Source organism: Hippocampus comes, unplaced genomic scaffold, assembly GCF_001891065.2.
Source record: "Hippocampus comes isolate QL1 unplaced genomic scaffold, H_comes_QL1_v1.1 scaffold335, whole genome shotgun sequence".
Classification (NCBI taxonomy): Eukaryota; Metazoa; Chordata; class Actinopteri; order Syngnathiformes; family Syngnathidae; genus Hippocampus; species Hippocampus comes.
Genome location: NW_017805823.1, coordinates 893,366 through 965,454, shown reverse-complemented (window position 1 = coordinate 965,454; position 72,089 = coordinate 893,366). Strand labels below are relative to the sequence as shown.

The following is a 72,089-nucleotide window of genomic DNA, read 5'->3' as shown; positions in this document are numbered from 1 at the left end:
TGTCCAGTCTATGAACAAACAGAGCTCTGCTCAGCTTCTGGCAGACGTCATGGAAGCCGTAGCTCTTGACATGCATTTTTGCCTGAATGTCAAACTTGCCAACGCTGATGAAACGGTATGACATGAATGTAAAGAGCAGTGAAGCTTTGAAGCAGCCTCTCTTCCCCATGCTATGCAATTCAATATATTTCTCTTTTCACAAAAAGATAAGCAGTGGGATTTTTTTTCTTTTGTTTTTCCTTTGCCGAAGTGAAAGTGAAGGCAACCGTGACCTTAAGGTACAGCCAAGAATTTGGACATGCTGAATGGTTACACCCCATAGCAATTATACATTTATGTGATTACATTTTTATAAAGTGCTGATAATTGTATCAGCACACATAGTTCGTTCCTGTTTCCTGTTTACTTTATGTCATTTTTACTCGGACATAGTTTATTTCTGTCAGCCTGTTAGATTTGTTAGCATTAATATGTGGGATTTCCTTCCGTTGCTTAGCAACGCTACTGATCTCCTCGTACATTTTTGTAATTCCGTAGGCACAGCACGGTCCCGAGCACGTGGTCTGAAAACATGTACAGTAAACTTCGCTGTCAGCGCATGCTGAAATTGTCTCTCGATTTTGAAAGCGAGTCTCCAAGACGAAGCTCAACCGAGACTACGAATTGACAACATCGATGATTTCGACAATCATCCGTAATGGCAACAAAATCATGGCAGGGTTCGAGACCAACAGATAGAAAGATGATTGTAAACGACTTCGGGATGCGGCACATCCAAAATTTGCGAAGTCACTTTTCATTTGCTGACCAAATGTTTTCAGAGATGAAGCAGGAACGCGACAGTTGTTTGTTTCATGTCTTATAAAATCATTTTTCTTCATTCTCTATACGCATATTTGTAATTGACATGTTTATACATCTATAAATGTTCACACTGTATAATACATCATAGTTGGCGGCCATTTTATCGGAAATGGTTACAACAAACTGCCATTATAACGTACAGATTCGTTATGCCCCTCGAGTTATGTTGTTACGAGGTTCGACTATAGTTCAAAAGTGGCCTTGCCCCTTACCTGCTTAGACCCGTGTCACTCCCTCAGCTACTTTCATTCCATAGTTTGTATAAGCTGTGTGTGTCGAAGCAGTGGCAACATAGAGAAAGAAACAAACAAACAAAAAAAAAAGAGGGGGTACAGAGAAGTTGCGTGCCAAGACATTATGAAATCTCACCTAAGATGCTGGAAAAATTGCCCCCCCACAGGAAGGAGTTCCTGCTGCTACTCCTCCCTGTGACAGTCATGCTCCAGCAACATCAGGTTGATGCAGGTGAAGACAGCAACAGCGGACAGGAAGAGGAGCTACCGCAGATGCGTGCTTTTCAAACGGGGTAGAAACGGTGAGCGGGTGTAGCAAGTGCAGTACAACTGTCGTGAAGCGGTTTGTAACAATTGGATACTACAGGGACATTGAAGTGATGGTGGTAACGTATGTTAGCTATCTTCCATTACGTCTTGAGCGACTGATTCGTATTACTAATTAATCTTGATACCAATCAGTCACCATTGTTCAAGCCATGTTACATACTTTCCAAAAATGTGGCAGTCTTCGGGCAGTAGGCGGCGGACACCCTGAACCGGTTGCCAGCCAAATCTTCGAGTATTATTAGCAAAAGGTTTGGCCACATTGAATATGGGTAAGACAGTATCAGGTTCCAAAAGCAGTCCTGTTATTAGGCTCATACTTCTTTTCCTTTCGGTTTGTCCCGTTAAGGGTTGCCACAGAGTGTCATCGGTGTTCATCTAAGCGTGTCTTCTGCATCCTCCTTTCTCACACCATCTGCCCTCATGTCTTCTCTCACTACATCTACCGTATCAACCCTCTCTTACGTCTTCTTCTAGCGCTCTTGGCTGGCAGCCTCTCCCTTTTCCTGCCAGTAGACACACCAATTACTCTCTTGCTTGTATCTCTGATCACCTTGGCTGAAGTGGTCTTGTTGAAGCTCCTCCTGCCTCCCGAGAGCCCGTCTCACCACTTCTCAAAAAGCTGTACAACACTCTTCCTTTCGTAGCTTCCGCCACATGGTTCTCTGATCTGCCCTTGTCTTCTTCATCTTCCTTACCACCACCAGAGTCATTTTACGCACCACCATGCTGTCTGTCTACACTCTCCCCTACCACTACCTTACAGTCACTAATCTCCTTCAGATTACATCGTCTGCACAAGATGTAATCTACCTGTGTACTTCTACCTAAGCTCTTCTAGGTCATCCTACGGTGCCGCCCCTTCTGGAAGAAAATGTTCGCTACACCCATTTCCACCCTTTTGGCAAAGTCCACCATCATCCGTCCTTTAAAGTTCCTTCCCCAACATGATCATTAAAATCTGCACTAGTCACGACTCTTTGGCTGCCTGGCATTCTTTGAACTACTTCATCGAGCTCCTTGCAAAATTTCACTTCCGCTTTTAGTTGACACCCTACCCGTGGGGCACAACCACTAATTAGACCTAACACCCTTGATTTCAAGTTTCAGCCTGCTGACTCATCCTGACATTGTTAAAGATGCTGTAAAGTGGAAAAAAAGTCTTATAAATTTGACACATCACACTTGAGTGCCCTTAAAAAGCCTGCCAAATGTAAATGAAAAAAGAAAAATTATAAAAAGTCACACACAGTATATATGCAGTGTGAGCTATGATCTCGATAACTTGTGCTGCTATGTTTCATAAATAGTTAACTTTCCCTGAAGTGTCTGTTATGTAGACACACACACACACACACACACACACACACACACACACACACACACACCGGCACAGCGGTGATAACATCTTGGACGACCCCGCTGCCAGTCCACAGCATTTTGGAGCCTATTAGCCAACGAGCTAGCCACTAGCTTGTGTAATAAATAGTTATCCCTGAAGTGTCTCTGTGTTGTGGGCAAAGGTACGACAACACAACACGGAGTGAGGCAGTGGAAAATTGGATGGCCCCGCTGCCGATCCACCAGTCTGCGAGCCAGCAAGCATGCTAACAGATAGCTAGCGAGCCTGCTAGCTAGCCGCTAGCTCTCATCCATCCATCCATTTTCCAATCCGCTTATCCTCACAAAGGGTGCTAGAGCCTATCCCAGCTGTCTTCAGGCAGTAGGCGGGGGGCACCCTGAACCGGTTGTCAGCCAATCGCAGGACAGCTAGCTCTCATATTAAAACATAAAAAAATCGATGGCTCAATAGACACACTGCAGCCCAAATACCACATAACGCATAACACGTCAAGGAAGATGTTTTTTTTTTTTTTTTTAGCTTAGCTTCCAAGCAAACTGCATACTGTAGTGGTAGAAATTGGTTAGTTATTGTAAAAGTTATTGTTACTAAGTAAATTTATCCGAGGCTTGGGACTGGCCTACAGTATGCACTGAATTAACTTTAAGAATAGCGCGGAATCGATTGAACCAAATGAGATAAAACCACTCCATGCATGACTGTAATAGCATAGTCCAATATTATAGTGTTTTCATTATTTCAATTGGCAGTTCCAAATATTGTTATGCTAAATGTAAGTTTTCAATTTAACACATAATACATTGTAATGATCTTTCCTTCTATTCCCATCTAGTCATGGCAGGCTGTTGAGCAGTTGAGGAGAGAAAAGAGATACTACATAAACATATACAGTGCACATGGTATGTACATCTCACTACAGTAAATAGAATTATGTTTTGGTCTTTTTTTTGTCTGCACATTTCTGGTGATTTGATGTGCCAAATGAACTTTTTTTTGAGTCAAAGAATTTTAAATATCCAATGTGAAAGACGATCTATGTATCGATGGCAGATATGAAACAGTTACAGAACAGTTCAGTCCTTCTAAAAATAACACTAAAAGAATGTAGTGTTAGCCTTTAACGACAGCTGTTTCATATGTGTCATCTATATGTAGGATATTCTTTCATATTGCACATGTGAAATTCTTTGACTCCAGCAAAGTTCATTTGGCATGTCATATCTCCAAAACTGTAACAGACACAGACCAAAACACCCACAATAAAAAAAGTTTATCTCCGGTTTCAATGTATTTCTAAAGCTGAAAATCTGTATTTTCCAAATCTTGTCGGATAAACACATTTTTCTGTCATCACACGGAGACCAGATGTCCGTACTATTATACTCTAGCTACAGACATGTAGCTTCTAGCTAACATTAGTTTTAAACATTAACTTTACCACAGCACAAAACCAAGCAGGCTTACAACAGTATCCTATCATAATAATTGTTATTTATAGACTGGGTTACTGAAATATGGGTTCCTCTCTATTGCTTTTTCTCTATAGTTCAAACAGAAAATAAATATTTCTGCAGCACATAGAGGAATAACAATGAGGCAGGCAATGACATTTTGCCAGATGTTGGTGTTACGAGAGCTGAAGAGCAGCAAGTTATGAGCACCACAGAACATATTTGCAAATACGTTCAAACATATTTGCAAGTACTTTAAAATGTATTTTCAAAAACATTCAAATCTATTTGCAAATGCAGTATGTTTGAATGTACTTTTTGGCTAAATGTTAAAAACTAAAAGAAACTAAAGCTAAGCTTGATTTATTAAATTTGCAGCCCATAATTTCCATTCTGCTTTTTCCCCCCCTAATGCCATGGGGTATGCACATACGCCAGGCAGTACTATGTGGCATTATGGGAAAAAAATGCCAAATGGAGATCACGCATTGCACACATAATAATGAAACCGTAAAAATTACAAATAAACAGTGTTTACTCATTAAAGGTTCCAAAAGATTGTTATAATGTAGGCCAAATGCAAAAAAAGAAAAAAAAGGCTTAATTTTTTTTTTTTTACTTGCACATGTCCAAGTCAACGCCCCATGGCATTATGGGGAAAAAGTTTTTTTTTTTTTTTTTTACTTGTGCATGTCCAAGTCAACGCCCCATGGCATTATGGGAAAAAATTCTGTATTTTTAGCCTACAAGTACGTTCGACCGTATTGGGAAGTACCAGTACGTTTGGACATATTTGCAAATACTTTTGCATGTACTTGCAAATACGTTCAAACGTATTTGCCAGTCAAAAATATTTACTCCACATTGCCAATTCCCCTCTTCCGTACCAGAGGACTTGGGAGACCCAGAGAGAGGACACATGAAGGGGAGGAGAGACAGATAAAGATCCTGAGAGTCAAGAGGCTGGGCATGAGATCCAGCGCGAGAGACGCAGACAGTGATTATGCAGGTATGTGCATCCACAACCACTGGATCATCAGGTTTGTGATAAAAAAACAGCTGCCTGCTTCACGTTTGTGTGTGTATTAATTGATATTAAAATGAGATTGAAATTAAAATGAGATTGTTTCTTTAAAAGAGACGATACATATACTGCAACATACAGCCTTAAAAAAAAAAAGACAAATTAAAATGAGATTGTTTCTTTAAAAGAGACGATTAATATACTGCAACATACAGCCTTTAAAAAAAAAAAAGACAAAATGTTCCAACATTCAAGTGAAGATGTCAAAGTTTAGCTAATTTGCAGCCCTGTAGTTCCCTGATTAGGTGTTTGGAATACAATAAACAAATGCACTACATAATAACAAGAAAAAGAAATCATGAATGCTTGTAATAAAATAAAACAATACAAAAGTGGCACGAACACGCAAATGCAGTAAGACAACATGTGCGTGTCAATGTACGTCTTCATTTTGAACTATAGACACAAAACAATAGAGAGGACTACGCCACATTTCAGGCAGTCAGTCTATAAATAACATCATCAGAGGCTACTGTTGCAGACTTGCATGGTTTTGTGTCGAGGTTTGCTCATGCTAGCTTCAAGCATGCAATTAGTAACTCAATATGACATAAAAGCATGGCAGGTTGCAATTATAATTCATGAAGTTAGCCAACATTTGCTGATCGGTATAGTCTTAACTTGGAACCTTGCCGTCCGTGTTCTTGCTAGTTCTGACTGCCGGTTGTTGAGTGAACGATAGTAACTTCTAGCTCGTGAAGCTTGTGAAAAATAACAAAACTTATTCTTGGCCGCCGTTTTTCAGCGGTGCAGTGCATGAAAGTGTCCTGTGGTGCAACCCTGTTCAAGTTCAAGTTAAAGTCAAACGTGCTCTCTGTGCAACATACAGCATAGATGACATTTCTTTCCTCTCAACCACAGGAGAGAGATGTTAGTTGACTGCTATGTTTTTATCTTGATGGCCGCCCTTTAGCAACAATACAGGATACACACCGACGATGTTGCCCACTGCTTTCCGAGATGACGGACTGGTCGTTGCCCGGAAACATGAATAAAAATTAGCACTATGAAGTGCGCCTTGCTCTCTGTTGACCCCTTCTGAACAAAAATAAAAGAGATCCTCATAGAATGTTGCCCCCACTGCCCGAACCGCCAGGGTTGACATCCATTTATTGTTCATTGCCAAACATGGTTTCTATTGACTTAAAACTTCGGTTTGTACGTGGACAAATGTTCAAAAAGCATGGTAAATGTAAAACCGCTCATGATGGTGTGTACATGGCCTGACTCACTCCGCCATGGGACAATGAAGAAACCTGATAATGTCAAGTGGCTTAATATTTATCTACCGTCTTTGTGCTCTCACTAAGTGTTTCACATTCAGGTGAAATGTACGTTTCGTTTCCCAGGATGCGCAGCTGCCACATGGTGCGTTATTTATAGTGTCATGACGTAGTGGTCGTCTCGCGCCGGCACCTGCCGCAAGCATCAGACTGACAACACATCTGTCCAAATGACACAGACGGATGCTGTTGCCATGGTGACTTGATGATGTTGTGAGGATTAGGAGCAAAATCTTCCATGGGGACCAAAAAGTCCCGTCCTCCTGGATGTGCGCACATGTTTGAGGAAAATATTATGACGTGTGTGTGCTCAAGTGCTTAAGAGCATGTGTTTCTGTGTATCTGTTTTATTGCAGCGTCACTAAAAGCTAACACCAGTCAATCCCAAAATGAACTTCACTCCCTCGTAAACATTTTACAGGTGCACTTATGTGCCGTGGGGATTGATAGGAGTGCCTATTTTTCTATTTTTATTCTTTTAATATGTGGGACATTTTAAAGGAGGAAATCACTCTGACCCCCTGCATTGCTCATTGGGAAAGAAAACAGTCAGCTCATAATGTCTGCCTTTGTGTTGGAATTATCATTACGGGGGCTTTCGCCTTCATTTTGTGGCTTTCATCTTGGCTTCTCTCCAGCAAGAATCAATGCACTTTAAAGTCCGGGACTTGAAAGAGGACAAGTATGAGTTATGTGAGACAGGGAGGGATCTGGAAAAAGAGAAGCTTAAAGGTCAATACGGTGGAGCCTTTTCACCATAAACCCTTACACAATTATGAGCGAAGGAATGATTGTTTTTGTCAACTTAATGCTATATGCAGTAAAGGCCAATAAATGGGGATTATTGCCGAGCAGCATTTGATAGTTTTATTTGCAACCTATCATAGTGTAAACACAGACAGCTTCTGGATTTCAGTGAATTTTACAGTATCACCTTCCACATATTTTATCGTCCTGCGTGCAAACTTTTAGATGATTAACCAAGCAACGAGGCTGTATTCAAACATTTGCTTCCCAAATCTTTTCAGCTCATGACAACCCCAAATGATCCCAATTGGAATAGTGCACCTTCATTGATATTTATTTATTCCTGCTAGTGCATTCATTTTGTCTTCAGAGTCCTACATTATTCCTTGAGAAGGACCAAATTCACTTGTACCCATAACCCGTTCCTGTGCATTGGAATAAGATGAACCAAACACTCATGAGAGGAATTTAAAGCTGCCAAAGGAAAAGAATGAAGAAATGAGCAACTAATTAGGTTAGCTTTAGGAAAAGAGTCTTAATCATTTGTTCCATTCCTTACAAATTAAGTCAGTTTCTTCTCGGGCTATTCCAAATTTTATTTAAATTGAATCTTTTTTTTTTTTTTTTTTTTTTTTTTTAATTTTTGCCTTTTATGAAGACGTCTAAAGTCACCATTAGAGTTGTTTTTGTTCCTAACCAGAGTATCACTTATTATGGCGCGGAACTCTCCGAACTGTTGCGCCATTATGATCCAAATGTATTTGGGGGGCAGTTCCATTGATGCCATCAATCCTGAAATGATGACATTTCCTATGCCTGTACCTTTATCCATATCCTCACCAAAATGCAGTGCATCCTTCCTTGGCCCATCTGCTACTACCTAAAATGTAATAATAATAAGAATGATTTGTGTGTGTGTGTGTGTGTGTGTGTGTGTGTGTGTGTGTGTGTGTGTGTGTGTAATGCTACTATCAGTGTCATAGCATTTACTGTTTGACATTGTCAACATGTTAAAAAAAAAAAGTACTTACCTAACAACAAAGTTAGAGGTGGATTGCTGCTTGAAGTTCATAATGGATACTTTGGAGTCATTAAGCAACTTGATTGTTACCTTTGACGCTTTTTAGATGATTCATTGGTTCATTGTGCTTTCCAGACATAATGAAATGAGTCACTCCTTCAGACATAATGCATATTTGGCTTAAACAAAATTAAACCTCACAAAGTGCGAACGCGACTTTAAAATTGTTCACTGTTTAAATCCATTCACTATTTACCAAATATAACAAACTCATTTCAGTTTCTTCATGAGCATAGAATTGCTTTACACTCAAGAATCTATGTACCATAACGTCATCGTTTTTACCCACCAATCTAGATTGTTACATGAACATGTTTGGAACTTTATCCCAAATTCGTTCTTTTCAAAAATAGGAATACTTTTTGATTGGTGCCGTCGTAGGAAGCTAGCAGCATGACCATTGCAAACTAATTGTTATCTCTCTGACAGTGTCTATCAAGACAGTGTCTAGGTATTATCCTAGTCAAGGTAATTGTGATTTGAACACATGGTCATACTATGCAATTTGATGATGAAGATGTGGTTCGTCCATGTCTAGGAAAGAAAGCAAAGCAACTTTTACCGCGCATATAGTACATTTGGCGTATACAGAAACTCTGAACAGCGGGCTAGAAAATGAATGTCAATCTGGTAGTTACATGCATACACTTTGTGTTTCTGGTTTTCACTAAAAGGTGTATTGCAATTAACCCTTTCAGGGACAGTGGTTACTACAGTGAACAGCTTATCATGTAATCAGGCTACAGGGTGCCTGAAGGGGTTAATAAGAGTGAGAACAAAGTGAGTCGTCCAAATATTTTTGCTGATCCATCAACTAGACTTCTAATATTTTGAAATGCATGCAAGAGCAGTTTTTGGTTTGATCTGTTTTCATGTAAATCTCTGGGCAGTAGATTTTGCATTTTGAACAATAAAAATTATTCTTATAATTGTTTATTCATTTGCATCTCGGCTCCGGGCTCCCTGTGTGGGGTATGCATGTTCCCCCATTCTCCAGGTACTCCACTTTACTCCCACATTCCAAAAACACTCATGTTAGGCTCACTGAAGACTCTAAATTGTCCTTGGTTGTGAATGTGAGTAGGACGATTCTATTTTCGTGCCTAGCTCAAGTGTAGTGCAAAGCACAGTCTAACTGTACGCATGGTTTGAGTTTTCTTTCTTATGGTATTTTCGTAGAGGCACGCAGACACAAATGGGCGTTTGCGCCGTTACGGGAGTGAACACAGCTGACTTGTTTCCCGACCAATGGAAGTGGCTCCCCTCGCTCCTTTGACTTTACTGCATAAGAAACTCGCGTTGTACATGCTTGCAGGATAACAGAATCACTGGGATCCATGCAGGATATTGGCGCATGCAAATAGGTTGATAAGAAACTGCAAGATCTCCACCTTCAGATGATGTGTACCACAACTTTGCCAGGTGTCAGTTGGAATAGGCTCCAGCACACAAAATGCGGTGTAGAAAATGGATGGATTTAATTATTATTATGTACACGGAATGGAATACAAATGATTTAAAAGATAAATAGGTAAATAGGTAACTAAAAAAAATTATAAATACATACATTTATGAATCCAATGCTGGTCTTGTTTGTTCAACAGGTTGGGGGGAAGTGATTATAAAAAGGGTGGAGAAATGAAGACGTTTGGCATGCAGAGCAACACTTTTAACACTCTTCCCTTCCATGTGGTGCCAAAGATGCCTGCAGATATGGTCATGCAGCAGGGCGTTGCAGACGTTTAAAAAAAAAAAAAAACATCCAGCATGCTCTGCAAATATCCCTTGAGTCAATAGAGGTTGAGCATGGAGTTTGCCTAAGTAGCAAGTTGTTTTGGAACAACTTCAGAGCAAGCTTTTTTGTAAGACTGTTCAGCCATGCGAGACGTTGAATAGCTTCAATAACACAGGGTCACGCAGCAATTTTCAGGGGATGTTCAATGTATCGGTTGATAAATAACACTGCCATTCCGTGATGATGTCATTGCATTATTGTGTAGATCACTCCGGGGAAATGCTGCAATTGACTGGCAATCTCAGCGATGAGTCCAGGGTGTACCGTGCATTTTACCCAACAATAGCTCCAGCTCACGCGCGACTCTAATGAGGTTAAGTGATGTTGAAAATGGCTGAATGAATTTGTTTAAGTTCAACGATGATGAGGGTGGACGATTTTTGCATTGCCGAAAACGTGATGGTGATAAGGTAAACATGGCTCGTGGATGAGGAAATCATGATGAGAGGTTTATGAGTTTTTGTTGAAGACGTGAAACTGGATAAAAGTGTTAGTCAGCGTTCTGTCAAAATGCACGCTCGCCTAATCTCGTCTTTCATTGGATAACTGCCCATGTTTCTGAAAACCACAACTAACTCAGTAGGCTATGTCGGTAGACTTGGGGGACGAGGGTCATCTTACTCGACTCGAGTCGCTTATTTTATGGAATAATGAAAGACTCGGCGTAACTTTGACTTGGCAATCATGAGACTCGACTTTCACTTCAACTCCATGACTTGACAAGTCATTCCACATTTAATATATATATATATATTTTTAAATATAGTGTGCCTTGTTTTTGAAAGTTTTTTTTTTGTGTCGTGTTCGCCATGAACTTGGGAACCCAGTGACCAGTAAGCTACGCTGTAAGACGAGGGCTGAGGCTGCCATGTTGAGCGGGTGTCACAGATAAATACGGTACATTTGGATTCAAGTACAGTTATTATCATTTTGATGAGCTCCGGAAAACAACGACAGCAACATTCAAGGTTTGTGACTCGATGGTAAGGGAAACCACATCTACGATTTTTACCTTCTTTTGTCAGGTACAGGTAATATAGCAGTGTGAAGTGAGAATGGTGAAGTTAGCTTTTTTACAAACTGGAGACTATTGGCCGCGCTGCGCCTTTTGTGAGACAAAATACATCATTTCCGATACGTCATTTTTGGCAATGCAGGAATGTCGTCCGACTTGAAATATACAATATAGAACACTGAAAAATACAGTAAAATGACATATTTTTAAAGAAATAAAAGTTATCCACTGCAGTTTCAATTGGATAAAAATTTGTCGCTATAGCATATCATTTGAGTTTCAACTGTCGTCGTTGAACTATTTCAACGTCCATCAGGTCCACAATGCACTTTTGAGGATGGGCAGACAGGCTGCGCGTGTGTGCGTGAGCGTGTACGTGTGTGTGCGTGTGTGCGTGCGTGTGTTTTAAATCTGATTGCGTAATCTTTGACACTGAGAAGGAAAATGTATGAGGTTTACGATTTACTAAGACGTTTCCAAAACAAGTTTATAATCAAAGTATTTATCTATATTTGTAGCCAGGGTTTTCTTTTTTTTTTTTTTCTTTTTTAATTAAGCGTAGTCCGGAAAGTTTCGAAAGTGTCGTCAATACCTTGTGGAGAAAGTGGGGAAGGAGGGAGGCGGAGCAGTGACGTCAGCAGTGTGTTTCCACCAGGGCTTTGCTCAATGACCAAAAAACGCCAACCAATCAGGGCGCCGTATGTTAATGAGGGAGGAGTTTTGAAACACATGGGACCTTCCTTATGAATCGGCGCTTGAGCACGTAGGGCGGACTTCTCGGCGACCAGCTGACCCAACGCTTCCTCCCCGAACTCCATCCGACAGTAACGGGACGCACTTAGTGAAAGATCCCACCGGAATTTGTTCTGCTTCATTTTTTTTTGTGTGTGTCTTGCGGGGCTGTTGATCGGCATGGAGTGCGGGGATGCCTCGAAGCAGAGCCAGCGTTTCTGCGTTTTGTCCTGGGATCAGGTGCAGCGTTTGGATTCCATCTTGGGGGAAGCTGTGCCCATCCACGGCCGGGGAAACTTCCCCACGTTGTCCATGAGACCCCGACAGATTGTTCAGGTAAGAGAAATGGAAATTCTCTGTGAAGTGGCGTTTGGGTATCAAAGTTTTCGACGTTGCGTGTCATTAAATCACACATTTATACACAGAGCATTCGAATCACTTCTTTCCTGCTCCTTTTGAATAACATTTCCGTGACGGCTTACAGGCTTATTCCCATCACGTTTCTGTTGTTTAATTTATTTCCTCGGGAGTTGTCAGTCTTCACGATTATATCTTTTTACACACGAACCACAGAGACTGTCTTTAACTGCAATTCAAATACCCCACCTCCCCCCATTTCTAGTGGCTGACTTATGCAATTTTCCCTCCCCTTGTGGAGGAGGGTGGGGGGGGGGGCTGCGGGGGGCGTACAGACCGTTGGCTATCTGCAAAGTGTCTTCTCATGAGTCAAAAGTCCACTTATGGTCCATCTCAAACCTCATAGTCACGCTGCACTTCATTCTCATGTTGACGATGAGCTCAGTGAGTGAATGAAGCCCTGAGCTCATGCTTGTGGTTTTGGAAAGATGAATGCTCCATTGAGTGTTACAGGAAGCTTAAATTCAGGTTGAAGCCCCCCCCCCGAAGTGGAGACGCATGTTTTTGTGCGGACCCCAAGACGAAATGATTCACGGTTTTTGAATCACGTCTCGAATATTTCCAAATAAATGTCCTGTCATGACTATCTAGAACAATGGGTAGAGTGGGAATTCCATTATGATGGTCCATGCAGTGTTAGAGGATTAGAAACGTCCCAAGGTGTTACTGTCAAAGAAATATTGTTTTATAATGTAGACGTGTTTGTTTGGTTCGTTTAGAGCAAGCCAGCTTTTGTTACGCAAGTCGTGGCCGTCACTTTTATCAATGGTCTTTTACTATATAAGGAAAGACATGCGTCTCGTCCCTGCTGGGGTTTCACCTCCACCGCCTGCCTGCGAGCCACACACGCAGCCCCCTGCAGAAACGTTGCCTAATGTAAATCTGAGCGTCCACATTCTTGGATGTGACATCGGTGCAACTGCAGGCAGAGTTCACGTTCCCCCCGGGCTGAGTCATCATGAGCTGTGAAGAACTGTGAGGGGTTTCCTTGCATTTAGAAAAAAAAAGTGGATTTTTTTTTTTCTTCGGGAAGCTGACCTGGAATAGTTAAATAGGTCTTAATGTAATCACCATAAGAGAGAGTTGACACACTCTAATCTGATGGGTCAGTGCCACGGGGGGAGTATTAGGATTGTGTTCGTCTGCGTTTGTCTGTAATGAAAACCCGTGATGAATCCCGTGTAGTTTTACAGATGGATGGATCGTGACTGGATCATGAGCCATTCCTTTCCACAGAGAGATGACACATGAAGTGGTTTGCTTTTTAGATCATGAGCTCTTCCTTGCCATAGATAGTTGAGTATACGGTTTATAAATAGGTCCACATGATGTGGTAGACTTTCAATCATAAGCTTCTCCTTTTGATAGATAGAGAGATAGATAGATAGATGTAAATCCTCTTCATATGTGGCAAAATACTTTTGTTGAACCATAAACCAGGTCACTAGGAGAGGAGAGGAAAGGAAACACACATGACCCTTAAAGACCCTACAAGCTGAGAAGTCAAGCCACAAAGCAAAGGTTTCCTCATCAACTACCCACCAGTGAGGAGGGCGCTCCCAAACATATACGTGTCACAGTCTGTGCGTGTGATAAGATGACAGTATGAGGCTGCTGCGCCGTGTTTGGCCTCCTCTGCATTCGTTTAGGCGAAAGTCGATGCTGATGAAATGGACTTTGAGAGAAGAGTATTGATCTGGCCTTCACAAGGCAGCCCATTTCATTGTACAGTATTTCCGTGCACGTATCTAATGCCCTGTTGCGTGTGTGTGTTTGTGCGTCTCGTCTAGGTGGTGCGGGCGCGGCTGGAGGATCAAGGGGTGTGCGTTAAAGACGTGCGGCTGAACGGCTCGGCCGCCAGCCACGTGCTCCACCAGGACACCGGGCTGGGCTACAAGGACCTGGACCTGATCTTCGGCGTGTCGCTGAAGGACGACCAGGCCTTCCGACTGGTGAAGGATGTGGTGTTGGACTGCCTGTTTGATTTCCTGCCCCCTGAAGTGTCCAGGGAGCGAATCACAGCACTCACCCTCAAGGAGGCCTACGTGCAGAAACTGGTGAAAGTCTGTAACGACGCGGACCGCTGGAGCCTCATCTCGCTGTCCAACAACACGGGCAAGAATGTGGAGCTGAAATTTGTGGACACTTTAAGGCGGCAGTTTGAGTTCAGCGTGGACTCCTTCCAGATTTGCCTCGACTCTCTGCTCTTGTTTGACCGCTGCTCAGAGACGCCGATGTCAGAAAGCTTTCATCCCACGGTGGTCGGCGAGAGCGTGTACGGCAACTTCCAGGAGGCCATGGATCATTTGTGTCAGAGGACCATAGCCACGAGAAGCCCCGAAGAGATCCGAGGGGGCGGCTTATTGAAGTACTGCCACCTGCTCGTACGGGGCTTCCGAGCGGCCTCCGAGTCGGACATGAAGCAGATGCAGCGCTACATGTGCTCTCGCTTCTTCATTGACTTCTCCGACATTGGCGAGCAGCAGAGGAAACTGGAGGCTTACCTCCAAAACCACTTTGCCGGCATGGAGCACAAACGCTACGAGTGCCTGATGACGCTGTACCAGGTGGTGAACGAGAGCACCGTTTGTCTGATGGGTCACGAGCGGCGTCAGACGCTCAGCCTCATCTCCATGTTGGCGCTGAAGGTGCTGGCCGAGCAGAATGCCATCCCCACGGTGACCAACGTCACGTGTTACTACCAGCCGGCGCCCTACGTGCAGGACATTAATTTCAGCAATTACTACATCGCACACGTGCAGGCGCCGCTCGTGTCGCCGTGCGCCGCATCCTATCAGAAATGGTTGCCCTGTAGCTGAGGCGAACGTACCCAAAGATGGATTGCTTTTGTATCTTCTTGCAGAAAGAGGACTGAACACGCAGAGAAAAACAAACAAGTTTGCCAAATGCAACTCGATTGAAACCAACACACAAAACAATCCTGCTTTGCAGTAAATACGATTGAGCCAACACGCAACGTCCGTGAGATTGCTGGTCTTTTTTTTTTTTTTTTTTTAAAGATGTAGCGATAATGTTTTATTTAAAGTTAAAAAAAAAAGTCTTTGTGAAGCTTTTTATCGAAATACAATCTTTAGGAGACAAACGTTAAAGCTGATGTTATTTCATACTCTGGCTTTTAATTTTTGTAAAATACTGGACCAAAGATGTATTTTTCTCAGAAAGGGAATTTTTTTTTTCTTTGGTTTATGATTCCAAGTGCCTAAAATGACCTGTGAAATATTCTCGAGATGTCTGTAACGTGAGAACTGTGCATTCAGGGTTTATTTTTTTCCCCCTCTAGAATATTCTGTCTATCTTCAAGGAAGCAGAAGCATTCATTTTTGTGAGATTAAAAAAAAGGAAAAGTCATTTTTGGTGCTGTGGTTATTTTGGTTTTCATCTGGGCCCTGCTGTAGACTGATGGTCAAAGCATGTTTTTTGAATGTTGAGTTTTGCAGGATGCAATGAGAGAAAATGAGCATTATTTCAAAATCATTAATGAGTCACAGTGGATGATATCACGTGGACTACTGTTGGATTTTAAGCAACAGCTGCTCTTTAAAATGGAAGCATACCGTGAATGCTTGTTTTCCCGTCGACTTGATCTCATCAAGTAGACTTTCCAGTGAGCAGCTCCAGTGCAAGGCATGTATAGTTGTGGCTGCATTTGTTCAACCGAGGCTGAGGATCCGTTACGATCTGAGGACATGAACCATAAGGAGGCGTTTCTCAAGCACAATGGCTTCTCTCTACTCTGATACTAAAGCTTTTTTTTTTTTTTTTTAAACAAAGGCCGGCCTGTTCTTCCAACCATGACACTGATTGAAAGCTAACCCTGTTTGCTTGACTGACACCATATCTGAGTCGTGGTCCAAAATCTTGACTGTGATACGACGACAGCAAGGAGAGATGGAGAAGCTGCAACCTGACTGGTTGTGATCTCACTTTTAATCTTCACTTTATAAAAGGACATATTATTGATTTGAACATGTGACTGGCAGCTGGGAACATTCTCAGAAAGTCTCCAAATGACAAAGGGAATTAGCTATTCGACTTTGTTTTGCTTTATTTCCAAATAGAGTAGTCATTATTCGACTGTAAAAATGACTAAGCATCTATTCTGAGGGAGCCTTATACTTGTGCACCGTGGAGAAACGTATCACATTATATAGCAACTGGCCGGCTAGCTTTACAGCTGTGTTATTTCTTCTCTTTTTATTGCTTGTCTCCTTTGCAGTCTTTATTTTAAGATTAGTATCTCGGGACTGCCTGGCTTTTGCGATGCTGGGAGGTGATTTGAAAACAAAAGGTTAAACTGAACATATGGGTGATGCTTAGTCTTAGTCATTTGCTCAGTGAGCCCACCTGTAGATACTGGATTAAACGCGATGGAGAGACAGTGACGATCTTGACTTTCTTTGACATCTTTGAAACAAATTGCCAACACAGTACAATGCTTCGATACATATCCATATCCACAGTTAAATCCAAAATGGTTTACACCCGGGCCCGATAATGTTTGATGTTGAATGCCGAATCGACACCTTGAAAATGGCACTGAGACACGAAAGTTGCAAAAACCTACAAGATGTTGTCTTTAAGATGTTAACCCTTTCATGCACCAATAATGATAACCTGTAACCTGATAACATGATAAACTGTCCACCGTAGTGACCGCTGTCCCTGAAAGGGTTCATGAAACAATAGGAAGGAAGATGGAGTATATAGAGAAAGACCCTGCTCGTTCAAGAAGAAAATGTCAATTCCTCACAGGAAGGCAGGAGCTGAGATTCAAACCCCAAACCTCAGAACTATGTGGCAGACGTAGTTAGCAACGGAGCTCGGCTGTGAACTCTTCATTGGTCATGATAGTCTACAAATTAAAGGTCTAAACTTTCTCAAGGGGAAAACAAATATTCATGACGAGTTGTTATTTTAAAGAGATATGACATCTATTCAAGGAAATGACGTACTGGATGTTTGGTTTGTGTTTTCAAATCGGTGATATGAAGCTGAGGCGCCAGAACATAAAGGAAAATACTCTTATCTAGGAAATGAGCTCTTGAATCTTATTTCACATCCCGCTCTTGGGCAAGTATGAATTAATTTTTCCAATGTGAGCTTATATTTACTTCCATACATGCTGGGATCCACCATCCAAGAGGCCCTTGCATGTGCAAAAAGTCTACAACCCCCCCGCCCACCTGCTCGCTTTCTGTGGAGCAAGTATCAACCATTTCACCTCTACATTCCTTTCAAGTCTGCACAACATGCGCTTCCATACTGCGGAAATGGCTTTGTGCTACTTTGTTGACTAATTCGGTTAATTGCCTCGGAAGGCTCACACCCGATAAACTTCAATTTCATACAATAACATTTACAGAAGAAGAAGTTTAGATTTCCTTAGTGTAAGAGTGTTGGGTGCTTTTGGAGCCCCAAGCTGCTTGGCCTGATTGATGACCCGTCTTAGCTTGCACAGAGGCCCATTGTGGAAGTTGCCTTCTCATTTTTTTTTCTTTTTTACAAACACCGATCGGCATGTGATGTGATGATTCACTGCGGACTGTCCTTGGACATTTCTCTTATTGCATTTAAGTACAGTTAAAAAGAATCAAGCAGTTAAACTGCGCTCTTAAATTTTTAATGTGTTCTTTGCTGCCTTTTGGTTTTGTGGTCAAAAGCAACATGGGATTGGCATGGGGGCTCTCATTTCATCATTCTTCCCTTGGGGCGGCAGTTTTGCCACCCATGTTGCAGAGGGGAACATTTTTTTCTTTACTTTTGAACCCCAAGCTTCCCCGCCCCCCCTCTCAAAACCACCACCCAATGTAAGATGTATGCCATTCATGCCATAAATAAACAGCAATGAAAACTGCCAATATGTTATTTCAGGCTAAAAGACATGAACAATATTATAAAGCTAATACCATACTAAAAGATAATCAGGATCTATTCATTTTCCATTGTACTTTTTTTAACAGAAAACGGAAATAATAATATTAATCATAATGTAATAACACTAACCTAATAATAATAACTGAACAACTCATAACTTAACAACTAATGTGTTCAAACATCATATAAGAAGAAAGTATTAAATATTGATGCATTGTTACTCAGTAACTTGCCTAGAAACCACCGTGGTTTCTTACACAATCTTTGACTCAGCACAGTATAAGTACAGTGCAAAAATATGCGGTTCAATTAAGTCATTTTGGACTTTTATCTTTTCATCAACAACAAATAGTCAGAAAAAAAACAAGCAGTCATTAGTCTCAATTATGGTGTTGTTCATCTGTGCTTCCAGTTATTCTGGCCCAGTGTGCAAGAGTGTTGACGTTTTGATGATCTTCCCTTTGTGTGTGTACATGTTCGTGTATGTGTTTTGAGAAGGAAGTACCCAAACCAAAACAGAGGTTGGAGGTGTGTACAATTGAATTTCAGTCCATCATTCATCATTCAATCATTCATTATATATTTGATTAAAAAAAAACATTCTGCTCTACTTTCACAACTTGCACAATAAGCAAATAATCAGATCACTGAAAGTAAATTAAATATTAATACATGCACACGTAGCATTTATTTTATTAGGGATGGTCCGATTTGATCCTTGGTATCGAGTCCTATACAGGCCAAAAGACTGGATCGGTATCGGATTGTTTTTATTAGAACCAGTCCGATCTCATTCATAAACCTAAACGACATCATTTATTTTCAACTTCACTTTGTGCGACATGCTAAGACACGGGTTAGCGGACATCTACATTTTCATTCCAGAATTTTATACCAGAAGTACGACTTCCTGCTTGTGTGTCTTAAGACTCATGGGAAATGTAGTCGCATTATTAGCCTGCTGTGGGCAGAATAGCAACCCGAGTTTGCGATGTTACAATGCGGGAGTGGCGCGAGGTTAACGACACAGCCAGCTTCCGGTAGCTGCCGTGAGCAAACAAAAAAGTTTGGATACTGGTGAGTGCATTGACTTGTTTACAGCTTTTGAAATGTCAACCAAGATAGCATTTAGCATTAGCCACATTATACCTCTAGCGCCTGTTCACCTGTGCAAATGAGCTGACACTCTCACACGTAAATACAAAGGTTTCAGTATCGGATATAAAAAAGTGGTATCGAGCCTCGTACATATATCAATGTTTAGAAATACAACTTTTTTTAACCTCTCATGTCATTCATTTTCCCCTATAAGGCAAAAAAGCCATACATTTAATGATAATAATAATAATAATAATAATAATGAAATAAAACATCGACATCATCATCATCATCATAATTTATACATGACAGGAGTCTTGCTGTGGACATATGGGTCCCGTTTACACTTGTGTAGTCTCTTCTAATGCAAGCTAAATAATGACGACTCAGTCCAGATCACACAGACCTGAGTCAGGATGTGAGCATGTTTGGAAGTGTAGCTATACTTGGGGAGCACATGAGCGTGACATCATCTTGTGGGTGCAAAGGGGAAACACATGTTTCATGATTGGACCAAGCTGACCATGCAGTTTCAGCTGCAGGAGGCTGCTGTGTGTGTGTGTGTGTGTGTGTGTGTGTGTTGTGTGTGTGTGTGTGTGTGTGTGCGTGTGTGCGTGTGTGCGTGTGTGTGTGTGTGTGTGTGTGTGTGTGAGTTTACATTACATCAAAACATCTTAAAAAGTGTTTGAAGTATAAAAATCATCAATTCAAAACAGTGTCGCTGTGGTGGATGTGAATGCGTTTTCTATACAGTATTGTTCATCCTGTTCAGAGTCAGAGGGAGTTGGAGCCTATCGCAGGGAAAATAATAAGCCTACATATACCGTTTTTTTTTTCAATAATTAAGCATTGCGCTGCTTTTCTTCATTTTCTCAAATCATCAATTTACATGGAATGATTAAACAATAATAATTACATTCGACCCTATAATACTTTAATAGGTTGATATGTTATATCTGGCTATTATCATCGACACACACACACACACACACACACACACACACACACACACACACACACACACACAGCAGCCTCCTGCAGCTGAAACTGCATGGTCAGCTTGGTCCACTTCTGCACCTTACTTGCTTCCCAGCAGAACATATTAGGAAGAGGTATTGCTAAAAATGCCAAAATACACTTAAGTAGGGGTGTTCACACGGCAACATTTGCTCCGGTGCTACGCCGGTGCTGCCCCAGTAGAGCGTTCACACGTGCAAAGTTACACCGGTGTAGCCCCTGAAAAGAGCTTAAACCGGAGCAAATTTAACCCACCTCAGGGAGGTGGTTCAAAAGTTTACTCCAGAGCAAATGCTTGTTTGTGGCGGGGGGAGTAGCCTTGCTACGCATGAGAAGAGTTGATTACGTACGGCTAGAATGCGTTGCTTTCGTGCTCTGTTGTACTTCCGTCAACTGTTTGTCTAATAACGACACAAGAAATGATGGCGTTTGACTGGTGCTTTAGTAGATTATAGAATGGCAACTGGCAATAACAGTAGCAAGCGGCACCTTGCCTCTTGGGTTATACCATCTCAACTTTCCTTTTGTAGGAGACTGGACTGTCTCGGAGTTGTTTGTGTAGTTTGTTCCTCTGTTGTGTGTTCACAACCCCCCCATAGAATTTATTTTGTGATTTCCTCTCTTGATTTTCTGTTTTGCGCATTATATGTTTGCTTTTCTGAGTGTCATTGAAGTCATCGTTGATTTACGTTTTCGGTGGCGGTCATTGAAGGCCTCTCGAGCAAAAGGCACGGAGACCGAGAAGGAGAAGGACGTGCCTGTACAGTAGTTGCTTGAGTTGTATATGTTTTAAAAAGAACCAACACGACAGCTCTTGTTTTCTATCGTTTTGCTCCACTGCAGAAACTGCCGTGTGAACCCAAGTGGGGCTGCATCGGCGCTGCGCCGGTGCTAACACGCTCAGCGGCTTTGTACGTGTGAACGCTCCACAAAATTTGCTCCGGTGTAAGATATATCGCGACAAAATACATCGGTGCAGCACCGGAGCAAATGTGTGCCGTGTGAACACCCCTAGTGACATTTTATGTTTGTATTTTGTGTAACCGTGACATTGAATTACACTTTGAACAAGTAGACTAAAATCCAGTGTTCAGTGACTACTCATTAAAGTTGTCATTGAACCGCACGCACAACCTGTTTACGAAGCATTAAGTACATATGTGCAACAACAAACAGAAAACACAATAGGCACTGGAACTTCTTCCACCTTCCACAGGTGATTAGGTCTAAGCTAATTGGCTGCTTGGTACATTGTTAGCATGTATTAACAAGTGGGATTTTGTTTTTTAATCCAGCCCCATAACCTATAATTAAAAATGACGAGGAATGACAAGACAATTGCTGTGACTGAGTAAAACAAACAAAACAAGAAGTAAAAAAAATAAAACAATCAAAACTCTTCTCTCCTCTTCTCTTCTACACTCAGGTACATATCCCAATTTATTGAATTCTGTGGATGGTGCTTCGGGAGTATGGGGTACCCAAACCGCCTGATATGGCCTGTTCATTTCCTGTACGTCTAGTGTCAGAGTTTGGTCCACATTGCTGGCAGTAAGTCGGATTATTTTCCTGTGAGAGTTGGACTCCGCTGAGGCTGCTCATTGTCACCCATTCTGTTCATCACATTTGTGAAAAGAATTTCTAGAAGCAGCCATGGTAGAAAAGGGGTCAAGTATCTTGGGGTCTTGGTCACGAGGCAGATCGGTGTAGCATCTGCAGTGATGACGACTTTGTATTGTTCTGTTGTGGTGAAGAATCTATATTGCTACCTTCATCGATGGTCACAAGCTGTAGGTCGTGACAGAAAGAACAAGATCCCGGCTAGAAGCAGCTGAAATGAGTTTTCCTCCGCAGGGTGTCTCTTCCAGATAGGCCGAGAAGCTCGGTCATCCCGCAGGAGCTCTGCTGCTCCTCCATTCTGACAGGAGACATATGAGGTGGCTCGGGCATCCAATTAGGATGCCTTCTTTCTGGGCTCCTCACTGGCGAGATGCTCCGGGCACATCACACCGGGAGGAGGCCAAATTAATGATTAAGGACACACTGGAGAGACAAGTATGTCTCCCGGCTGCCGTGGGAACACCTTAGATTGCCTTCGGATCCTGGGCTGCATAAAGTGGTTGGGGAGAGGGAAGTCTGAGCTTCCCTATTAAAGCTGCTACCCCCGTGACTCTACCTGGGATAAGTAAATAGACAGATGGATATTTTCATGGGACAACAGTGAGGAAATGACAGTTTGTTACAATTTAAAGCAGTCGCTGTACTGCTCGTACTGTACAACAGTGTAAATCACAGGTGTCAAACTCAAGGCCCGGGGGCTAGATCTGGCCCACCACATCATTTGATGTGGTCCGCACAATCAAATCAAACATGTTGACTTCTATGATGCTTAATAAATTTTGTACTAAAATTTCAAATTCTCGTATGTAATATATAAGAGAGTTATTGTAAGTTTTCTTGTTACCAAAACCCTCATTAAAGTCATTTAAACTATACTTGAATAAACCATTATTCTTGACTTCCTCATATGGTTTAGCCATCACAACGGCCCTCCAAGGGAACCGGTAACTATAATGTGGCCCACGACAAAAATAAGTTTGACACGCCTGGTGTAAATGTACTGTTCCAGTCAGTATCTGGTGTGACCCACATTTACCTCAAGCAGTACAACTTATTGCCTTTGCATAAATTTGATCAGGTTTTCAACTGTGGTCTGTGGAGTGTTGCTCATCTCCTCTTCAGTATCTGTGCGAAGTTGTTTGATAGTGGCAGGAACTGGAACACTGTCTTAGATGGCGAATAAGCAGAGCATCCAAAACATTTTCAAGTGTCACACATCCGGCGAGTATGCTGGCTATGCAAGAACCGGGTTTTCAGCTTCCAGGAATTGTGTGCAGCCCTTTACAGCTTGGGGCCATGCTTTGTCATGCTGCAAAATGAGCTGATGGCTGTTGATGACTGGTACAACAATGCGCCTCAGGGTATTGTCATGGTATCTCTGCAATTGGGTTCATTGTTTGAAGTAAGATCCAAGACGGCGTTTTTGTCTTTAGTTTTGTCGCATGGTGTTTGTTGTTACTTTTTGTGGGCCTGATGTGGACAGTTTTTGGCCACGGCGTTCGTCAAAGGAGAAGAATCTGTGCTTGGTGGTTGCGTCTTCTCGGCAGCAGGGGTTTACCAGCACTGATTTTGATTGGGAGGAATATCGGCGCTTATTTGACTGTTGCTGCTGGACAGCCCCTGGGGCACTTGTGTTTTTTTGCGCCTGTAATGAACAGCTTTTTTCACAGCCCCGTTTTGTTTAGCGAAGATGCCGGCGCTGTTGGAAAAGTCTGAGCTGGTGCGGTTGGATTGATGGCTTGTGGAGCCGAGGATGAGGAGAGAGTAGCGTCTGAACTGAAAGTCGCCGCTTTGAATTGAAACGGATTTATATGGGACAGGAGAAGTTTTTTTGACAATGGATGCTACAGCTTCTTGTTAGCTTTCAAACTTTGCTTGGAGCAGATGTGTGCACATTTTGAGCATGACGTCTGATCCACTGGTGAAAGGACACTTTGAGTCTCCTCTCTTTCATTTAGGACTCCTTCAAACAATCAAGCGTATGCAGAAAAAATGGTTAATATTGCATGACTGTCCATGGTTTACATTATGTGTTGTGTTATATTATTTTGTTATTGTATGTTAACTCTTTTGTAAAGCGCTTTGTTACAGCAGCAGCTGTTGTGAAAGCGCTATATAAATAAAGATGTATTGTATTGTATTGTCTGTAACATACTCCTGCCCAGAATATAACCAAACTGCTACCATGGGTTGCTGGATCCACAACTTTGACCCAAGCCAACTGCTAATCCAACGACTCCATACACGTGGTCTGACACCTGCACTATACATGATAAAGTGCGCCATCAAGTTTGTTTATGTGAACTGATTGCCATCAAGGTAGCTGGTCTCAGACGGTCTTGGAGGTAAAAATGCCCGCTGTATCAGGATGGTCCCGGGCATGTGTTGCTACATATTCTCTGTGGTTGTAATGCCAGTTGGATGTACTTCCAAGTTCTTTCAAATGCCTTTGGATATATTTAATGGTAGGCAGGAGGAACATTCAGTTCCAGGGCAAGCATGCCGGTGTCCTGCAGACAGCATGCCAAAGGCACACTCCCTCAAAACATGGAAAAGCTGTGGCTGTGTTATGCAATGAAACTGAACATTTAGAGTGGCCTTTCATTGTGGGCAACCTATGGCACACCTGTGCCGTAATCATTCTGCCTCCGCATTTTGACACGCCACACCTGTGAGGTGGATGCATTAGCCACAGTAATGTAGAAGTGCTCATTGCATATTTGCTAACCATTTTTGAGAGCGTGATAGGTATATTGCGGATACAAAAGTGTAGCATTTATATTTATGCTCAGCACATGTATGACTTTAAGCTTGCACCCTTTTTTGGCATCGTTAAAGTGACAGAAAAGGGCCCTTGGTATCCCCAAACTGTTCGCACAAAGTGCAAAGCATAGAAATTACAATTAACGATGGCTGTAATTAAAGGCGAAACACTGCGTGATTAATTGATATAATTACTTTTCAGAAGAAGTCTCTGCCAAAACTTTCATTCATGAGCGGGGAGGTTGAAAGTCAGGGTAAAGGGCTGAATTTAAATTGAAGGTCTCAGTTCCCTTTTCCAATGTATGACCTACAATCAATATTTTGAACGTTGACTTCTGCATACATTTTGAGTGAAACATATCCAATATCACTGTTTATATTTACTGAGCACATAACCCCCCAGATGCCCAACCTGCACATTAACAACAACAACAAAATTGTCAACAATGAGATAGCAAGGATAAGCAACCGTCTATGCATCCTTTTTCTATACTGCTTCTTGTGTTTCGCGTTGCGGCGAGCTGCCTATCTCAGCTGACTACACCATGGACCGGTTGAGAAAGTTAAAAAAAAAATAAAATAATACATACAGTATATTTAATGCTACTGTCTGGCCTGACGTTCCCCACATTGATTTATATGATGGTAACTTAAGCATTTCTCCAATTCACATAAATGTGTCGCATTTATATTTATGCTCAGCGCATGTATGACTTTAAGCTTGCACCCTTTTTTGGCATCGTTAAAGTGACAGAAAAGGGCTCCAGGTTTCCCCAGATGGTTCGCACAAAGTACAAAGCTATAGGATTGCAATTAATGTTGGGTGTAATTAAAAGTGAACGACTGCGAGAATAATTAATATAATTACTTTTAATAAGAGGTCTCCGCCAAAACTTTCACTTTGGGGAGGTTGAAAGTTCAAGGTAAAGGGCTGAATTTAAACTGAAGGTTTAAGTTCGCTATTCCAATTTATGACCGACAATCAATAATTTAACTGTCGATTTGTACATACATTTTGAGTGAAACATATCCAATATCGCCGTTTACATTTACTGAGCACATAACACCACCACCCCTCCCCCACCTGCCAGCATACCCAGATGCCCAAACTGCACATTAACAACAACAAAAAATAAATGTCACCAATGAGATGACACAAAAGTCAGCAAGCATCTATGCATCCTTTTTCGACACTGCTTCTTGTGTTCGGCGTTAAGGCGAGTTGCCGATCTCAGCTGACTACACCATGGACTGGTTGAGAAAGTTAAATAAATGAATACATCAATAAAATAAAAGCAATACAGATATTTAACCCTTTCATGCACCCTGTCACTGATAAAATGATAAGCGGTCCACTGGAGTAACCGCTATCCCTGAAAGGTTTCATGTCCCATACTGGCCTTGTGTTCCTCACATTCATTTATATCATAGGTGTCAAAGTCATGGCCCGGCGGCCAGATCTGACCCGCCGCATCATTTGATGTGGCCCACGAATGCAAATCAAACATGTCAACTTCCATGATGGTTGCAACAATGTCTACCAAAATTTGAAATGTTCTTATGTAATAAATAAGAGGCACGTTGTGAGCATTTTCTTGGAACCAAACCACTCAGTACGGTAACTTAAACAATAGTTGAATAAACAGTTATTATTGATTTTGTGTGTGTGTGTGTGGGGGGGGGGTGTTCAGTTATAATGGCCCTCCAAGGGAAACGGTGACTAAAATGTGGCCCACGATAAAAATGAGTTTGACACCCCTGATTTATATGATGGTAACTTCAGCATTTCTTCAATTTCTCTGGAATCATCTTAATGGTCTTTAGTTTTACTGTCGTTTTTTTTAAATTTCTTTGTGTGTGTGCGTGTGCGTGTGTGTGCGTGTGTGTGTGTGTTTTGGGCAGATGCAGGTGTGACGACTTTACCAATTAGCTTCTTGAGGTCACCTCGCAGACACTCTACATGTTAACCCATGTGCTGTGAATCCGTAGAACAGCGGTCCCAAAATAAACTGTTTCACGAGTGAGGTCAAGGGGCATGAGGGCGCGCGAGCTCAAGATGCAAACTACAGTGTGAAAGATGCTTACTCACGCAGGAGTGAGCAGCATCGAGCATTCCTGGCATTACAGCCAACGGACAAACAATCTCAACTTCATCCAGAGTGCCAAGCCCGCTCAATGGTGGCAGTGTGTGCAGTTTAGCCACTGAAGGGGGTTTGGGGCGGGGGGAGGGTGGGGATTAATCCCACCATCCAAACATTATAAAGTCTGAGGTGTACCTGTCTACTTTAGCCTGTCATTATTGTATAACATGCCACTGACTTTTATATTTAGATTCTGCTTAATTTAGGTCTCCTTTTAGCACAAATGGGTAAAAAAAACAAAAACATTTGAAAGTACAAAGTAACATTTGTCCACCCCGTTCAACATAAACTGTTCTTAAAACACCTTCTACAATAAAACAGCATCCGATGGAAAGTTAGTCATAGCAGAGAATGAAAGAGATAGTCTTCCAAAGAAGTGATGGAGCATGTGAAGTTTTTTAGACAGCAAGATTGTTTTGCCATTTGCACAGATACAGGAAAAAAAAAAACCTCCCCAAGTTAAGCTTGATGAATACACTTGAAATGATATAAAAAGAAAAAAACACAATAAAAGGGAATTTCTATTCTCTTTTATTGTGCAAGCATTGTTGTCATTGAACTACACCCTTCTCATTCTCAAGTGTTTTTCACTTGTCTGCTAATGAGTGACGTGAAAGGTGTGGCACCTCCGCACCTGCGTCTCGCGCATCAGCGAATGCCTTCTTATGACTAAACAAATTGCACTTATTTGTTTTGCAAGTTTCTGGAGATGTTCTGCCACTTTGCAAAGCGACAAAAGACCTTGATCATGCAGTAAAAAAACACATCCTGATTTACAACAAGCAGGAGACTTGTTCGTAATTCCATTATGGCACTTCAACATAATCTGGTATAACTTTTACTGGTAGAGCTCTCGCTATACACATTGATTTCTTGCAGATGTCGACTTTAGGCAATGCGCAGGGCTGGTACTAAACCTGCTCCTTATGAAAAGTACCCTTTACATCAGGGGTGGCCAACCCGCGACTCGTGAGCCGCATGCGGCTCTTTGTCTGGTTCAATGCGGCTCCCGGGCTCTCACACAACAAGCGTCGAAAACGCCTCGGCAGCGGCGATGCCATTCAAACAAGGCGCCAACTTCACAGAACGTACTCCGTCAGCCTATCATCAATCCCGTTACTTGATTGACATAGAGAGCAACCAATCAGATGACTGCATCACCGCTCATGCGCAAACAACGGCGCTAAACGCTAAGCTAGTCGGCATATCATCAATCCCATTACTTGATTGACATAGAGGGCAACCAATCAGATGACTGCATCACTACTCATGCACAAACAACGGCACTAAGTGCGAAGATAGTCAGCGAATTACCTCTGATTTTAAGGCAGGGGTATCCAATACGTCAATCAGAATCGACCGGGAGCCAGTGAGCCAAGTCGACCGCAAGGGGTGGGAGGAGGAAATGCGTGGGGAAAAAAAGATTTGTTTGTTTGTATCTTGAGCTTTCATTCATTTTCGGCCCTTTCCGACTATTGCTCATCGTGGTGTGCGTCCATATGTGTGCGAGTGCACTGGTGGGCACCCGCGTGAGTGCGTGCGAGCGAGCGCGCAACATCTGATGCACTTCGGAAACAATAGGCCTCTCTTATTTGTGTGTGTGTGTGTGTGTGTGTGTGTGTGTGTGTGTGTGTGTGTGTGTGCGTGTGCACGTGCGTGCGCGAGGAAGGGTATGATGTGGCTCTTTGCAGTAACTCAGTAAAAAAAACTGGCTCTTCGTCTCTGACTGGTTGGCCACCCCTGCTTTACATCACTTTAATTGTGATTTGGCGCACTCTAATTAAAACGGAAAAAAAGTCGATGCATTTCAAAGACTTCACTTGTAGTATGATGCACCCTCCATCACGCCAAGTGGGGGTCAAACCCGAGGACCTTTGGTCTTCTTAACCACTTTGGTGAGAACCAAGAGTGAAATCACGAAGGTTTGTTTTTGCAATTTCACAAGTGCTCATTTTCCGGGGGTTTGTGGGTGCACGTTTTCTCCAGAAAAATGCTGGGTATTGTTGTGTAAGCAGGCAGGAGCTCTGGTGACATTTTGTCCTCCAGCTGCGTACAGTATGTACAGTACACAGCACAGTCAACAGGCTCCACTTCAACACGATATCTATTTATCCATCCAATCTACAAAAATCCAAAAGAGCATGATATGATGGTCTCCAGAAACGGATCCTCCAGATCCTCTTAGACACAATGTGGGGACTCTCATCAAGGCCTCTTGCACCAATTTCGCAATTCCGCACTTCAAGAACCAGGAAGAGTCATTTGGAGAGAAGATTGGTTGATCTTATTCTCAGGCTGGTGCAAATAAATTAAATTTGCTCTTGTTTCATCGTCCCTTATTTGCGCGCCAGGTGCATCCTTCCCCGTCCGTGTGATGTAGGCCACAGTTACCAGTGTGTGTTTTAGCAAACTAAAATTGAAAAAACATTTTCATGAACAAAATTTTTAAAATGTGTGTCTGTGTGAAAATCAACTGGAACTACATTTTACATGAAGTTATTATGATGTCTTTGTCTATTAATTTCATACATCAGCTTTTTAGGTTCCCGCCTCAAATGTATTCATTTCAGTAATCATGCTTGGCCGTACATAAAGGAAGGTCAAAGAGTCATTTTTTTAAATCACACAATGCGAATTGTTTCTTTTTTTTAAATTTTGCACTTGACAAATACCAAATGTATTTAAAAAAACTAAAACAATGCTAAAACAAACAAAGACGAAACTAAAACCAAGCATTTTCAAAAAAAATATAAACTAATAAAATAAATATAAATAATAAAAACTAACAAACCTGCTCCAAAAAGTCATTATAACTCACTGAATTAAAAATAAAAGTCAAAATAAAATAAAAACGAGATAATTAAACTGAAAAACTATTTCAACCCTTATTGCAATTCTTAAACAAGTAGCACTTGCCAGTGAGCTGCATCTAACTTTTTTGGGGAGGTGTTGCTTTTATTTTTGTATTCACACTTGCATTGGGGTAAACTTAGAAATCAAGAATTGAAAAAAATACATGTGTAGTTCAAAAGTCAGTGTTGTAGCGCAGGTGTGTCAAACTCATTTTAGTCACGGACCAATTTGGAGTTACGTCTTCCCTCAGAGGGCCATTACAACAGTGAAACCACAAAATTATTACTTGTACACAACAAATGAGTAGATTACTAGTTTGGACATCAGCGAAGTCAATTATAATAGTTTGTTCAATTATTGTTCAAGTGAGTGTAAACTGGGTAACAAAATTATTGCAAATGTTATTGATTACACATGACAATTTGACATTTTGGTACAGATTTTTGCAAGTTGACACACATAATTTGCTTTCGCGGGCCATATAAAATGACCTGGCGGGCCGGATCTGGCCCCCGGGCCTTGAGTTTGACACCTAAGTTGTAGCGCGTGAGTAAAGCGTGGCGTTTGTGACCCAAAGAATGACGAGCGAGCGCTGTAGCAAACGGAGGGAGTGGACGAAAGCTCTCCGACTAGCTCCACGCTTCGGGTCTTGGCTGAAAGTTTGTTTTCTGGTGGCCCGTGCTAAGTCCCACTTTTTTTTTTTTTTTTTTGCCACGTCTGCTCTTCACCTCTGCGTCAGTCTGGCCACAAGCTGCCTCCCGCTGCGAGGAACGGAGGTTATTGGCGAGCAGCTCGCTGTGGTTATAACAAACCAGCAGTTTTGGGTCATATCAGTCAGTGTGAGTGAAACCATTAAATGCTCCATGTCTTCATGCTACTCCAGGGTCATTTGAGAACTATTAAACATGGCACTTTCCCACTCAAAACCAACATCTCTGTCAAAGTGCCTTTCTCCCAGCTTGGAACCGCCATCGGATGGAAAATGAGGCCTCATCAAAACACATAAATCAGTCGTTCGTTTTGCCACTTGAGCTCCAAAACCTCGTCCCGCTGCAGCGTGCGTCAACGTCAACCATCAAAGCATCAAAGTGGCCCTCGCTAAAGTGCTCTGGGACTATTCTATAACAAACCAGCAGTTTTGGGTCATATCAGTCAGTGTGAGTGAAACCATTAAATGCTCCATGTCTTCATGCTACTCCAGGGTCATTTGAGAACTATTAAACATGGCACTTTCCCACTCAAAACCAACATCTCTGTCAAAGTGCCTTTCTCCCAGCTTGGAACCGCCATCGGATGGAAAATGAGGCCTCATCAAAACACATAAATCAGTCGTTCGTTTTGCCACTTGAGCTCCAAAACCTCGTCCCGCTGCAGCGTGCGTCAACGTCAACCATCAAAGCATCAAAGTGGCCCTCGCTAAAGTGCTCTGGGACTATTCCTCTATTAAAGGTCTAAACTTTGAAACCGTGTTATTGAAGTCTTGGTTATTTTTACAAATTTGTTTTGACTGAGAACATGAACGTGAACCCGTTCTCTTGAATCACGAATGTAATGTGATGTCGCAGATCTTGTTGTTGGTATTGTTTTTCCACTCAGAAAGGGACATTTGAATGGGCTGATCATTGACACTTATATAATAGGTTTATATGGAAAAATTATGTCAGCAACTAAAATTCACCACCTTAAAACAATCTGCAGTGAGTGATTTCAGTTTGGGGGGTGTCTTTTACCACAGATTGGCATCATGCCCACTCTTGGAGCTTGGCTTTTTTTTTTTGTCCTCCCCTTCTCAGCCTGTTGACATCATTGAAGGGAGGAAAGCGTGATTAGTTGGTTTGTCACATTCTGTTGTCACTTAGTGTCTGAAACGGTGACCAATCGCCAACAAAATTCATAGGCACAAGATCGCTTTTATTTAGGATTTTATTGATATCAAACGTCAGTTCTTTTGAGCAAAAACCACGATCACCTCCACAAAATCATAAATGTTGCGTTGATTTTTTTTTTTAAAACAGGAGAAGAGTAGCAATGTGCACATGAATTTTGGTGGTGAGTGGTCATGGGGGTTTTTTTGGGGGAGGGGGGGGTGCGGGAGGAAGGGAATTTAGCTGCGCTGAAGTTTTGTTAAATCTCAGAAGGCAGCCACCCATGGATGTTTACCTCCGCAGCTAATAATAACACCACTGCTCATGGCAGCAACTAGCTTTCGACCGCTAAACAGACAAGGGTAGAAGAAAGAAATCAGTTTATTAATTTCCAGACATTGGGCTCAGTGTCGCGTATGTTGACGTCTGCCACCGCGTACAGATTAAAATTTAAGCTATAACAACGTACAAATAAGATCACGAAAAGCCTCTCGGAATGCGTTATGTTCTCGTATCTTGGTGATGTATGAAAGAAAAGAGACAAGACAATACACAATGTGCACGTAGGATGCTCATTTCCAAATTGTCTTTCAAGTCATCCGTGGAAAGGTTAATCGTGATTTTATTTCAGAGATTGAAGTGGGCCTAAGTAGACATGTGCACATACATTTTGGAGCCATTTGTTACCCATTATTTTGACATTATTAGCAATGTCGTTACAATGATTATTCAATGTACAAATAATCTCTGGTCACCTCCGTGAATCCCACCAAGACATGGATGGAGGGAAGGGGGAGGCGTGTTTATATTGCTCATTCTTGGTGGGCGGTTTTAAGGTTGTTAATTATTTACGGATTTCTCCAAAACAAATTGATAACATTGAATATACATGCTAATATGATTTCCCTGATGAAAAAAAAGAACAAATACATGAATTGAGCTTGTGAGTGGACCATGGACCATCTTTCGGCATTTCACTCCTACTCCTCCTATGTGACAAAAAATGTCATCTGAAGCGAAGATCGAGAAGAGACATGAAAGAAGACACCGTTGCGATGGTTACGCAATTTCTGCAACTGAGCCTCAAAACCACAAAATTGTGCTTATTTTCAAAGGCCCAACCAGTTCTGCTTAAGTCTATTTTGTTAGCTAAATACGATTAAGTTCATCTAACAACTTAATTCTTGTTATATTTAACTAACAAAACAGACCAGTTGAAAATATTGTTTTTGAATAGAAAATGTATTCAAAATGTGTCCTGGTTTTCTCTGTTCAAAGAAAACATCCATCCATTATCTGATCTGCTTATCCTCACGATACTCACAGGCGTGCTGGAGCCTATCCCAGCTGTCTTCGAGCAGTAGGCGGGGGACACCCTGAACCGGTTGCCAGCCAATCGCAGGGCACTCAGAGACGAACAACCATCCGCGCTCACGCTCACACCTAGGGACGATTTGGAGTGTTCCATGAACCTGCCACGCATGTTTTTGGAATGTGGGAGGAACCCGGAGTACCCGGAGAAAACCCACGCAGGCACAGTGAGAACATGCAAACGCCACACCGTAAGGCCGGAGCCGGAATCGAACCCTGTGCCTCTGCACTGTGAGGCCGACACGCGAACTGGTCAACAACCGGGTCTCCTCAAAGGAAACAAAATTTTAAGATTTAATTTGTGTCGTACCAGATAGACGTAATATACAAAACACAAATTTGAATGGCCTTTCAAAAGTTTTTCAACGTGTCAGTGTCACAGAGACAGGATGTTTTTCAAGGAAAACCATTTCATGACTAAAATTAACATCGTCAAACACCCAAGCGACCTTTTCCAATAAAACATGATACAGTTTAGTTCTGTAGAATGGTGTATTAGCTTTGGTGAGTTCACTGTATGCTTTGGCCAGTGGATTTTCCAGTCACTGTTATTATCCTGACCAGTGGGAAGTGTGGGAGCAGAACGCAAAAAGCTGGAACAACCTGCCTCATCCTTCTTGTGTCAACTCACATCAGATGCAAGCCTCTACTTTTCCATCGAACCCAAAAAAAAAAAAAGGAGGACATCTGGAAAAGGTTGATATTTTACACACACACGCACATGCACATGCACACGCGCACACACACACACACACACACACACACACACACACGAGGCCTCATCATGTCAGTCATAGTCAACTTATATTTATGCTCTTCATTTTCTTTAATTGCTTTGCCGTGAGTCCAAATAAAAAAAGGGAAATGTTTGGTTTAGCTCGGCATTAAGAAAGACAAATAAAGTGTAAAAAGGAAATTGCAGCTCCATATACTGTAGGTGGCTGCGTTTGTGGGGTTGGTAGCAAGAACTTTTTAATGCTCACCAGGTCCGCGGTGGAAATTGTCCCCTTTTTGTCCAACGGTTCACTCTGTACAGTATTCCACAGCATAGCAATGGAGATGTAACCTAAACCGAGTTGTTTCACTTTTGACGCCTTCAGTCACGATACTTTCATTTTGACTGGACAGATGGACTTATTCACAGTCACATTCACGCGCCGACGGGCCAATAAATGTAACAAGCATGGTTTTGTAAAGTTGGCCGAAGCCGAAGTACCTGGAGAAAACTGTGAACCATTCGACCCATTTTTAAATGAAGGCTATTTATTCATTTCTTCCCCTAATATGAAGCAAAATTAAGTGTATGGTATTTTTATATTGTAATTTGGGCAGTAATAGTTTATTTATGATGGCTGATAGGCACCATTCGTCATACGGCAGGAGTGGAAGCCATCCAGCATCATGAAGTGCTTCAATGCAGATTGTTTCAATGTCGGTGAGCTTTTGTAGTTTGACAGAGGAATGAGGAATTTCAAACTGACCTCATCTATTTTTAACCATATTTAAATGGGATACTTTGAGAAGTCACAATGTAATCAAGAATAACACGGAACTCCTAAAACATTTTTTTTTCCTCTTTAGGGATGCAAATAAACCAGTTTGGCGTCTCGAGGGAAAAAAAAATACGTTTTGTTCCAGCTTCATTTTAAAATTACATGTGAACAATTATAAATAATAAAAATTTTATTTTAGCTTTTAAAACATCAAAATGACATTTTGGAGGAAGAGCTTCACCATACTGATTCATAAACATTAGGCTATAGAAAAAAAATGAGTTAAAAATTAATGTTGGTAATTATCAGTAGTTTTCATGAAGCTTTTGCCTAAATATTTCATTGTTGGTGATGTAACCCATTTGTAAGTTCTGGTCTTATTTATTATATTTGTACCTGTATACAGTATATTCATCACTGAAGCCCACATATCCGCGGTGATATGCAATAGCAGTCAAAAGTTAGTTATGTTATTGTAAAGTTGCACTCTCTGATACTAAGTTTGTCCTTTTTCCGCATTTTCCCTACATTAGTGTGTCATGACGTTGCTATTTGGCAAGTGAACAAAATTACCGGTAGGACCGTAGCCGGTTGACTCACTGAAGTGTTACCACGGTGCTTTAACATTTGCTCCAGTGGAAAAAGAAATAAGCCAAGTGTCACACGACATAATTATGCTGTGACAAGTGTAAAAAATTGTTGCGTGGGAAGTCAATTCAGAAGACGACATCCTTTCCGCTTTGCTTTGGGACCGAATTTACCTCCTGGACCCCACAGAGACAAAGTGCGTCTGTGTGTCGTCAATGAACTGAAACGCACACAAATGCTCACATCATTTGTTGACCTCTCGAGTTCCTCTCACACATGCCTGACATCATCACAGGAGACCTCAAGGTCGTGACATCACCCACGCATTGACAGGTCTGCTTGTGTTGAGCTTGGGAGTGACCTCCGAGGGATGGGAGTGAGTGGACAAGATTCCCTTTTCCTTTGGGTTGCTCGTGTCTCATGTGGTAGCAATAAATCCGGCACAATGTTGAACCCAGCACAGCGAAAAAGGTCTTTGGACACACCCACATTCTGACTTTTCCCCCATCACACGTGATGCTCTTTTCTCTTATGATTCCTCTTGGTGCTTTATGATATGATGAAAGGTACATGTCCAACTTCAAGGCCGGTGTCTTCCGTTGCAGCATTTCCATTTGTGAAACCTGCAATGGTTTCCTTGAAAGAAGACACTGCGAGCGCACATGTGGATCATTTTATTGTAGCTGTACGTCGAAGGAGACTAAAGTGTACTTGAATTGGCTTTGATAATGCCATCAAGATGTCCTTTGAAAATCTGATTCCAATGTACTTTTTAATACACTTTTTAAAATTACCTTTAGCTTCCAATGCACTGTTCTGGAAAATAAATAGAATTTCAGAATACCAAAACACATTGGATTATAAAGATATGGGGTCTGTTTTTGTCAACAGCGCAAGTCTGGCACAAGGCGCAGCGTAAATCTAAGCAGGAATGGACTTGACTCGATGTTGGTGTTTGGTATCGCAGACGTGATGACGCAGTGGGCGACTGGTTAGCACGTCCACCTCGCGATGCGGAAATCGTGAGTTCGATTCTGGACTGCAGCCTTCCTGTGTGGAGTTTGCATGTTTTCTCTGGCTACTCCGGTTTCCTCCCACATTCCAAAACCACGCAAGGTAGAATTGAACACTCTAAATTGTTCCAAGTGTGATTGCGGGTGTGAATGGTTGTTTGTCAATGTGTGCCCCGAGATTGGCTGGGAACCAGTTCTGGGTATACCCCGCCTACCGCTCAAAGACAGCTGGGATGGGCCTCGAAGTCAGTCAGACTGTCTCTCGCCACACACCTGCTTCTACAATCGCTTGAAATGGCACGAACATAGTTACCTGGAGGACATGGTTACGTTGCCGCCGCCGCTGGGTTGAGCATTCCGGACCGGATTAAAAGTCATCAACCGTCATTGAAAGTTATCGCATGCTGTGCCCGCAAATGCTTTTGCATATCGGGAGTGTTTCCTCCTTGGACGAAATATCGACTTTGAGAGTTTTGCAAGTTGTGCTGTTGTGATCCTTTTTTGGAAAATGTGAACAAACTTTTGAGCGTTAGCCGCCGTGTCTCTTGCTAGCCGCGCTAGTAAATAACATTCTCATGCATGTTGTGCTATGCTACGGGTGTCAAACTCAAGGCCCGGGGGCCAGATCTGGCCCATCCGATCATTTTATGTGGCCCGCAAAAGCAAATCATGTGTGTCAACTTCCATGGTCCTTGCTCAAATCTGTACCAAAATGTGAAATTGTCATGTGTAATAAATAACGTTGAGATTTTGCAATAATTTTGTTACCCTGTTAACACTCACTCAAACAATAATTGAACAAACTATTATAGTTGATTCGACTGATTTCAAAACTGGTAATCCATCAATTTGTTTTGTACAAGTAATAATATAGAAACATTTATTTAATTTCACTGTCATAACGGCCCTCCGAGGTTCACTGACATAACCCCAAAGTGGCCCGCGACAAAAATGAGTTTGACCCCCCCTGTGCTACGTGATGTGTGTGGCAATGTCATTTGTCCCGACTAGAATTGATAAGAGCATCTTTTGCTGAAGTGGTTAATTAAAGGCCAAGGAATTCAAACTCCGGGAACCGGTTCTCAACAAGAACTGGTTTTCGATTCCCATCGCTAGTTGTGGGCGTGAACGCACGTGACTTGATTCACTGCCAAAAGAAGCATCTCCTCTCGCTTAATTTAAAATCGGCATACGAGAGATGCCGGTAGTTTAGGAACAAAACAGTTGTTTGTCATTCCAGGGGCATCAATCGGTTTCATGGACAGGGTGCGAAGCTCCCAAGGGATCCAATTTATTTATCACCTCTCTAGATATTTTCACATGAACACATGAACAGATATAATTATTTCGATACACCAGTGCCAGTAAATAATAATTGTAGCAAAGTATGCCTAGTTAAGTGTCAACTGAGCCAAGTGGTAACCTTTCCAAGAATGAAAGTAGATGGACGCTTTTACTGAGAAGTGCTTATATTTTTACAAAGTTCATAAGTGCTCCCTGAGAAAAACGATGAGGCAAGAGAGCGCCAACAGGCCTTGAGAGAATCTTGGCATCCACTTCAACACTCCAAAACATTCGATTTGACCGCCGCGCTGCATCTTTGCACAATTTGAACGGAAATGTGTCTTGGATTTGGTCGTCTGGTTTCGATTTGCCCTCGCGCACGTGATTGTTTCTGGCTGCGTTGTTGCTCAGAACATCAGTGTGGCTGGATGTTTTTTCTTCCACGTTTTCACCTCGTAGCATCATTTTCCGCATTGATTGATTCTGTTTCTCTTTTGAGCCTCCGGTTTCAGCTGAAGGGATCTACTGATGCAGGGAGTAAACGAAGATGTCCAGCGTTTGGGACTGCAACTCAATAATTGGATTAGTTGAAAAGGAAACGGGAGTAAGCGGGGATTTGCACACTAACACAATTTCACCTGTTCACAGGAGTAACCCTGCTTTGTCAGTTAGTCCGACCCAGGCATGGAGTAAGAGTGTGAAATCGCAAATTTCTCTTGCGTTCGCAGCAGACGGTTTATTTTGAAAAGGATCTTCCAGCCAACGGACTTCTGCTTTGTGATTTGTGTGTAAGCGCCATTGAAGAGAGCCTCAAGTTGAAATCGCAGCTTTGGGAAGAACCACAGGATCTTTTTGCAGACACACTATACAAATAATTCAGTGTCTGTCCTTCTGTGTCTGTGTGTAATTGACGGTTGCAGATAAGTTCTAGTACATATTTCATGTATCCCTTTTCAGCCTTTTGTGCCCTTTCAAGGCATCTCTGGAGTAGTCGCAGTTCAGCTATACACTCAATCATTCCCACAACGGTTCTGGTGACATATAATAACGCTAAGCTCGTTAGGGGGGGGGGGGCTGCTTAGGCTCCGATTGCTCGGTGCATCATTTAGATTTACTTTGGGTTATCATTTAGTTATTTTTGTTGAATTGGGCAGTATTACAGTGACTTGAACATACATGTGCATTCTCTACAGAAATGGTGCCAAATCCAAATGGAATCTCGCATCCGCCGGACAAACTTATTGACGTGCCTGGCCATGATACCAACAGGAAGTTAAAAAAAAAAATGCACGGAAAGTATGTCAGCTTCCCTTCTTTGAGGGAGACTTGCTCCAAAATTCATTTTCTTCATCCAGCAGAACTAGTCACTGATGTCTGTTTAGTTCAGTTAATTTTAATGAGCGTGAGGTCCAAGTTCTTTCACACCAAAGCCATGAAAGCATTCCTGTGTGGACCTTGGGGCAATGCAAGAGGCTTTCCCGTTAAAATGTCGCCAGAACCGACTTGTCCGAAATTTCTTGGCAATAATAAACTGAAATAAGTTATTAGTTCTTTAATTAAGGGGTGCGTCCCAATAGCAAGACGTTTTGGACAGCCGTGCATAGTGCGTGTGTGTGTGTGTGTGTGTGTTAAAGAATCATAGCTGAAGGCTGCTCTTCAAGTCTCTGGGTGGTCCTTTTAGCTTTTCTTTTTACGAATACCAATGGCAAACTGTGGTTATTATCAGCAGAGAAAGCAACCTCGCCCGCACGAGATTCACCTTCCATCCAAGTGCAGATGTGACTGACCTAACAATTCTCCCTCTCTGTTTAGACGGCCTCTATTACAGGTTTGTGCGTCCCACACCAGAACCAGAAAAAAAAAATGCACAGTTAAATGAAATCATTCATTTTCTGGTCTGATGTCATCCAAAAATTGCCATAATTGCGCAGGCCTGGCGTCTCTGGTCTGTGACTGTCAGAGACTCCGGCGCTGAGCGAGGTGAGCGCAGTGCAAACTGTTAGCATCTCCAAAATGTGCGAGGGGTCCACGACGAAGCGTGTTGGACCTCTTTCTTTGTCTTCTTGGAATCACCACAAAGCTTTTAACCACAGTCCAAGCGAAGACACGATTGAGCTTGATGTGGTGGCACTCACGAAGGTAATGACAGACTCTCAAAGGCAACAGCAGAAGCTCAGGGTGCTTCGCTGCGTTATGTGGGGATGCACGCACATGTACTTAGGCGACCGCACCGAGCCCAAGAACCACCACAACTGCATGGAGAAGTTATTCTCTCCAAGGAAAAACAACAAGCCTAACAGGGATCTGCTTCTCTTTTTGCAAAGCACAATGCAGCTTTCAGGAGGAATAACATTGACGTTTACATGTCTGAGTCTACCTTTGAGTACCCTTTGTTGTGCAGAGCCAGACAGCAGTAGTCTCACACTGTGATTCTGTGTGAACATAAATAATACATTTAATGAATGCTAGATAGGATCATTTTTGTGCCATTGTTTACTTTGCAGGCGGCCCAGTAGTCCAGTGGTTAGCACGTCGACTTCACAGTGCAGAGGTACCGGGTTCAATACCAGCTCGGGCCTCCCTGTGTGGAGTTTGCATGTTCTTCCTGTGCCTGCGTGGGTTTTCTCCGGGTACTCCGGTTTACTCCCACATTCCAAAAACATGCATAACAGGCTGATTGAACACGCCAAATTGTCCCGGGGTGTGAGTATGAGCGCAGATAGTTGTTTTTTTCTGTGTACCCTGCGATTGGCTGGCAACCGGTTCAGGGTGTCCCCTGCCTACTGTCCAAAGACGGCTGGGATAGGCTCCAGCACCGCCTGCGACCCTAGTAAGGATAAAGCGGTTCGGAAAATGAATGAATGAATGTTTACTTTGCAGATATTGGATGTGATGTCACTTTTGTTCTTTGTGCTTTCAATGGCAGTGCTGATGACACAGCAATTGTCCCTTGGCGACACATGCAAGCGCAGAACCCATATTTGGGGAGACCTTGAGGATTTACGCGGGTGGAGGGGGTTTAACATTGCTTTTTGAATAAAAAGTAAACTTTCATTTGGATTTCATTTCACCATCGGTGGCAGACATGTGCAACTGGTGGTGTTTGTACTCTTGTGGCAACCACTCAACTTGGAGATCGAACATTCGACAGCCTTTCTCCCAAGCATATGCCCCCTGTATACCAGAAAGATACCCCTTCATTCATTTATTTTCGATCCACTGATCAACCTGCACCAAATACATTTATGTCACTGGGCGGGTGCTGTGGATGCCCTCCCAGGTGGAATCCGCCCGTTGGCAATTCCATCTGAGAATTTTTGCCTTACTTTAGAGGGGGCACATCTTTCAAATACAATTTCCACTGTTGTGTGGATTTGTGACGAAACAAAGTGTGAACCGAGTTGTGTTCCCAGGTTTGCGGGATCAGACAGAAAGGGGTCAAAGTTCACAGTCAGGTCAGTTGTTCCCCTCTCTTCCTGCGCCAAAGACTTTAGTACACGGAGGTAAAGGATATTCGGGATTGATCTCAGTCACTGGCGCTTCCTCTCCCCGCTTCCTTTCTTATGTCACAGCCAAGTGTCCCACTTCTCCACTTGGCCCACAATGCCAGAGAGAGGCGGCCCGTCCTTGAGGCCCGGGCTGGGTCGGCTCGTACGCTCGGCCAGTTGCGTAAGAGCGCTGTAAAGAGATAATACTCTTTACTCAAGACAGGCTCTTAGTCTGCACTTTCACCTGCTGCTGCTATTAACACAGTTAGCATTGCTTCAGTCCATCATTGTTCTATGTCACTGCTGTGGTATGGCACTAAACTGCAAACTGCAAAATCATTTAACTGCCAAGGTCTTCAATCTATTGGATGGCCATGCATTTGGTGCCTGGGTTTTCTTCGCCAAATTATTATACCTCTTCATATCACTAACATCATGTTGCAGTTATGAAAAACATCAATACTATATAAACGTGCAAAACAACATAACAGCACACATCCATGCCACGTAATGCACATCATTTGAAGCACCGGAGAATCAATACTGCCTATCAAAGGAATAATAACATGACGGGAACAAAGAAAATGGCAATGAATTGTACTCATTAGAGATGATGATTGCAAAATGTGTGCAACTTTTTACAGACGTGTTTTGGTACTTAAAGTTGGCTGAGACAAGTTTGGTTTGACCAACCAGTTAGAAGATGGAAAAATGCTATCATCAATTGAAATTTGATTGGTTCAAGAAACAGTCCCATTGCTAATGTAAGTTAAGTTCCATCGGCCAACACGAATGATTCTGACTGTTATATAGTCTGATTCGATTGAGATGGAAAGGCATCGAGGCTGAAATCTGAGTGGACAATAAAGTTTAACATACACATACTGGAAGCGGTGAAGTGAAGAGAAAGGATAAGAAATGAAGAAAAAAGACATGTAAGACAAATAAATGAAGACTAATGCAGTAGTTTGTAGTAGGTTGTTGGGTATTATGTTACACAACAGTGCAGCCTAGTGGTAGTGACTCAAACTTGTTCAAAAAATGTACAGTACAAAATGTGGTGTTCGTGTATGCAAATATTTCTCTCTCCCTTAATTTTTTAAATGTATTTATTTTTTGGAAGTTATTACTGATGAAAATGTACTAAACAGTGGGCGGTGTTTTTGGCACGCAGGAACTTAGTGCTGTTGTTTAAATAGTACGTGGAATAGTGCACTGTGGCCTGCTGCCTTCAGTGTGGAGGGATTAATAATTAGACACTGACCTCCTTTGTGTTGGAAACACACATCTTAAACACACGCTAGTATGTTTCTATGAATGAAACAATCATCCCTGAGCGAAGAACACGATATCCCAAATAATAATCATTTGAGTGCTGTAATTGTTATCTTTGCAGAGCAGTTTCGGAATTTTCCATATAATGGCGGACCTGCTAGGGCACCCCTTAAGTCAGAGCTGTTACTGTTAATTGATTTTGAATGAATTGACTGCACCCTAAAAAAACTGTTCTATATACGGACGTCCAATAATAATAATAATAACAACAACAACAACAACATTAATACTACTACTAATCATAATAACACTTACCATACAGTGTACATGTATGTTAAGTCAGAGCTGTTACTGTTAATTGATTTTGAATCAATTGACTGCACCCTAAAAAACTGTTATATATACGGATGTCCAATAATAATAATAATAATAATAACAACAACAACATTAATACTACTGCTACTAATAATAACACTTACCATACAGTGTACATGTATACACTGTATATGTATAGCTATCCCGACTCGCTGTCTGCAGCGAGCAGAGACCCAACTTCCAATCACCCTTCAGTATGCAAATGAGCTCGTGTCCGGTTTCTAATAGCACTTTGCAGCAGTAAACTGAAAATACGAGGCAAATGAGCTTTGTTAAACTCGTTCATAGTGTTTTGTGTATTGACATACTTAAATAATCCTAAAAACCAGTATGCAAATGAGCTCGTGTCCGGTTTCTAATAGCACTTTGCAGCAGTAAACTGCAAATACGAAGCAAATAAGCTTTGTTAAACTCGTTCATAGTGTTCTGTGTATTGACATACTTAAATGCTAATCCTGAAAAAAAAGAGTTCACGACAACCAAAACCATATAACCAAATTCTTCAAGTGGCTAAGCTATAGTTTATTCTCCAAGAACAGGGTATGTGTGACCACTCGCCTTTCATGTGTCACAGCACAGGGAGAGAGCACTGTTCATCTACGGTTAGTCTAACAACAATCACCGCAATAAAATAAGTATGCCAAGCATTTGAGACCGCGGGGCTTTACACGGCACTTTTCCATACAGACCTGCGGGTGCAGTAAAGTAAAGGTGGATGGCTGTGCTATACTGCCCCCAGGTGGCCAAGGCAGGTAAACCATTATTCAATTGATGCAGTGGGACAAAAAAACAACGGTTTAAATCTGGGGTAATTTCATTTAATCATGTAATGTGTTTCGGTAAAATACACATGATAGAGTGTTAAACTTCTCATTTAAAAGTACAATACACATTTTTTAGGTGGCCAAGGCAGGTAAACCATTATTCAATTGATGAAGTGGGACAAAAAAAACGGTTTAAATCTTGCGTAATTTCATTTAATCATGTCATGTGTTTCGGTAAAATACACATTATAAAGTGTTAAACTTCTCATTTAAAAGCACAATACACATTTTTTGCTTTCCTTTTTCTTTCATTCCAGTGGGGAAAGCTGATTTGAGATCTGAATTACTTGAGTTATGAGCGTCGAGGAACAAACTAAACTTGTTTTTCAAGGCACAACTGTATTTTGTTAGAAGTGAAGTGACAATGGCCATGGTTGAGTTCACTTTGTCAAAAATTAAATTGCCTGTTTTGTCATTGGCTATCCTTCTTTACGAGACGTGAGTTCATTCCTACTCAGTTTATTCTCTTCACTTGTGGTTGGGCTATTTTCAATTCCAACAAGACGTTAAAAACATTGATTTACGTGCATTTGTATTTATAGTTCAATAATACTCATTAACTCGCACAAGGATCGTCACAAAGAAAATGTCCCATTGTTTCAATCCACTTTTTGGTTACACTTGCATTATATGTATTGTATGTTTGAATAGATTTTCAAGGGTGACTCGATCTAATGGCTAAACTGACCCATGTGTCCACTACACGTCTATATTTAGCGGTCATGTGTTGAGGTGGTCAACTGGAGGGCGGTCGCGGACACGCCCTCTGTCTGAATGGAGCGCGCTGTGCGTAAAGTCCGATCTGCGGCCGAGTGCAACTTTAATTGGCTTCTCTTTCACACATTTCAGCATTTGTAATCGCGCACGTTGATTTCGATACAGCCATGACGCGGGAGGAAGACTTAACCCGGATTGCCAAGAAGTTGGAAAAGATGGTGTCTCGAAATAACACGGTCAGTAGAGCTGGACACCCACAGGTGGCGCGCTGTGTTGTGCTGTGTGCTGAGTCTACCCTCCGCTGAGTGTAAGCAGGCCCTGTTGCGTGACTGCAACTTTAAATCAACTTGCACTAACTACTGTAACACTTATACAGTAGCGTGTGCCCTCGGTATGTGCGTGTGCGTGTGTGTGTGTGTGTATGAGCGCGCGCGCGCGCTTGTATGTCAAAGGAGCTTGTAACGTACGATCAACAGGTGTTTGCAAAACACTGACCCGGGAGCAGTTTTAGAATGCATATTGATGTGGGTCAAGTGCTGCCACTGCTTGGCTGCGTGTGCGTGTGCGCACGCGCGCCCGCGTGTGTGGCGCATATGTTGAAGAGAACAAAAAAACAAGTACAGTCGTCGTAGTTTGCCAAGTGCTGAGTGCACATGCAAGTGCACTCTTGCACAATTAGGCTACTGTAAACTGCACATTGTGTTTCCAAGGCGTTTAAAATGTTTGAATTTTGGATAGAGGGTTTTTGGAGCTTTAAAAATAACATCCTATGTACATGAGCTGCATGAGCAAAATAAAATAGGGTTATGTTAGTGTATACGTGCATAATGTAAAATACATTAAAATATATGCAGAGTAAGATAAATGTAAAAAATATTATTTCCACCACTATATGCACAAAACTGTTTGTTTTTATTTAGACTCCCTGCATTTCTTAGTAAAGTTAAACAAATTACTTACAGAATGTACATGATACATTACTAATTACTGTCATTTAAAAGTACAGTCAATATATTTTTGCCATTATACTACTTTTGCATTACTTTTGGCTTACCTTCACCAAAGCAAACTGTGAAGTTGTAAAATGTAAATGTTAATTTGCATGTCACAATAGACAATAATGCCAAAAAAGAACAGATTGCACCAATTCTAATTGGACTCCGTTTAAGTTTTATAGTTTTCCCCACACTTGGAAATTATTTGGTATTCATTGCCTCAGAAAAAATGTCAATTGCTAAAAAACAAAACAAAACAAAAACATGGCTCACATTCCTCCTCTCTGCCTTACAGAATATGAATTTGAAAAAAACAATTTGAATTGTTTTGATTCAACATTTTCCCCCGACTCCACTCCACAAAAATATAAATAACACTATCAAGATTGGCACACATTGAGTAACATTAGCGTGAATTCCACTCAATGAGACATGAGCAGTGACCCAAAAGCCAACCAGACAGTATAGTCAGACTGCAGACTAAGGAAAGGGAATTGCGTATGATTTTTAAATTGGCAGCTGGATGTTTTTTTTTTTTTTAGGTAAAAAAGTGAAAAAGACAAAATGTGGTCACCACAATGTGAAATTATATCTTAACGGGTGTTATTTAATGGCAACCAACTTTTGTTTATCATGCCTTACAAAGAAACTGACACCCGAGTCTTATTTTCAAATGAATAACTTTCTCCTTTTTTCATTTGGTGAAATGCTATTCCACCGTGGGCTGCTACATATTTTGCATTGGCGTAATTAAGAATTGAGATAATTTATGAGTACGAGATCAATGTACTAAAGGTGTTCAACTCTGTGTGTGTAGGAAGGTGCCATGGACCTGCTGAAAGAGCTCAAAAGTTTCAATATGACACTTAAACTCCTTCAGGTAACACACGCGCATGCACGCGCACGCTCATCCCCCAACACAAAGTCCAGCAGCATAGTGTTCAATAAATGAACAGACTATGCGGACAAAGTATTGGGACATGTTGAAAAGAGAAGAAAACATGGACTTGATTCCCCCCTGCAGCTATAACAGCTTCTACTCTTTGGGGACAACTATTTGAAGGATGTTGGAGTATGTCTGTGAGAATTGTTGCCCATCCAGAAGAACATGAGCAAGAGAAGCCCAGGATTATAATTTCTGTTCTAGTTCATCCCAAAGTTTTCGGAGGACATGAGGTCAAGTTTTTCCCCACCAAACTCACAAGCGCCTTCACCAAACTGTTCACACAATGTTGGAAGCATAGAATGATCCAAAATGTATCTTTCTAAGATGAAGAATTAAGACCAACCAAACCCTTCATGGAGTTCTAAATGTATGGTTATATTTGTTTTAGGAGACGAGGATCGGCATGTCTGTGAATAGCATCAGGAAACACTGCCCAGACGAAGAGGTCGTCGCTTTGGCAAAAATCCTCATTAAGGAATGGAAAAGACTTTTGGGTATGTCGTGCGTAGCCGTCGTACTCACTGAACATTTAAGCAGATCATGTACACACGTTATTTCCTCTGACAACACACACAGACTTCAGCCGTCCTCAAACGGAGAAAGCGGCACAAGAGAAGAATGATTTGGACTCCTGCAAAGCAGCAATGTCTCCAAAGAGCTCACCCAGGTCAGTCAGTTGCTTCGCATCAGCTGCGTTGAGACCAAACATGTAAAACATCTGGCTTCACTGCTTCTCTTAGGATGATGGTTGTACGTGTGGAAAAAAAAAAAACTGTCGCTCAGGTGTTTTTTTCAGCACTTTTGTGGTGTTAATATTGTATTTGGGTGGCCCGGTGGTTGAGTGGTTAGCGTGTTGACCTCACAGTGCAGAGGTCGCGGGTTCCGATCCCGGCTCTGGCCTCCCTGTGTGGAGTTTGCATGATCTCCCCGTGCCTGTGCGGGTGTTCGAAGACAGCTGGGATAGGCTCCAGCACCCCCCCACTACCCGTGTGAGGATAAAGCGGATTGGAAAATGGATGGATGGAATGTTGTATTTGTTCAGAGCTGAGCCATCAAAAGAATAAAATATGAGGTCAACAAACACAGGTACTACCAGGTGCTTTTTCTATCATTCATTGGCCGAGCAGATTTGTCATTGCTGAGTCAATGGAACATTTGAGGCTATGTAGTGAGAGAATAATCAAACATGCTTCAGTTAGCTTCCCTTTTGCAATGCATTAGCTCGTCCAGAGGGTGTGCTATTTTGTATTCTCCGCAGTCTCCAAGTGATGAAAATTGAGATGAATTCGATTAGATGATGAAGTCATTGATATTCTATCGGCATCATACAGCTATCCCCGACTCCCCAACCTTCTTTGCACCACGGATGTTTTTCAACTTAAGACTTTGATGGACTGGCATAGAAACGAAGAAAAACAAAATATTGAAAATACAGCTAACTTTTACGGTAAATATAGTTGTAATTAGCGCTAGCCCTGCGCAATCTTCTCTTCATCGAGCAGGTCTCAACTTGTGTTCCATAGCATAGTGCGTTCTAAGTTGTGACATCATAGCCAGTCTCAAAACAACTCAGCGTTTCTCTCTTTCATCATTATTATTGAAATGGTGTTTTGTATTGTATTTGAGGAGATACTTGAAGTGCGGGCATGCTACTCGTCCAATGTTTCCACACACTTCTAGCATTGTACGGTCGGTACTGTGACAAGCTTTATGACGCAGTTGGGATGTTACTGCGTGTTGAGCCACGCAGTTCTGATCTTCAGTTTCAAAAAAACAGACACATCATTACCTGTTGAACGTCTCTTGAGAAAAATGGATTTGTGGTTTGTTGTTGTTGTTGTTGTTGTTGTTGTTGATCACAGGAGATTGGACATCAAACAGAGACAAGATTCAGTACCGGATGCAAATCAATCCATTACAGACATGCAAGGAAAACATACTGATGAGCCCAAGAATAAAAAGGGCCACCGAGACGCGAACGGGGTTGAAAAGCATCTGTATGAGAAACGACTAAAAGAAATTGTTACAGAAGAAAGTAAAAAGCCAAGAGAAGCAGAAAACAACCAGCTTGAGAAGAAACAGAAGCATGAACCGGACCACCTAAAAGAGATCAGAGAGCGTGAGGAGTCCAAAAAAGTCAACGGCTGGAAACCCAAAGAGGAGAACAGACCTGAGAGGCTGATGAACAAATTTCCAGACCAACCTGTCGGCAATGCCTACAAGGAGAAGTCTGCAGGTGTCCAAAAGCCAATCTTTGAAAGGTCAGAAGAGGCCCCTATAAGCAATATACTATCGCTGTTGTGATGCTTACAGGTGGCAGAACCGGAGTGACTATCTCTGATCTGAATTGAAATGATACAAAAACTTGTGTTTGGATTTGCACTGCCAAATACACCCTAAAATGTTTAGGGTTTTTTTTTCTTTTTTCCAGTTTAATTAAAAACATAATTCATTCAGCAGAAACTGTGAGGGAGGAGGATAAGGCGTTTTAGATATTGTAAACAATTATCCAGAGAAGATAGCAACACTGCATGGTGGTCGAGTAGCAAGAGTATAGTTGGGTTTGTAGTCTTGAGGTCATCATCACCTGTAGTTTAGTCTGGTAGTCTATGACGTGCTATTGATTCACCTGCCAAAGAGCCTGTCTTGCCATTAATCCGAGCAACAGAAAAATCAAACTGAAGCCGTCAACACACCGAACGATGCATCCAAACCCGACTGAATCGCCCTGAAGTCTACGAGGTTTTGCTGCTTATGTTGATGAGTGGCTGACCGTTGGCCTCTGGTTTTGCAGTCATTGTATGGAGCAATCGGTCATTGCCAGCAGCTTCTCAAAATACCCACGCCGTCTCCTTAGTCACGCCTTTTTTCTCCTCTTTGTGGCCATCTGCTTCTTCCTTGACAAATGCGCCATGTTTTTGTGGTTCAATCAAGTAATACAGTACGGCATGTTGTATGTGGAGCCATACAACCTTTTTCACGTGCAGCACATGGGTTAATGTATGACGCTCAAATTTTTCATTTTTTTCGACGGTCCACTTCACTCTCCTTTGCCCGCATTGCTCAGTGTGCAGCGGTCTTTAGTTCGATAACAGGGAAAAAGTCAAGCTGCATCAGGCACCAAAAGAACACCTCAATAGCAGGCTAGGCTCATTTGCAAATTATGGTCCTATTACCAAGGGTAACCCATTTCATGTCTTGCTTTCCTGAATGAATGAGCACGTCTCTTTTCGGGAAAGTCAACTCAAAACTTTTCTTGACCATAATATGTTCCATGCCCCCCCCCCCCCCCGAGTCGTAATGGAGCATTTTGAGTCATATTGCGTTTGTGTAAAACGAATTAAGAAGCAACCACCCCCCTCCCCCCCGTTTTTATTCACCTGATGACTGAAAATGACATCACAGTTGCTCAGGCCAAGCCACCACGTCTGCATTTGAATCAACTTACCTGTTGGACGACTGTATAAATTGCGGCTGGCGTTGGGTCTTCCTTCCAAGCAGTTCACCTTACGTTGCATATTCTTTTTGACTGACACTTCACGCATTCATACTGCACAGGTTGAGTAGAAGACTTTTCATCCCACCCCGCAAGAAGAAAATCTTTCATTCACGCTTTTCACCCCGTTTCATCGATCGCTCTTGCTTTGGTCAAATGACATGGGCGGGTTTGTTTTACTCGCGGGGCCATCAGGGAATGCTTCAGCTTTTGCCACCTGGAAGAATGTGTGATGTCATGGCGAAACGTCATAAGGCAGTGGTTGTTTCAGAAGGAGCCTCTTCATTTCAGGAGAGGAGTATTGGACAGCAGCATTCTCTATCCCTCCCGCTTCCCCTCACCTCCACGCCCCGCTCGGCCTCCTCTCCCGATCAAGCGCCCCTCTGTGGATGGGAAGAGAGAGAGGTCAGCATCCCGAGAGGCGGTGTGGGATGGACTTATTGTTCTCATCGGCCTTGTCGCTGCGCATGCTGCATGCTGCCATGGCTTACTCGTGTGCATCTTTATCGTGAGCATGTTTGCTCGGGGCACATCTCGCAACATGGAAGTGTTGACGTCGCGGCCTACTGACGGGTGAAATTTGTTCAGGAAGGATGGTAAAGACTCCTCGCTTGGGCGCTCTCATGCTTCAGGGCTCACCTCCCCCACGGCTAAGCGCCCTTCATTGGAAGCTAAGGAGAGGTCAGGCGGGATGTATTATGTGCTCACATGCATGACGTTGCAGTGAATGAATTTTCTTTTGGGAAGCTCATATTTTGTTCATATTAGGAAAGTTCCAAAAGACCCAAACGCTGCGCGGGCTCCGCTTTCTTTTAATCTCCAGCCCCCACCGCCAAGGTCAGCGTGCACTGACAATGTCAGCTGTCACCGTGACATGACTAATCACCTGCTCAAGCTGTCTTGTCCTTTTAGAAAAGAGCCCCCAGATCCAAATGCTCCCCTGCCTCCACTGCCTCTTCATCTTCACCCTCCACCCGCGCCAAAGCGCCCCTCGCTGGATGGGACAAAGGAGAGGTGGGATTCGGATCACAACGGACCGCAGCTCCGGAGGTGGAATACTTTGAAGCTTTTTGATATGTTTTTAACCACAGGAAGGACTCCTCACACTCTAAAATTGCCTCCCAGAAGACGTCAGACTGTGTGAAGAGAGACAGGTCTGGAAAGTGGGACACCAATTTGTACTTTCTGGAATGGATGTGTATGACTTCAAATCACTGACAGAAATAGATCGCGTTTGGGCTCACAGTAGAAAAGTCTTGATTTCTTAACAAAAATTATTTATTCATTTAAAATGGTTTTTATTTTGTGTTTGTTTTAGAAACCTGGCTTAATAGGTAGAAATGGCCAAGCCACAAGATTTTCTGTGTTCTTTTCTTGCAGGAAAGACAGTTTGGATAGCAAAGTGGCTAAAAAACCATCAATGGATGCTAGAAAAGAAAGGTTGGAGATGCATGAGTGTGAAAGTGCTTGTTCGGCCATAGAGCAGATACGAGGATTGACTTTAAAGTTGGTCAATCGTTTAGTCTCGCGCAAAATATAATGTATAGGGACACTGGTCCATTACTCCTACAGGAAGTAAAAATGGGAGAAAGTATGGAGGTCAAGATGTTGTTGCTGCAAAATTACTTATTATCCTTTCAAACACAAGACTATTTCTGAGGTGGAATCTCGCCAAAAAGGCGGCACGGTCCGGCTTATAGTGAGGTCCACGGTTTGATTCTGGCTTCGGCCTTCCTGTGTGTTTGCATGTTCTCCCTGTGCCTGCGTGGGTGTTCTCCGAGCACTCCGGGTTCCTTCCACATTCCAAAAACATGCATGACAGGTTGATGGAACACTCTAAATTGTCCTTCGGTGTGAGTGTGAGCGCGGATGGTTTTTCGTCTCTGTGTGCCCTGCAATTGGCTGGCAACCGGTTCAGGGTGTACCGAAGACAGCTGGGATAGGCTCCAGCACCCCCATGATCCTCATGAGGATAAAGCGGATGGATGGAATCTCGCCAATCGAGCACAAAGCTCCTGGCATGACTCAAGTCTCAAATCAACGGGTGTTTCTCTTGACATTTGTCTCTTTCTGTCATTCAGGAAGAACTCCCTTGACTCTAAATTAAGCCAGCCAGTGAAACACCATAAAACTACTACCAACCCTGACAGGTCTGCACAGGGTAATGCTTTGTATTTGTTTATTATGAACTCATGTTCACTCAAGTGTGTCATTACTCAGGCGGGAGTCTGAGTCAAAGCCAAACAGCCTTTCACCTCCTACAAAGAAGCTGACGTCTGAAAGGTACATGCAGCATTTGATCCACTTCAAGTAAAATCTGCTTGCTGTGTTACGTGTGTTAAAAGCAAAGAGGTGATGATGTTGACGTTATGTGACAGGCGAGAGTCTCAAGGCTCAAAAGCCTCTCAGCCTGGACCTCAACAAAGGAAGCAATCCACTGACCACAATGAAAGGTATTTACAGTTAGCAAAACAAAAAAAAAAAATGGGACAAGCTCAATTAAATTTCAAAACGTTTTTCACCATTCATGTGACATATGCTTATTCTGCACTACTCGATTGAAAAAAAATTAAACAAGAATACGCTATCTTTTCGAGAGGGAAAATATACACCTGAGAGACATGCACGAGTGTGGACACTCTCTCAGACCATGTGGCTGTGATCAAAATTTACCCATCGCGTTAAAATTTATGTTAAATGAGAGTCAATGAACACTAATACACTTGAACATTTACGAGAACAGTTGGCATTTAGTCGGGGTAATTCAGAGGCAGAATTAAAAAAAAAAAAAAAACCTCTCTAAAATCTAGATAGGTGTGAATGGTTGTGCCCTGTGATTGACCTGTCTACACACCTCTCACCCTAAGTCACCTGAAATCGAATCAGGTTAAGTGGTAGAAAATGGACGGATGGACACCCCTGTATTATATACACCGAAAAAAAAAAAATCTTATCACATTACAACATAACAAATGTTCAAGAATTGCACAGAACTCTGAACGTAACGTTCCCACAAATGCTTATGTGCGCACAACATGAGACGTGTCCTGGCTGGTTCACCAGTAATATAAAACTTTGTATCTGTCGAAGATCAAATGACGACACCCCTGCTCTTTTGTTCAGAAAGGGCAAAACCGAAACGCCTAAAACTCCAACAACGCCCACCAGCCCCATGTCACCTGGCTTGGCCTCCGGTGGGGGTCCATTATCACCTCACCTGACTACTGGAGACTCTGTCCGCGACAAGTGCATCGAGATGCTGGCTGCTGCCTTGCGCACCGACAGTGAGCACGTTTTTTTTTTTTTATAATCACTCATGAGCACCGCTTTGTTACATATATTATGTATTTTGTACTTCTGTTTTGCTCACAGATGACTACAAAGACTTTGGAACTAACTGTGACAGCATGGCAGCAGAGATTGAAGATCATATCCTTCAGTTCGGTCAAATATGTGCATGAGCGCGTGACTAACCTACCACATTCAATTATGCACTAAGATGAAAACTCTTGTTTAACTCATTCAGTACCAGCCAATTATGGACCAAGTCTGAAAAGACATTTAAAAACGTCTTTGGGAGTGAATGAGTTTTAACATGCTGAGTGAGTTCTTCCTTGATTTATTGCCGCACATATCCACCAGGAGATTAAGGCCACCGACATGAAATATAAGAACAGAGTGAGAAGCCGCATCAGTAACCTAAAGGACCCAAAGAACCCTGGTCTGCGCAGGAACGTTCTCGTAGGAAGCATTGATTTGAAACGCATTGCCATCATGAGCGCTGAGGTAACGTGGATGAAACAATGAATAGAAATGGCGTGATTTAATGCAATATCCCGAATCACTCTGAATCCCAATGGGATTATCCATTCTAACTAATGATTAAACATGAAGTAAATGGTAGCAGTGCCTGAGGTAACCATTTTCACATTGCATTGCACAAAGCAAATGCCACAAAGTAAACCAAAGCCCAGCATGACAACAGTTGAAAGAAGGACGGCGACGCTCAGTCTAGAATTCTGTCGGTACAAAAATTTGCTAGAACGCAAACGCACGAACCGCACTCCATTCACTTCCCACCGTTCTGTTATTACATAGACGGTATACCTTTGTTAAACATTTACACTGAACTTTGTCTGTCGCCGTCTTCCAAGTTACTTTTTGTTTACATAGCTTCTATTGCTTGATTTGGAAGCAAACCAGTAGGCTGGAATTAACAGCACCCTGTGCCGGTTGCAGCCAGGTAGTGTAATTGCAATCCAGCTTTTTTATGGAAGGAATGTTGTCTTATGCAAATTCTGCCTGATCACCCAAAATTCAGGAAGCTCAAACTGTGAGCAATTGCATTATCGCACCCATGCTTGATTCCTCAGTAGCACTTATTAGGACTGTGTCTCTACGCATGAATGATCCTTTTCATGTCCTCGCCACATTTTGTGCTCTGCGCCACCGCAAAGGAAATGGCAAGCGACGAGCTTAAACAACTGAGGAACGTCCTCACCCAGGAGGCCATCAGGGAGCACCAAATGGCCAAAACCGGGGGAACCACCACCGACCTGCTGCAGTGCGGCAAGTGCAAAAAGAAGAACTGCACATACAATCAAGTAAGTCACAAACAAGAAGGGGACACCTGGGGCTTCATACGCGCAGAAGAGGAGGTAATTGACTGTACACATAGAAATCCATCCAAGCATTTTCTATACCACTTAGCCTGCTCATGCGTACAGGAAACATACAGACGAACATCAATTCACATTCACATTCGCACCGATGGAGATTTTACATGGCTCTGATTTTGTGAATGGCTTCACTCCTGCGAGATGCACAGCGTAACTCAGTGCACATGAGGACGAATGCTTTTGCAAAATCGTTCGCAGATGAGCATAGGCTGGTGGATCTGAGATTGGGAGGGCTGCGCCTCTGTGGGGGTGGCCACAGCTGAATTCAATGGTGGCCAATCACCGTGGCTCCTCTCATTCCCTTTAAAAGAGGCACACACCAGAGTCTCAACATGACGTAGTGCACATCTGTGCCGCGAAGTCAGCACTTGGACATCCCTCCCTCCCCTAACTTATTGCTAGGGAGGAACTATTGGATTGTTACCTTCAAGAAGCACAACCTTGGATTCACATGCATCATTTTCCACATACCTTCTTACTAGTCATGCCTTTCCATTGGCAATAGCAAGTCCTATGGGGTGACATTTCAGATTCCCAGTCAGCTGGGTTTTTGAATATACCGTACAGTTAAGATAAACCATGGCTGGTCTCTCATCCGTCAAGGTGATTTAGCCATCCGTTGTCCTCATTACTGTGCCAGAGCCGATCTCACCTGAGTTTGGGGAAGAGGGTGGGTTACACCCTGAACTGGTCCCCAAACCATTGCAGTCAAGATAAATAACATTCGCAGTTCCAGGACATTGGTAGACCTGCGATTTTGATGTACTGTATTGGAAACCACAGGATATGGTATAAATTAATTATTTAGAAAAATACATTAAAAAGAATTAGCACACTGTGACACATTTGATGGTTTGTTTTTTTTAGGTGCACTGATATCTCATGAAAAGCTTTTTAAAAAAAAAGCATGGTCAGACTTTTGAGCTGATGTCCCAATGATGGCAGTTCAAACCATCAAGTTTTGTTTGACTTGAAGAGGCACATGGTTGAATCCTGAATTGTACGACTTCATAAACAATGCGTATTGGAGGCTACACTGTACACAGCAATGATGAATTAGACATCCTTGATCACCTTTGCATTTGTGTGTACGTGCTTGATAGGTGCAGACACGCAGCGCTGACGAGCCCATGACCACATTTGTCCTATGCAACGAGTGTGGGAACCGCTGGAAGGTCAGCTTGTTCTTCCTCTTCAACTGTGTACGTACACTATGTTGTAAAGATGTTTTTTAAAATAATTCATCTGTTTTTCCAACTTTCAGTTCTGCTGATGCCTTCTTGGTGAAATAAACTTTTTTTCTGGATAATGGGGAGTTTATAATTGTAGTTGGTGATTTTAAACATTTTGTATTTCTACAATTTTCACTTGAATTTTTGACTTTTTTTTTTTTTAAGCATGCGGATAATGAAGGTTTGCTTTTTAGCAAACTGAAGATTGAGCATGAGTAAAGATGACTGAGTCATTCAGTGTTCACATTGTCAATAATAAGGCTCTGTAATCAGGATTCGTCCCAAATGGAAATGATAATCATTCATCATTGTTCACATTATAGCCGTTAAATTTGTATATAATTCCAATAAACCGTTTTTTTTTTTTTTTAAGCATGCGGATAATGAAGGTTTGCTTTTTAGCAAACTGAAGATTGAGCATGAGTAAAGATGACTGAGTCATTCAGTGTTCACATTGTCAATAATAAGGCTCTGTAATCAGGATTCGTCCCAAATGGAAATGATATATAATCATTCATCATTGTTCACATTATAGCCGTTAAATTTGTATATAATTCCAATAAACCGTCTCACTAATCAAAATGATTCTTGTTCGTATCACATTTATTGAAGCAGTTCTTCCAAAAACATGGGTCTTTTTTTTCCCATCATCATCCATGAGCAAAAGCAGCAATGTATGTAATGAAACAAACCACATACTTAAACAGCAGATGGCAACAAAGCGTCATGATTCTTCTGCACAAGATCACCAGCAGTTGCCTCATTGGATTTCTCCTTTGGCTAGCAACTGCGTATTAGGTGCTGGTTTGTTATTCCTGAGCCCAAAAGCTGGTGAAGCCGAAAGAGAGAAGCTGCTGGAGATAAAATGCAAAGTGAAAGCTCCCTTTCATTTCCATGCATACAGTTGGATACCAAGTTAGCTATACTTGAACAATGCAATGAGAGACAAAAGTATAGCACAGATACATTTTGAGAGGTATTCATGCAACAGTATTATTTTTTTAATATGCCACCTCGGTCTCGATCATCCGTTTGAATGCGAGTGGAAGCTACATTTCATTACTTGTCTTGCTTCATGACCAATAAACATCTCCTCCATATGCACAGGCTGATAGTAAGCATGAATTTTTCATTTTGGACTCTGACCATGAAATCATGAGCAATTCTTACAAAAGAGAACAGATTGTAATCCTGTCTGCGTTGCCTTGATAATTTATTTATGGTTTCAGCGTCATGCTTTCTCACAGGACAAAGATGCATGCTCATAAAACCATGGTCTTGAAAAATGGCATCAACCGACAATGCTGTCAAATGATAAGAAAAATGGAGGGGGGAAACGCAGCGTGTTAGTATGTGTCTGCTGATTACAGACCCTGAAAGTATGATTGGCATATGCAGTGAGTCACTTCTCTTTGCTCCTTGTAAGAATTTTGTTCTATTTCAGTCTGGCAGGTTTCCCTTTAAAGCGCAAGCACGGGCGTTTAATTGATGGAATATTTCGAAGCAAAACATGTCATTGTACAAATTGTATGCACTTGCATGCTCATATTTAGAAGGATCTATTTTTTATACTCTCTTGTATTATATCACGTAAGTGTTGCTGAGGCTCTCTCTGGTATCTTTTGAACAACGGTATCATCTACCCCTTGTATGTTTGTGGCCATGAAGGTGATTAACTCACCTGACTTCACATATATACATTTATGATCCTTATACTGTTTGAGCACCTTGTCTGCTACAGGCAGAGGATTTCATGACTCATTTCTTCCACCTTCCTCCTCCCTTTCATTCCCTTCAATAGCACCCTACCAGCACGAGCACATGCAGTTGAAATCTATGATGAACTGATTGCACCTAATTGGTTGCCGCTCCTACTAGTTCAGCCCGATGAAGATTGCTGGTCTGTCCGTGAAGATGGGACATTTGCAAAGACATCGATTGCCTGCCGCATAAAGGAACCGTGTCAATGAAAAAAAAGGGCAAAACCTCCTGGGGAGCGGGATCAATGTAGTCTTGATTAGATGTTCGATCATCAGTATGTACTGACACCATGTAAAATTAGCAACTACGTAAGCTCCCGTATGTGCTTGCACGGCCCACCCGAGTCCACAATTTTTTCCACCGCCTCTGCTCTCAGCTGCTGCTGATGTCATTTGCTGTTTCGCGCTCTGGGAGTATAAGTCAAAGATGTTGAAGTATCAGTGGCTGTGGTAATAAAACCTTCCTGCGGTGTTTCGACGCGGTGAGATAAACTTGGTTCATATCCATATTTATATGGTCGTCACAGAGTTTCGGGCAAGAGCTTGAACACGTTCAGCAGAAATCGCTGATAGCTTATGGGAGAAGGAGAGTAGAGACAGCCGAAGAACAACCTCCATCTTCCATGGAAATGAAAGTTGCATTTAGGAGACAATCAGCACTCCGATTTCAAATGCCAGTATAAATCACGACAGATTTTCATGCACCAAGCCTCCTTGGCATTATACGTGGAGACGGATTTGTAAACAATTAAAATCAAGGCAGACTATTCCCTGAAAAAAAAGCTCAGAATTGCCTTCCTTCTTTTGTTGTTGTATAATAACAGCGGCTGAAACCAAAAATACGCAGAGAACCAGACCGCAATACTGTACACTTTAGGTGCCATTGACTCCATTCACCCTCAAGATCGGACTGGCTTGTTGAATTGAAATAAGCGAGAGCTGGGAAAAGGCCCAGCCAGGAGACAGAAAAGAAGCTTAAGACTTTCAAGAAAAAGAAGGCTACATTTAACAGACAGTATCAAGAGTCCTACTTAAAATACTGATTTTCCGGGTTGAGTGAACGCTGGCGCGTCTGGCTGCCGCGTCTGGCTGCCGCTGCTCACCCGCTATTATTCTTTTTTAGCGTTTGTTTTACGGGTTTTTTTACGGTTTACTCTCGTCATGGGAGAAACCCTCCTCTCCTGTCGCAATTCGTTGTGGTTTTGGACCGTCGGTCGTCGCACGGTTGTCTTGGGTCGCGCTGTCGCGGCGTCCTGCCTGTTCGGCTGTCGGACGGTGCTCTGTGCCTTCTCCGCCCCTCTGCGCCCCGTGGTGTGGGTCGACGGGGCCTGTGTCTGGGCTACGCTGCTGTGGACCGTCCTGTCGCTCCTCCGTCTGCCCGTGGGGGGACTGCTGCGGTGCTCAGTGGCGGGACTTCTTGAGCTCCGCTTCCGGTGGTCGGGCTCCCCGCCTGTGCTGCACCGTTTCCCGGGCGTCACTCCTCGTCCTTCCCGGAGGTGCATCCGCTGTGGATCTCGTCGGGGGGCCGATCCGGGGGCCACGGCGTGTTGGCCGGCCTGGCTGGGTCAGCTGGTGCTCCTTGCGGCGGCGATGTTGCCGGCGTCAACTATTTTGAGTCGCTAAATTCAGTTTAAATTCATCTCTCCTTTTATTATTTATCATTTTATCTGTGGTTTTATTGTTCTTGTTTTGATTGTAAAGTGTCCTTGAGTGTTTTGAAAGGCGCTTATAAATGTAATGTATTATTATTATTATTATTATTATCTCAATGACGCACCAAGCCCACTCTGCATAATATACGGCAATGGTGAGTTGTATTTTTCATGGCACTTTGTATTTGCAGTGTATCTTATTTTGAAGGCACGTTTAAACGTTACCATAGCAACCAGAGAGTGTTGCGCCAGATAGAACGTTCCTCTTGTCATGATTTGTGTTTATTATTACATTACGAAAATACCACAGTTTTCATGCAGGTCATATCATATTATTTTGTTGTATTTATCCGCCACCACCTTAAAGGCCTGTCCCTGAAAATATTGTCTGATATTAAACCGGTCCGTGGTGCAAAAAAGGTTGAGGACTGCTGCTCGACAGGATGCACTGCAGGGAAAAAAAAAAACATTTAATCATGAAGGCTCATTTGTGCCGATCTTTTGAGCTTGCCTTATCCCCAGTGCTGACAGGCAGCTGCCTGACTGGTGTGTAATGATGGAAAAAGGAGACTAAATTTCTCCCTGCAAAGCGAAAGCATGATGAGATTCTTCAACAAGTGACCATCCCATATCTCTACAGTTTGCGAACAAATTGCGAACTCAATCCTCTGTGATGACAGCAGTGATGCCCACAGAGCGATTTTCATCAGAGACTATCTCCACGCTTTGCGAATAGAAATAATGGCGTAGGCTGTCAACAGTTCTGACCTCAACACATATGAACACTTGTGGGACCAGCTTGTGCGTGCTGTTCATGCTAGAGTGGCCAAAGCAGCCACTTTGGCTGAAGTGTGAGCATTCGCGGGTATACAAGTGAGTTACTGTGGCCTCCTGGCACTGCACTCTGCTGTGTAATCTGTTTGTGCCAAACTTTATATTTTTCTAAGGTTTACGTAAATCTATTTAAGTCACCAACAGCGAGATAAAGATAATACAGAATAAGGACAATGTTCCTTTACAGCTGTAGTGGCGTCATATCCTGTCCAATTCTGCTTCCATGCTAATGTGTGAGAATTCATTGTTCACTTAAAAGTCGTGTGGCAAGCCACAGTGTTTGGAAAACACGACAAGCTAGCTATTCTACATTTAATGCACCTTAGTTACCCACGAGAGAAAGGTTTGGTTGTTGTGGCGGTGTAGGTTTGGCTTTTCCGCAAACTGTTGTTTCTTCTTTATTCCTAATTAGATTTCATTTATTCGATCCACCCAAAAATATCCAAGTCAACCGCAACAACAGAATAAAGTTTGAAATGGGCGAGGAATATTTAGCATGCTTTGTGCTGTGTGATTATTTCAATAAGTATGTTTTTTGTGTAATTTTTATTTTGTGCTGTGCCATGAGATTGTCCTAATGTGGAATATGTGCCTTAACTCAATGGACCATTCACAACTGTTCAGGATAAACAGTGTTGAAAAATGGGTGGATGCTTGCAAGACTTATTTGTTTTTGAATACGAACTGCTATGTTTTGTCATATTGGTGAAAGGTTTTATTATTTGTGTGAAGAGTTTTACAAAAATGGCCAGTGGTTACAAAAAAATGTGCTGAAGCCATCAGGAAAAAATGTAAGAGAGCGTTTTCTTAGATACAGGCAAGGCAAGGCAGCTTTATGTGACGGCAAGGTTCAGTGGTCCTTTTTTTTTTTTTTTTAAGTACTATTATACCATGAGACGGCACGGTGGTCGACTGCACGGTTAGCATGTCCGCCTCACAGTGCAGAGGTGCGGTGTTCGATTCTGGCCTTCATGTGTGAAATTTCCATGTTCTCCCTATGCCTGCGTGGATTTTCTTCAGCTACTCCGGTTTCCTCCCACATTCCAAAGACATGCATGGCAGTTTTATGGAAGATTCTATATTGCCCCTTATGCAATAGGTGTGATTGTGAGTGCAAATGGTTGTTCGTCTATGTGTGGCCTGCGATTGGCTGGCAACCGGTTCAGGGTCGTACCCCGCCCACAGCTGGGATAGGCTCCAGCATGCCAGCGACCCTTGTGAGGACAAGGGAATTAGAAAATGGATGGATGGATGGATGGATGGATATCTAAAAAAATCATGCATCTGTTTAGTATGCCAGCTGCAGTGACGCAGTGCTTCAACAAATAGCACTTACAAAAGCAGAAAATTTGTGGAGTCCACCTCCTTTGGAATTGTGCACTCTTATGTAAATGTTCCCCTCCACATTGACTGCACAATGCTCCACTCATTGTACCACAAGCACTTCCATATTATTGTACCATTTTCACCATTTATATATGGCAAGGTTTATGCAGACAAGGCAGTGTCAGCAAATTGTTAGTCAAGTCTACACGACTCTCCCACGTCTTTCTGCTTTACAGTCATTTCAGAGCATACTGGTTCAACGGATCCAAAATCCAGGAAACCCCTTCGTCTGCAAAGGATCTTCTTATCTTTCTCCAATAGTCAAGAATCCCACCAGAACACACTCATCAAAGGTTGTGTATCAACTTGGGATTTTGTTCCACCATTTTAATAAGAATTCATATGATATCTCATTCTGTACAGTTCTAGCTACTGTAAGGTAATGTCACCCAGACACATTCTCTATGTTGTGCCGAGTTAATAAACTCCAGGTCGATATTTGATATTAAGCGGTGGCTTTTATGATGTGGTGTGATGTTTTGTTCATCATTGTTGGCACTCTATCTAACCAGCCTCACATTGCGGCCTTCATGATTTAATCCTACTGAAATGTATTGCGCACGCACGCACGCACACGCAAAGTACTAAGCAAGGTAATTTAAATGAGCAAACTTGATAAATGTACAAAGTAATGTATATTTGTGTTTCCCAACGTTTATTGATCCAAGGCACATATTTTACATAAGAAAAATCTCACGGCAGGCCATCGAACAAAATGTGGCCCTGTTTAAACACAAAGCTGAATGGGCTGGTCAGCGGCACACTGCACCATGTGAAGTGTAGAGTCAATTATAGCCATATTGCTACTCTGAAACTGTCCAATCGCTTCAGATCTTTGGAAGGGTCGTAAGAGTTCAAGGGCTACAGATTTAGAATCTTCATTGAACCAAATATGCAAGTTTTTGGATTGGGAGGGCAAGCGGGAGTACCTACAGAAAACTACACAATCCCCTGAACCACAAACCTCAGAAGTGTGAGGCAAATGTACGAACCACTCCTCCGCCATCCTGTTTTACCTTATTTAGCTAAATGACCCCTCTGAGTATGATGCAGTGCAGCTCTTTGAGAGAAGCCAGGTGTCCAGTAAATATTTTTTTCAACATATTTTGAGCACCAGTCTTGGAAGATGTCTGTCCTTTTCAAATGGCCCTTTAGCTTTCCAAAAAAAAAAGCAGGCTCCAGTGTGTCTGCTGGCAAATGCAAAATGACCCAGACGCTAACCTTTAATCAGTTTTAACAATGGAACATCTCGGATATCTCGACATCTTTACACAATCCATCTTGACAGATGGCCTTTGGTTTCATTTAGTTACAATAGCGTGAATGTTCTGTCGAGAACTATTCCATTGCTTTCCAATGTGACTTATCGTGCAGGTAATGTGTAAATCCACACATGTGAAGCGTGGCAGTGTGTATTACTTTTGCGAGACACTGCACATACCCGTCACTTTAAAGGCCAAGCGTGAAGTAATTTCATGAAATGCCAAATAGGGTCACAATGAAAGTACTTAAACATTGTCCACCAAATAAAGCATGAAAAAATAATTTATATGTTGTGTATTTGACAAAATAATCGCTTTTCCGAAGTTCGAGCCTGAAAGGGGAGTAACCCGGAAGTGATACGTCACATGGAGAACAGCGATGGCAGAGCTCCATATGGCCGACATGCAAAGCATTTCAAACAATGATTCAAACAGCGATACAAGCGATAGATCGAGCGCAAGTGAGGATATCCAAGTTTTTGAAGAGTTGGAGGAAGAAGAGGAGGTTGGAATTTTACATGTTGGACCTTACATGTATGAGCCAGACGCTAATCAGGATGCAAACAATGTGCCCAGACGACCTGACATGGAATGAAGACAAGACCCATCGAGATCACAAGACTGGTAAGATATAGGCTGGTATTATTTTTATGATTTGAAGATGCAGGCATGTGCACATAATTTTATGTTTTTGTCTATCTGATGACATTGTTTTAAAAAAAAAATCAGACTTCATGTTCAAGCAGTTAGCCTACTCGGCACTTGAGTATTCTTTTAAGCAAATAATTTTTTGACTTGTACTATTGAAATGTACTTCCAGAACAATTTGTCTGACTGCCATTATTACTCATCGCTGATATGAATAGCATCAATTGGGGTTTGCCTCGAGCCGAAAACTAACGTCGCTAGCTTCTCCTGTTCAACGTTGCTAGCTTCTCGAGTTAGCTTTTGGCTAACGTCGCTACCTTCTACTTTTCATTCCACAAGAGTTGGCAGCTATGCTTTGACAAAATCATCATCATTTATCCAAAAATCACACTTACTTTTTTGCAAATCCTTGATCATAAGCAGACCGGTTGAGAAAGGAGTCACCCTTCAAATATTAAATTCAACCAACACCCAAAAAAAAAAAAAATCGAATTTTGTATATGAAATAAACCAAATGACTTTTTTTTGCATCAATGTTTACATTTGAACATGATTTTTAAAGCAATGGTGCTCCTTCCAGCTTTGATCTTGTGTCTGTTTATCTTCCTAAAAGCTCGTTGCCATAGTGCAGCCTCCATCACTTGCCACTGTTTACTTGCTTCCAACCTCACTGCCCTCCTGTTGTTGCGGCAGCTGCTCCTTTCTCCACAAATGGAGCTCAAGCACACAAGTTGATTTATTACGGATTGTTTTGGACCCATGACCCCGATGTGCGCGTGAAATATAGCGCTGGTAGGACCAGGTGTAAATCAGCATTTGTTGCTTATTATCTCACATGAAGCGAGATAACTGTCATCGTCACGTCAGTTAAGTGCTCTAGCTGTCACCAAATAGTTCTGAACACATTCATTCTGCTCCATTCTTGACAGCTCTGCGTGTTCCAGATTGACTGGGAGGTGCTGGGAATCATTTGGGCCCTTCTTATTTTTCTTGAGTCCAAGCGAACTGCAGGAGCATGGAGTAGATACAGGTGATATCAGTACAGTAATCTGAACTGCAACCACAAGTTACATAAATTGCACCTCGGCAATACTCCCTTAGTTTGAGGCGGTAGGTTTTACACTTCAAAATGGTACTTATTCAACCACTGTGGCCGGGAAAGTGCCGAAGACACATTACATTGAAGGCGGAAGTCAGAACAAAGCAAAATCGGGAGAACAAGGACCTCCTGCATTTACTCCTAAATATGTGTCGGTGAGAAGACAAAAGGTCGTAAGAAAATGGACCGATGCAACAAAGTGAAAGCTGTGGGATATCATCCTGCCATTTCCAAAGCAAAAGCACAGCAAAAATGTACGTTAACGCTCAATGTACTTTAGCAAACATGCGCTTGTGTGTGCTTATTCTTGTCATTTCTACACATGTAGCCTCAAAGATCCTAATGATGGAGCTAACAGTTCAAAGTGTTTTCGAGAGCTCTGAAAATACACGAGCTAGCCTAAATCAAAAAAATGTAATAAAATCAAACAACTTCCTCTTGATTTAATCCCCTCTCCTCCATGGAGCAACACAACACAACAAAACAACAATAAAAAAGCTGAAAGATGTTTAAGCAAATATCAAAGATGTTTCTTCCACTATTATTTGGATTATACCATATTTGCAAACAAGAGTATCTTCTCCTTGTGAAACTTTTTCAATCAGAGTTTCTGGAGCATTTAATGTCTTCAGTACCGGAACCTTATTACCACTCCAAATTTCTCATCATCTCAAAAATTTTCGTGAAGGAAGTGTTCTCTATGATATGATAGTCTGCTGCAATTGTGTGCAAAATTATATTGAAAAGACAGCGGCTGAGAAGTTTTGAGTGAAGACAAAAGTGCAAATGCATGTTCTGGAACTTTTGAAAAATTGGTCTTAAATATATCATACGAGCATCCTACATAATCAATAAAGTGTTGCTGTATGTCTAATTAGTGTTTGTTTGATCCATTCAGTTTCTTGACTGTCAGTTTTCCAATAAGGCTGCTGGCAGGTCCTCCATTCAGAATCAAGCATTTTTTTGGCCTGCTTGTATGTTTGAAGCAAATGTTTTTGTTAAGATTCAGGGGAGCTGGACTCAGATACCAGCAGATAAAATATGCATGAGTGAATATTCCTGGGTTTGATGACTTGGACGAGACAGCAGCACAGTGGTGTACATATTGTAAGCGCTTCCAAAGACTAACTGGCTGGAATTTATTTCAGAGCTGAGTAAATGCCACCGCATTTCATCGTGAAGCGGCAGGAACATCTGTTCTAAATTTTCTTTGTGTGATAATTGCCGAGACAGTTGCGCACTGAGCACGAATTGAAACACCAGTGAAATTAGATGATGATGATCCACATGAAAAGTATGGCAATGTGACATGGTACATGATAGTCCAAATCCATCCATCTAATGGCACTCTTGAATGTCTATAGCATCTTGTTTTTCCAAGTTGAAAGTTGGGACTAGAGTCTATTAATCACATTGCTCCTTGTGGCCTAAGCGACTGGGTGGCAGCAGAGCTCCTATCATTTTCCAAATCACGCCGAGTTGTGGCCAGTTTTATATGACTACATTTCTAGTTTAAAAGTAAGAGCTACGAAACCTTTGTTCTCAGGTTCAGCCGTTTTATTGTCAAATGTTACTGAAACAAACAAAGGTACACTTCTTATGAATATGTAAGTGCTCCCAAATTGTACTCATAATGTCATGCGCATTTCAAATAGTCCTCATCGGCCCCTTTATTACGTATAACGAGGCCTGTCGCCATTGGCATGGAAATGCTCCATACTTTTTTTTTGGAAAGAAATTATTCAGAAAGCCTTTTGCAGCCTTGACAAGCAGCCTTGGTCATCCCCGGTAAAAGATGTGGGCACTAGAAGGCTGATGTATTTCCTAATAAAAGGCTAGTCAATGAACAAAGACTGAAGCGAATCTATGCTCTCTAAGTAGTGCCTAGCTTTGTATTATTGCCAGCATTGTACAGGTGCTGAACTTTCAAAAATGACAACTGTTGAAAAGACGTTACTGAATCGACGGGTTCAGGGTTACAATACTGACTTCGAGTGAGATGACCGACTACAGTATGTTGAAGTCGCCACTTTTTCAGGAGCCATCTCTCCATCTGCGGAATCAGATGAGCCGGCCACATGTATTGATCCAATCAAGCTTTGACCCATTCGGAGGACATTGAAAGCCTTGCGGTATGTGGAGAAATAACCGAGTATGTCAGTGAGCAGGAAGAGGCGGCCACGTTGTTCATTCACTTCCTATTTCTAGGCTGCTTGACTTGATTGCCATGTCCTTTCTGGTGCGCAACAGTGTATATGACAATCTAAGGAAGGTTTTAGCTTGCAGCCACTCCTTTCTGAGAATGTTTTGGCACCCACACAAAGCTGAGACTGCTCTTGACCATTGCAAATTTCCCGGCCGTGGAATAAAACATGCACATGCTTGATAGCGCTCAGTGTTGTTTATATTTTGTCCGTACATGATTTATGGACTGGTGTTTTTCTTCACAGGCAGGAATTGACTTTGTTTGCTCCAGATAGGGAAACTATTTCAATGAAAAATGGCCGCACTGCAAATCAATAGGCCCCTTCAAAAAACAAAAACATAAAAAAAAAAAAAAAATTATAACAATAAAAAAAAAAAACAGTTTTAGCCGGGGGGGGCTTTTATTATAATAAACCTACAGTCTTGCAACATCTTCTGACAGGGTCCGGAAATGAACCAGATGGTGTGTGGACCCCACAAACACAGACCCAAAGTACAAAACAAAAATGTTTATTTCTAGAAAAACAACTGACTGACAAAGTATAAACAGAAATCGCTGGCGACAAAGAGCCAAGAAAAAGCGCCTTTGGCAAGGTAAATGTGACATTCGAAAATACACAAAACGAAATGACAAAAGCCTAATCACACGAAACTTAAATCAAACCAGCATAATTGGAAACCCAAAACAAGCAACTATCGGGAAAGGGGGAACGATTAACGTCAAGTCTAGAAAATATCTCTTAAGCATAACAGCAAACAAGGTCAATAATCCAACAGTGACTTGGAAACTTGACAGCCGTGAAATACTAGGCGAGGCTTGATGGCTCTCCACTTCCAGCTAGTGCTGAAAACAAAAACACAAGACAGAGAAAAATCATGACATTCTCATTACCCAAACACACTTTGTTGAGGACAAAAAAAAAAACCACCCAGCTGTTCCTGTGACATCATCTGCAGCGTTTTTTTTTTTTTTATTATTATGAAAGTTATTGATGTCTATATTCACATTGTCTTTGGGTTTGTCAGTGACACAAGTTGCATCAAAACACTACACAATTGTTTTTAAATCACAGAATGGTGACTGAAAAACCTCGAGGAACTCTCGCTCACTTTGAAGAACAAAAACATTTGGAGATCTTTTTTGGTGAGTGACTTTGATCTCGGCGCATACTTTCTTTTTACGTTTTAACGGCGTCTCTTGTGACATTTTTGCTTGCTTCCTCCAGCCAGGCGTAAAATCACAGAAGCTAATCAAGTCCCTGGCCCAGACAAATAACTCTTGCGTGACTAATTGTCAGTTGAGGCTGCTGAACCTGTGCCCGATAATGCTGAACACTGCTGAGAAAGAAACAAAAAAAAAAGTGACTCACAGTTGAAAACAACATCTTGAGAGCGGACCCTCTCAGCCTGCTATTTGTTCGCTACAGTAAGTAAAAATCTGTCACTCACGGCTTTGATGCCTGCGGGATTCGCCTGTTTCAAAATGATGAGGACTGCAAAGTGTGTGTGCGTTTGTGTTTTTCATTCTTACTTTGGCAAGCATCAATGACTTTGCAATCAGAGGTGCTGCCATGTTTGGGTGATCAATTATGTCACAAAAGAATGCTCTAATTAATGTGATGCAGTTTTTTGATTTCATGAGGTGTTTACATTTATATATAATGTGTGTGTGTGTGTGTGTGTGTGTGTGTGTGTGTGTGTGTGTGTGTGTGTGTGTGTGTGTGTGTGTGTGTGTGTTTGTGTGCGCGCGCGCTTGCGGAGATCTATCAAATGCATTCAGCTACTGTTTATAGCCAAATAAAAGCATGAACGAAAGTGCTGCAGCGTGGTCACACAAATTACAAGTTCTAATTTCCTCTAAGTGATTGCCTGGTGCTGCTGCGTTTTCAGCACGCCTGATCGCTATTGATCAATGGCTTAGAACACTCATTAAACATTCGCTGAGAGCTGTTTATATGATTTTGGTTGCCTCATTTAGCCTAACGAAAGCATTAAAACATTAGAGACACCACTCAGTATGATACTGCAATTGTAAAGCCGCACACACACAAAAAAAATGTATATACAGTAAATATTCTCTAGTAAGGAACCATATTTGCGGTGTCCAATCTGTCCTTGTAACAGAATTTCCTTATGTGGGAAATGACTAAGGTACATGTCCTGTATGAACCTGCAAGTATGTTGACAAAATGCACGTGTAACAAAACAAGCAATAAAATGCAAAAATATACTGTCCAAAAACTGTTTATCTAACAAAAACTGCAGTACAGTATACAGTACAGGTGTAGAATATATATTAAAAAAAAAAATCACAACACAGTACAGTACATACCGTATTTTAATGTTGATTTGTTTCCGTCTTGGGAAAAAAAATGAGTCTATTTTGGGTTGTTTTGTTGGATTCATTCTTTGGTGTATGAAAATGTTTGCCTGCGTATCATACAGTTTTGTTGCTAGTTGCAAGTAACTGTCCCGTTGATGATCACTGATGTCTGGTGATTCTTGTGCATACTGAAGGATTTTTGTTGCATTTCACTCGCTCCTCTACAGTCATTACAGTTCTTCTTCGTTTCGATGCCATGATCTCCAGGACGTAAGTGAATCAAGTTCAAATCTTTCGCAATTACAGTAAAACGGACGCCAACAAAAAGTCACTTACACGTCGTCGTTCCGGATCCGATGATAGAAAACGGCGCAGCGAACACGTTTCTTCCGTCGTGTCTCCCGTTGTGTCAATGGGGCGCTGCTTTTTAAGAGAGTGCCGCGATCTACAGGGTGTAAGTGAATAAAGTTAAAATCTTTCACAATTACAATAAAACTCACGCCAATAAAAAGTCACTCACACGTCGTCGTTTCGGATCCGATGATTGAAAAAGGCAAAGTTAACACGTTTCTTCCGTCGTGCCTTCCGTTGCATCGGGTGGGCGCTGCGTGTATTTAAGCTACCGCGGCCTACCGTCTCCATCCGGGTTACGGATGGATAGCGGAACTTCCGCTTAAGGACGTTCCGCTATCCAAAAGGGTAAAAATGTAATGTAAAAAAATGTAATATCGTAGTCAAAATGTTAATGCATAGGTTTTTATTCCGGGTGAAGGAAATTCAGTTTCATAGAATTCCAGAGATGGGAATATTTACTGTATATTGTGTGTGTGCGTAAGAACTATTCAGTCAGGTGATTTGCATCCTTAAAAGAAAAAAAACGATGCAAATGTGTAGTGATACAGGATGAGAAAAACACCAACACAAGCCCCAGTAATTCCCTTTTTTGTGAGTCGTGTTCTTTCAGGGCTTTTTCCCCCCCTCTTCTTTCTTTGCCTGCTGGTCTTGTGTGCAGGACACAGCATGTTGCACTTTGTTGGCCACCACAACCACACTACACAGTGGGAGCCTATGACTTTTCAGTCATGTTGTGGCCCAATACTATTTTGTGTATTGCAAGAAAAATACCCCCTGCCTCCACACACACACACACTTAGAAGTGTTTTTTTTTTTTTTTTTACCTCTTCATAAAAAGGGTAAAAATGACCAACACAGCATTTGAAAAACTGCGTCTGTGTTTATCTCAGGGAGCTTCTGACACCGCGATTGCAATTAATGCCTCTGCCTTGTTGACACCATCCACTCCCACGCACGCCCACACACCGCTGCACACAGCAAAGCAGTTTAAGACCATCCGGACTTCTAAAATGCATCGGGTTTCTCGCTGCACAATCTCTCCCAGGAAATGAGACGAAGCCTGTTGTTTTTGTCCGGGTGTGACGACTTTCGTTTTGCTTTTTTTGGATTCAGTCTACCAGCAGCAAACATTGATCATAAGAGCAGGTCTCGCATTCACGAGGAACATGAATAAATGAAACAAGTCGCTGAGCCAAAGGGGATCGATGCGCAGCTGAATCGTCAATAAATTGGTTTTGCTGTCACAACGGTGCGGTTGTTGATCTCTTTGATCGACCAGCATTTCGAGGTGGACTACAGCTGCTTCTGTGCTGTCTAAACATTACATGTAACCTGAATAAACACTATAAAATGAGTGATAATATACCCATGCGAGCTTTGTATGGGGCCATTAGTGGCTTATGATCCACCCATATAGAATAACCCAAGCGGAAGCTCTACGGAAATCAAGGATAAACTTGACAGGGTATCCTAAAAAGACCCCACCAGGGTGAGCTGGCTTGTTTAGTACATTTATTGTCAACCAGGGGAGAATTACTAAAAGGATCACACTCACAAGCCAATCACGATATTTCACTGGGTTGAAATGCGACCGCAGTCACAGTTGTGGTCTACTGTGATTTATAGCCCATCTATGAGGGAAAGAATAATGAGCGCACGCGTCACACCTAAAGGTTGAACAGACCATTTGTCTCGCATGACAGGCAACGAAAAAAATATATGTGAAATGTAAGAAAAGGCTCCCTCTGACGTACAGGCCGTGCGCGATGCCGGCAACATGGAGAAGAAAATGTCACGCTACGTGTTGGTTCTCTTTGACCTTTTTCAAATTCGGAAGCACACACCAGACCGTTTCAAAAGCTCACGGCGGGCACCAGCTGTTGATTGCAGATAGAAAACACGTCCCCTTAACAGTAGTAGCAGAAAGCATCAAATGAAATATGACAAGCATTAGTGCCCAGGGAGAGCAGGCTATTGCATTATTCAGGATCAATTAAGACTGCATGCAAATAGCAAAATGGAACGTTTCGTCCAACACAAACTTTCAGCTGGTTGACTTCCAAGGGGTTCACATTTCTGAGAATTCATTTGTTGCCGTTGTAAAGTCTTCCTTCACGGTACACACAATATTACTGTTTAATATTCGTAACTGTGATACATCTTTACAGTGTAGCTAACGACTTGAAAATGGAAGTAAAAATAAAGCAGAAGCAGGAAGGTGTGATGGTTGTGTGTCCATTGGTCGAGGGCAGAACATCACATTTACTCATCAATTACATCCCGATGTCAGCAAAATAATCTGTATGAATAAGAGCTGGGGGTGGAGAACAAACAATTGAACTGATGGTGATTCAAAATAAGAAATATACATTCATAGTTCACGTATCGTGAGATGCGCTATTTTGACTGTAGTGTACAGTATAGCAAATTTCGCGCCTTGTCCCCAGTGAATGTTGTCCAATAATGACCATTTCTCCGCAAATAGCATCCAAGATGTTTATTTACTGAAGAGATGACTTCAAAACAACCCTCTGGCACACGCCAAACATGCTAGCGACCTCAGACATTGACAATCTGATGCATACGGACAAGACTCTCTTGAGGACAAAAATGTCCAGAATCTGGTCAGAGAAGAGAAACGTTTTGAAAGAGTCGTGAGGGAGGCTGTCTGTGTTACAGATCTGAAGCCATCTCGAAGCAGAGGAGGAGACTTACAACACCGCTCGATCGTCCACATATAAGTCCGTCCATTTATCCCGTCCAAGGAGACTCAACAATGAACTCTGAACTAATAACAAACACAGCCTTTCAGCTGCTTCTACTTTTATTGTAGCAACAAAATGGAATTTTCACGAGGGCCCCCTTCCGATGCCTCTGAAAAAACGTCATTTTGCACAAAACAAAAAAAAAAAAATAATAAAGTTGGGGCATAACTAATTTAGGGAAACAAGTAGCCGGGTTTCCATACCAACACTCAGGCTCGAGCCGCTGATTTAGTCTTTGTGCATGAACTGATGAAGCCTGCTCAGGCGAGAAGCCAAATATTTTCAAAGACAACCACAACAGTCCAGTCGCAAATGATTCAATGCCCTAACAATAAACTAACTTGGATAAACAAGAATATTTCCCCGGCAAGAGAGTACAGT

The 72,089-nt window shown here is 42.1% G+C and overlaps 2 protein-coding genes and 1 long non-coding RNA gene across 11 annotated transcripts in view; all 3 read left to right on the top strand.

Moving 5' to 3' along the window:
* Positions 1-5,407, top strand: part of LOC109525578 (uncharacterized) — a 30,870-nt gene extending 25,463 nt beyond the window's left edge. The window contains exons 1-3 of one of the 2 annotated variants that reach the window (XR_002170175.1): positions 1,145-1,399; positions 3,620-3,686; positions 5,129-5,407. This is a non-coding gene — a long non-coding RNA (uncharacterized LOC109525578). Of the gene's footprint in view, positions 1-1,144; positions 1,400-3,619; positions 3,687-5,128 lie in introns of those variants that run through there. The other variant, XR_002170174.1, reaches the window with a different exon arrangement.
* Positions 5,408-11,853: 6,446 nt separating this feature from the next.
* tent5ba (terminal nucleotidyltransferase 5ba) lies at positions 11,854-15,393 on the top strand. The gene is made up of 2 exons (XM_019886437.1): positions 11,854-12,311; positions 14,183-15,393. Exons 1-2 carry the CDS (start codon positions 12,156-12,158, stop codon positions 15,209-15,211), a joined length of 1,185 nt encoding a protein of 394 aa, XP_019741996.1. The 5' UTR covers positions 11,854-12,155; the 3' UTR covers positions 15,212-15,393.
* Positions 15,394-19,244: 3,851 nt separating this feature from the next.
* Positions 19,245-55,493, top strand: tcea3 (transcription elongation factor A (SII), 3). 8 transcript variants are annotated; one of them, XM_019886432.1, is made up of 20 exons: positions 19,245-19,364; positions 45,885-45,947; positions 46,402-46,507; positions 46,590-46,680; positions 47,876-48,274; positions 49,801-49,914; positions 50,098-50,190; positions 50,278-50,346; positions 50,422-50,523; positions 50,601-50,663; positions 50,890-50,949; positions 51,591-51,659; positions 51,730-51,792; positions 51,888-51,962; positions 52,633-52,793; positions 52,882-52,938; positions 53,141-53,295; positions 53,967-54,113; positions 55,292-55,363; positions 55,453-55,493. In XM_019886432.1, the coding sequence occupies exons 2-20, from the start codon at positions 45,894-45,896 to the stop codon at positions 55,459-55,461; spliced, it is 1,959 nt and encodes a 652-aa protein (XP_019741991.1). In that variant the 5' UTR covers positions 19,245-19,364; positions 45,885-45,893; the 3' UTR covers positions 55,462-55,493. The 8 variants fall into 8 exon arrangements, 7 of the variants coding, with proteins under 7 accessions (XP_019741991.1, XP_019741989.1, XP_019741990.1 ...); XM_019886430.1 differs by lacking the exon at positions 19,245-19,364 and adding an exon at positions 44,102-44,308; XM_019886433.1 differs by lacking the exon at positions 19,245-19,364 and adding an exon at positions 44,350-44,379.
* The last annotated feature ends 16,596 nt before the right edge of the window (positions 55,494-72,089 follow it).

Bases quoted from the DNA above. Each gene is read 5' to 3' on its own strand.
- tcea3 (XM_019886430.1), top strand. From the start codon at position 44,240: ATGACGCGGGAGGAAGACTTAACCCGGATTGCCAAGAAGTTGGAAAAG. The intron at 44,309-45,884 runs GTCAGTAGAGCT...CTGTGTGTGTAG, and splicing joins TGGTGTCTCGAAATAACACG to GAAGGTGCCATGGACCTGCT. The intron at 50,191-50,277 runs GTCAGGCGGGAT...TGTTCATATTAG, and splicing joins TCATTGGAAGCTAAGGAGAG to GAAAGTTCCAAAAGACCCAA.
- tent5ba (XM_019886437.1), top strand. From the start codon at position 12,156: ATGGAGTGCGGGGATGCCTCGAAGCAGAGCCAGCGTTTCTGCGTTTTG. The intron at 12,312-14,182 runs GTAAGAGAAATG...CGTCTCGTCTAG, and splicing joins GACCCCGACAGATTGTTCAG to GTGGTGCGGGCGCGGCTGGA.